This window comes from Malus domestica, chromosome 01 (assembly GCF_042453785.1).
Source record: "Malus domestica chromosome 01, GDT2T_hap1".
Classification (NCBI taxonomy): Eukaryota; Viridiplantae; Streptophyta; class Magnoliopsida; order Rosales; family Rosaceae; genus Malus; species Malus domestica.
This window is the reverse complement of record NC_091661.1, coordinates 14,613,772-14,685,860: the sequence shown is the minus strand read 5'-3', so window position 1 is coordinate 14,685,860 and position 72,089 is coordinate 14,613,772. Positions and strand designations below refer to the sequence as shown.

General features: G+C 38.3%; 2 protein-coding genes across 4 annotated transcripts; both read right to left on the bottom strand.

The window, feature by feature from the left end:
* Nucleotides 1-19,084: 19,084 nt before the first annotated feature.
* LOC103446974 (probable cytosolic oligopeptidase A) lies at nucleotides 19,085-26,756 on the bottom strand. Of its 2 annotated transcripts, none has more exons than XR_011577562.1 (17): nucleotides 26,253-26,735; nucleotides 25,901-26,068; nucleotides 25,554-25,677; nucleotides 25,067-25,143; nucleotides 24,530-24,673; nucleotides 24,202-24,432; nucleotides 24,038-24,128; nucleotides 23,586-23,707; nucleotides 23,242-23,349; nucleotides 22,868-23,113; nucleotides 22,078-22,223; nucleotides 21,495-21,612; nucleotides 20,563-20,722; nucleotides 20,428-20,459; nucleotides 20,209-20,274; nucleotides 19,528-20,090; nucleotides 19,085-19,385 (listed from the first exon to the last, which is right to left on the bottom strand). XR_011577562.1 is itself a non-coding variant. In XM_008386170.4 (17 exons), the coding sequence occupies exons 1-17, from the start codon at nucleotides 26,664-26,666 to the stop codon at nucleotides 19,302-19,304; spliced, it is 2,403 nt and encodes an 800-aa protein (XP_008384392.2). In that variant the 5' UTR covers nucleotides 26,667-26,756; the 3' UTR covers nucleotides 19,085-19,301. The 2 variants fall into 2 exon arrangements, 1 of the variants encoding a protein (XP_008384392.2); XM_008386170.4 differs by having other exon boundaries at nucleotides 19,528-19,599; nucleotides 26,253-26,756.
* Nucleotides 26,757-35,651: 8,895 nt separating this feature from the next.
* On the bottom strand, nucleotides 35,652-40,552 carry LOC103446887 (serine hydroxymethyltransferase, mitochondrial). Of its 2 annotated transcripts, XM_070815962.1 has the most exons (17): nucleotides 40,465-40,552; nucleotides 40,202-40,391; nucleotides 39,990-40,034; nucleotides 39,824-39,910; nucleotides 39,433-39,554; nucleotides 39,260-39,336; nucleotides 38,914-39,038; nucleotides 38,538-38,630; nucleotides 38,043-38,135; nucleotides 37,728-37,925; nucleotides 37,490-37,594; nucleotides 37,314-37,379; nucleotides 37,056-37,133; nucleotides 36,831-36,942; nucleotides 36,637-36,747; nucleotides 36,328-36,495; nucleotides 35,652-35,860 (listed from the first exon to the last, which is right to left on the bottom strand). In XM_070815962.1, exons 2-16 carry the CDS (start codon nucleotides 40,289-40,291, stop codon nucleotides 36,350-36,352), a joined length of 1,548 nt encoding a protein of 515 aa, XP_070672063.1. In that variant the 5' UTR covers nucleotides 40,292-40,391; nucleotides 40,465-40,552; the 3' UTR covers nucleotides 35,652-35,860; nucleotides 36,328-36,349. The 2 variants fall into 2 exon arrangements, with proteins under 2 accessions (XP_070672063.1, XP_028944859.1); XM_029089026.2 differs by lacking the exon at nucleotides 40,465-40,552 and having other exon boundaries at nucleotides 40,202-40,458.
* Nucleotides 40,553-72,089: the final 31,537 nt, after the last annotated feature.

Below are 72,089 nucleotides of genomic sequence, written 5' to 3'. Positions count from 1 at the left end.
CATAGGATGCCGAATGGCTGAAGCTTAACACTTGTACAATGTGAGTTTACTTGTAATAGTACTTCAAGTGATCAGCATTGCATTGATGGCCAAGGGTCTTACCATCGGAGCTTCTAAGCTTGTAGGAGCCAGGGCGACTGATGCCAACAACTTCAAACGGTCCATCCCAGTTTGGACTAAGTGTTCCTTCACTTGGGACTCTGTTGCAGAGTAATCTTTTCTTCAATACCCAGTCCCCCACTTTGAAAGAACGAGGTTTGACCCTTGAGTCATAGTAGTTAGAGATGCGCTGCTTGTAAGCAACATTCCTCAAGTGAGCCTGGTTTCTGTGTTCCTCGACTAGATCTAAGTTGAGGGTAAGTTGTTTGTCATTTTCGCTTTGCACGTAGTTCTAGACTCGGAACGTTGCTTGCTCAAGCTCAACTGGGATAACTGCCTATATACCAAAGGCAAGTGAGAATGGGGTTTCTCCTGTTGATGTCCGATACGAAGTGAGGTATAACCAAAGAACTTGGGGTACAAATTCTGGCCAACAACCTTTAACCTTGTCCAAGCTGGTTTTCAAAGTCTGCTTGATTGTTTTGTTGATGGCTTCAACTTGTCCATTAGACTAGGGATGAGCTGGGGAGGCAAAACATAAGTTGTTGTCGAACTGTTGCTCGTTGTCAGTGGCTATCGCATTGGGAATGCCGAATCTGCAAAAGGATGTTCTTCCACACGAAGTCTTCTATTTTTGCCTCAGTAATGGTTACCAAGGGTTCTACTTCGGCCCACTTTGTGAAGTAGTCAATTGCAACGATTGCATAGCGAACCTTGCCTTTCCCTGCAGGCATTGGGCCGATCAAATCAAGTCCCCATTGGGCCAAGGGCCAAGGGCTGATCATAGGAGTGAGCGGCTCAGGAGGGGAGTGAGGAATAGTTGCGTAATGTTGACACTTATCACATAAGCATGATATTCTGATAGCATCTTGGTGGAGTGTTGGCCAGTAATATCCTTGGCAAAAAGCCTTGTGTGCTAGGGATCGAGATCCAGCATGATCTCCGCAGACTCCTTCATGTATTTCTCGAATGACAGTTTCCGCCTTTGCGGGCATACGGCATCTTAGGTATGGTAGGTTAAAACCCCGCTTGTAGAGTTGGTCATTAATGATCAAGTAACGGGTAGCCTTGTATCGAATCTGCTTAGCTTGGACTTTGTCATTTGGAAGGGTGCCATGAGCAAGGAATCTATAAATCGGGGTAATCCAACAATCCCCTGTTGTAAGTTGCACACTTCCGCAGCCATGGTGTTTGGTGCTGCCAACAATTCGACCTGAATTTTTCTCTCAATCTTGTCTTCCATTGTTGAGGCGAAGCGAGCCAAAGCATTTGCATGACTGTTTGCCGCTCGAGGAATTTGGGTGATCTGGTAATGGAAGTGCTTGAGCAACAATTGTGTTTGTGCCAGATATGCTGCCATGAAGTTATCCTTAGCGTCAAAGTTGTTGGTGACCTGGTTAACCACCAATTGGGAGTCAATGAAGATATCAATTCGTTTAACCCCAAGGTGTTTGGCCAAATGTAAGCCTGCTAGGAGGGCTTCATATTCGGCCTCATTGTTCGACGCCTTGAATATGAAACAAAGAGCATACTCCATCACCATTTTGTCAAGAGTCGTAAGGATTAGTCCTGCTCCACAACCCTGTTGGTTGGACGAGCCATCAACATTTAGACTCCATGTTGAGGCTGTTGATTCTATTTTCTTAGCTTCCGAGGGTAATGAAACCACTTCTTTAGGCGTAGAAACAATGTCAACAGGATATGTGAAGTCAGCGATGAAGTATGCCACTGCTTGGCCCTTCTCAGCTGGCTTTGGTTGGTAGGAGATGTCAAACTCACCCAATGTTATCGCCCATTTGATCATTCGCCCGGAAGTGTCAGAACTTTGGAGTATCTATCGAAGAGGATGATTGGTAAGCACGATGATAGAGTGTGCTTGGAAGTAAGGGCGAAGTTTTCGAGCAAACATGACCAATGCTAGAGCCAATTTCTCAATGTTGGAGTATCGTGTCTCCGCATCTTGTAAGGCTTTGCTAGCGTAGTAGACAGGCCGTTCGACATTACCATCATTTCGAATGAGAACGGAACTTACTGCTGAAGCCAATACCGACAGATAGATAATGAGAGTGTCACCAACCTCAGGTTTGGAGAGCAGAAGGGCTTTACTCATGTAGTCTTTGAGGTTCTTGAATGCCTCAGCACATTCATCAGTCCATGTAATGTACTTCTTACTTCCCTTAATTGCTTTGAAGAAAAGAGCACATCTGTCTATGACCTTAGAGATGAACCTAGTTAAGGCTGCCACCTTACTAGTAAGACTTTGGATGTCTTTTGAAGTTACCGGTTCCTTCATGTCGAGGATTGCTTTGATCTTCTCGGGATTAGCCTTAATGCTGAAGGAATTTATTTTGAAAAACATGTTCATTTGAGCAACATCATATGACATGCAATTAACAATTAAAGGCGGAATCATGCTTGCATGTACTCAAAAACAAAACATTACCATGAAATTCAAAGCCTAGTAGATTGGTGAACCATTAATCAACTCAAAACAAAGTGAGTTGAAATTATTACCTTTGTAGATTCCTCTTTGCATAAGCAAAGGCTAATCACCCAAAGAGATAGGGCCTTCATTCCTTGCTTCTTAGATCCATGGTTTTGAATGGAAAAATAGGTTTCTCCAAGTTCCCAAAATAGGGAACCTCTAAGTCTCTTCACCAAGGTTTGATTGTAGAAGAAATGAGTGACCTTGGAGTAGTAGGATTGCTAGATGTACCCTCCAAGGTGTTGGCCTCTTTAGAGAGAAAATGGAGAGACAATTCTCACCCATTTTCACCCAAAATAAACCCTTAATCACATAATGAATATTTGGCTATAAAGTCCTTTATATAGTCCCTTCAAATAAGTGACCTAAAGAACAAAAACCCTAATTCATCTACATGGCCGGCCTACTTTGGGATTTTTGGGCTTTTGGGCCTTTGTGAATCTTTATTCATTAAGTTGTCATACATCTTAAGTCAATGGGCTTGACATTCGAAGCCCATTGGGCCTTAAGGTCCAAAACTATCCCGAGGTCTTTAACGAACTTATTCGTTTGATTAATTAACATATTAATTAATCCTTGCCATAAATAAATGATTAAACCATTTAATCATTCTTACTCATTTCCGTTTAATCTTCAATCTCCACCTTTTATGGTGTGCGATCCATTAGGTTCCTTTTAGCGAGGCAGTGGGCGATTAAAACCATTTTACATCGATTGTGAATTGAAACAATTTTCAATTCTCCTTTTAGTGGTTACACACGTTTAGGGCTTCCACAAACCATGAGTGATACCTAGCAGCATATCATGGTTACCCAAGCTAATCAGAAGAGGATAGAGAACCTATTCAGTTCGGGATTACAAATGCAATACGGTCTTTCTCTAATCTAATACTCTTGACCACATTGTTTGGTATGATAGTTTATTTACTCATGTCTACTATCCAATATGAATCGTTTGCTTATATGATTTCCTTGAATGTGATTTGGAACGCATTCCCTAATCTCATTCATACTCTGGCCAGAGATTCCAAATCATATCATAGAGTATTCTCCCTCAACTGTTTGAAGGTTAGAGATCCCTTGTTGCGCATTCACTTGTCTCCATAGCTAAGTGGCTTAACCCCAACGATGCCGTGGACACCCCGAGGGGGTGACTTTGACATAATCAAAGATCAAGGACTTAACCACAAGACAACTGTGATGCCTCAGGTCAAAGGACTACTTTGCATTATCCCAACCATGAGTTCTTATGTGACATGGAATATGAGAACTCTTCGTTGATCACGTTCAGTGTATTCATTCTCTATTGAGCACCTACGTACTTGTCTTGATGTCACACACACCAATGACTCGAGACTAATCACTCTCCTTGAGAGAAGACATAGTACGTACTGATCTTAACGGACTGTCAACGCCCAATTGGCAATCCTATGATCAGGAACGTTTAGGATGTGTCTACGAAAGAATGGTCTCATGAATCTAACTTCATTAGATTACATTCTCCCAATCACATATTCCTTGGACTTTATCGTTTAAGCATATAACATTTATATGAGACGGCTCAAACAATAATGTATGCCCTTTATATGTAAAACTAGATTAGTTTAACATGTGAAATGTCCGTAAAGTATCATCACATGATTGGCTTTAGGGCACATTTCCAACAATCTCCCACTTGCACTAGAGCCAATCAGCTTGGTCATCTTGATGATACCTCTTCTGTAGTCATTTCATAAATGGCTGAATAGTAGGCCTAGGCAGTGGATATCTATATGTGTTATCCACAGAAGCAACCTTGAGAATAACGACGTCACCATTATACATGATTCTCAATCATGTGGTCCAGTCTCTCATTTGTGTTCGGATCTTGATGAGACCTTGATTCCCAGGCTTGAGCTATCGCCCCATTAGTGTCATACACTTTCTGGTTGGAATCGAATAGAGAGTTCATAAATGAACTTTCCCATCCAAACAACATTGTTGTAAACTTCTATATGGCAATATATCTTGCATTCATAATGGAATACACTAAAGTCATTACTTTAATGTTTCCATCCAAATATCTCTTTAGTCATAATAAAGAGATATTTGTTTATCTCTTCATTCATAATGAAGAAACATCCAATGATGGATTAGATTCATAATCTAATACATTTACGCTTCCATTACGTTACTCTAATTCTTCCTCATTCTTTGAGGAATCTATCCTTTAGTATTTCTTAAATACTTAAGGACTCACTTGACAGTTGCCACGGTTCTGATCCTGGGCTTGCACTGATATCGTCTTGTACCGTTCTAGGTACAACTCATATCAATGTTTTTCATACAATATGAAATACATAAATCACCTTTCTGCTTATGCATAAAGGATTCAATTTACGCATTATTTCTATGGGAGTCAAAGGGTACGTTCCCTTTGAGAAGGGCAACTTACTAGTCTCACTAGAATCGTCATTCTTATTGAAGTTTATCATCATATGAGAAACTTCCTAGCATCCATTGTCTATTATTAGGGATTGATATAATCCAATTATATCATGAAATATATCATTATAGATTTCCATCCCATGTATATAGACTATATCTCCCATATACATTCTATCTTCATATAATGTATTAAAGTCATAACTTTAACGAAGAAGTATTCTTTTCATTTCCAAAATTAATATATCATATATACTTAAATTTTAGGAACATGATTAACTCCCACTAATCTTTTGTAAAACTCGTAAACAAATGATTCATTTACATCTTGATGAGAAATCAAACGATTTGATCCTTTTTCCTCATAAAATGCAAATAGCTCCCACTAACTTGCTAAGATCCATGATAGATGGATCTCTACAACTTACATGTCTTGTGATTTATAGTTTTGGACATATATTATCAAGACTATCTTAATAATGGTTTCGGAAACCCATATTATGTCAAAACATTGAATCACCATTTTAGTTGTAGCTAGCAATCTTCGAATTAATTGAAACCAAGCCTATCTCAAAGATGGTTTCTTTAAAGTCAACCATTCTCTTTGATTGTAGTTACCTTAAGCTACCAATTAGCTATGAAGGTTTCATTATTTCGAGTCAAATGGTACTTTACCATTTCCTTGAGTATATATCGTATATGCACTCAATGTAGTCATAAGGATTTTCATTCTTATCGACTACCTTGGAGCTTGTGGTATAGGAACTAGGTTGTTATATTTGTTGATTACTATCTTGTCTCTCAAAGAACCCATTCTTTGAGTTCTATCTCTCGTTCATTTGCTTTTAGGCAAATCACATTGTATGATTACAATGAACTACCCAACAAAACAACATTTGTTAGTTGGTTTATAGAAGCGATATCCAAAAGTTATTTTAAGGATATCCTACAAGATTGTTATCAAACAAATATTGCTTATTAGCACACAACCCCAAATCTTTAACATGCTTAAGATTTGTCTTTCTTTTCCAACTACATCTTATGGAGTCATGAAAATATTGGAAGATCTTCTCATTGACAATCATATTGTTTTAGAAGTATATATCCTATATATGGGTGATAGATAACATTTAACGAACTAAATCTTATTCAAGTTCGTTCTTCTCCTAATGGAGAAATACATTATCTTATGATGCTATTTTCCTTGATATCTTTCAAGGAAACTTATCTAAAGTGTTACCTTTCCTTGGATCAAATCTAAGGAGGTAAATACTTTATATGTCTTACTCATCAACTTACATTACTTGAATTCTTCGAAACATTTTACAAAGTATTCAGACTTGTGTTTATTCAAAATAAACTATAGTCCAACCGAGAGTGATCTTCGGTGAATGTTATTCAACATGAGTAATATTATGTTTGTGGACAAGTGCCACTAACATCTAAGTGAATTAACCTCAACAACTTTGTGATTCTTTCTTCTTTCCAAATGAATAAAGATTCGAACATTTCGCCTCTATACAATTTTAACAAGAAGGTATTGGATCCGGATCTAACGATCCAAAGCATCCTTGTTTCACCAACTCGTAACTTATGTTTTTAGAGGTATCACAATTTAGTTGGGATTAGTCACTACCTTGCAACCTTTTGGGTTTTAAGCATCATTATATTCTAAACAGTTAACACTACCATATCATCTCTACTATAGAGACAATCAATTAGATTACTATAATCCAATTTCTTTGGTAGTTCATATGAGGAAGTAAGTACTATCTGCTTTCGCAGAGATCTATATCTTATTCACGTTCCGTATGTGAAGCACCTTTTCTTCTCTCATATATCTTCTACTTCTTATTAGTCACACTTTTACAACGATTTGTAAAACGTAGTTACTAATACGGAATCATACATTCAAGTAGAAGAACCAACTGTTTTGAACTATTCAAGAACAATTTACAACACCTTCGAAAGGTGTGTCCTTGACACTTGCAAGACATTTCTTGCAAATACCCCTTCCAATGTCCATCCTTTCATAAAGAAAGTTTGTTCCCTTGGAGTTATTTATCTTCTTTATTTGACTTTCACCTTTGACTACATTAGTCATGGTCCCTAAACTCCCACTATCTCTCTTGAAACCTTTTCAATTGTGTTATACACATCAAACAATTTGGAGAGTATGTGGTTATTGTTCACTACATAGTTTACAATAAACTTAGTGAACGATTAGGATAGGGAAACAAAGGTGAAGTCCTTGCCTAGTTTCCGTCTCGTTAAGTGGTTTATCACTTCAACACTCAATGATTCAAAATCATCATAAGTCCATGTTGATGGACTATTTTTGTCAACCAACCATTATGTTCTAAACATAATTACAAACTTTAAAGAGTTGTACAAGGCAACTCTCAATTTCTTCATACAACAATTTGTAAGTGAAGAATCATGTCACATAAAGTGTCCATGCCTTTGTGCTTTCTTCTCAAGTTCTTTGTTCATTTAACAAAGAAACAAGCACTAAGTGTTTGCATTGACTAAGGGTTGTTCAAAGCAACTCCTATTTCTTCATACAACAATTTGTAATTGAAGAATTATGACATTAAAAGTGTTGTCCTCTTTATGATAGACCTTTTCTAACATATTCTTCTAATGATACATTATCAATAGGAAGATTGTGAGGATGAGACTACTTAGGTACATTTACAAGCCATTAAAGACAATCTATGGTTTTGTAGTACTAAGTCCGTAAACTAAACGTTCGGCTTTTATTTGTCAAGTGTTGGATAACGTTTGCAAATATATTGGTAATCAAATACATAACGAATATAAATTGATTGATTTTAAGCCATTTGATTCGGGTCTTTAAATCAAAATAGCACCACCCACTATTTTTGGCAAATTCCATATCCCTCATTGGAATTCGAGAGTTTTGGATGAAACTCTTAGTAGGTTATGGGAGGCTCACTATTACCAAGCCCACCTCAGAAGAACTCCATATTGGCTAGCAACAATAATAATGAGAGAGTACGCTTACTCATTTGCAACTAATGCAAGTACCCATCTTGTTTGGCCTCTAGAGAATGATGCCTCAGAAGAACTCCATATTGGCACCATTGCACTTAGTTAAGTCATTCCCACCATGCTAGTTCAAGTAGGGGTTCAAGAATGGCCTCAGAAGAACTCCATATTGGCCACACTCGTTGCCTACCTTTCACTTCATCATATGTTTATAGGCTTCTCCTGAATGTAAGCACATACTTTGCAACCCCAGAACTGGACGAATACATTGTACGAGTCACAAACGATTGAAGCCCACCACGGTGGAAGGCCACGAAAGAGTGTTCTAAGCACTCTCACGCTTATCAACTTAATAATGGTTTGGTTGAGGGTTTTAGGTCTCATCACATATAAACATACATTTTAATCTCTATTAAAACTATTTTGGTCCTATTACAACTATTGGTCCATATGATTGTTTTAGTTGTACATAATACTCCCACTATGCTTTTAAAACGGTTTTTAAAGCAAGAGTATATGTTACTACTAACATAAGGTTTGCATTCATTTTATGGACTATATAGTTGCCTTAGGGCCTTAGGATGACTATGAACCTTTGTTTAGATTCAACACGAGCCTTGTGTTGAATCTCGGTCTAGGGATGGAGATTGATTTTAGTTACGCGTTTAATCACATTAAGGCGTGTTGTCTTAGGGGCGTTGGACCCAATTACTTCATTTTCATGCATATCATATAAAGCAAGAAAGAAATACTTCAAAGTAAAGGATGAGCTTATGCTCATTACAACATTTGCATAAAACAAATTACCTTAAAGTAAAGAAGGACTTATGCCCTTTTACAACATTTGATCAAATCAAATTACAACCAAAATCTAATCTACACATTCCCATGGTTCAAACAAATTTGAAATGCCTTTCACATAGCTCAATTATATTAGGCTTAGGTTCATAATCATCCTTTAATTAATTAACGCTTTAACTAATTAATTGAATGCAACATTTTCATTTGGTTTTTGTATCCATAAAATTGATTTAAGTGGAGCTAAACAAAATGAAAATCCAATTCTCATTTAAAGAGACAAAACAATTTTGTTCTCATCCTATTTGGGCCATCATGCAATAACCACAACTTTTTGGGCCATATTGCGAAAACATAAACTTTTGGGGTCACTTTGTAAAAACACAAAAGTCACTACTTCATGTAAATACAACTAGAACCCAAAATTTAAATAAATTCAAAAAACTTCATTAAAGGAGCAAAACAATTTGTCCTTTAGCGTTTTTAGGCCTTAACGTCAAAACGTAAACTTTCGGGTCAAAGTACAAATACACAAAAGTATCAAAACTTTATGTAATTGCATAAAAGCCCCAAAAATACCCTATTTTATTAGGGTGGCCGGTTTTTAGGGATAAAAAGGAGTGGTGGGTGTTTTGATTTATTAGTTTTGTCAAAAAACAATCAAGTAGTGCTTTCACCTTTCATAAAAAAAAAAAATATATGTTTTGATGATTGATGTTTCCATCATCATTTATACAAATATTTAACACTTTAAATACTTTCATAAAATTAATATATGTTTTGATGATTGATGTTTCCATCATCATTTATACAAATATTTAACACTTTAAATACTTTCATAAATCATTTGACAAACATATATCATAAACTTTATGAAATAAATCAAAACTTTGAATCAAAACACAAACCTTTGTGTTCTTGGCAAGAACATCAAGAACATATGAAGAACATCCATGAAAACCCATAAGAGCTCCATGAATGTTTTCATGCAATAAAACTCAAATTTTTATCATTCAAAATGAGGCTAACATCCTAGGGTACTTAGGGGTTCCAAAAGTCACCTTAAAACCATTTTAACAAGACAAACATGAACCCAAAAAATCACCCTTTGGATTTGGCCGAAAATCCCTAAAATCATGGCACCAAATTTTAGCTCCAATATTCATCCTCATATGAACTACATCTACAACATTTGAGATGGCAAATTTTCAAACAAAATTTACATTCAAAGAAGCAAGAATAAAGCTTGTAACAATTACAACTTTTAAATCATAAACTTATGAACTACAAAACCCAAAAGGATTCACCAACTACTAGACCTAGGCTCTGATACCACTTGAAGGAATTTATTTTGAAAAACATGTTCATTTGAGCAACATCATATGACATGCAATTAACAATTAAAGGCGGAATCATGCTTGCATGTACTCAAAAACAAAACATTACCATGAAATTCAAAGCCTAGTAGATTGGTGAACCATTAATCAACTCAAAACAAAGTGAGTTGAAATTATTACCTTTGTAGATTCCTCTTTGCATAAGCAAAGGCTAATCACCCAAAGAGATAGGGCCTTCATTCCTTGCTTCTTAGATCCATGGTTTTGAATGGAAAAATAGGTTTCTCCAAGTTCCCAAAATAGGGAACCTCTAAGTCTCTTCACCAAGGTTTGATTGTAGAAGAAATGAGTGACCTTGGAGTAGTAGGATTGCTAGATGTACCCTCCAAGGTGTTGGCCTCTTTAGAGAGAAAATGGAGAGACAATTCTCACCCATTTTCACCCAAAATAAACCCTTAATCACATAATGAATATTTGGCTATAAAGTCCTTTATATAGTCCCTTCAAATAAGTGACCTAAAGAACAAAAACCCTAATTCATCTACATGGCCGGCCTACTTTGGGATTTTTGGGCTTTTGGGCCTTTGTGAATCTTTATTCATTAAGTTGTCATACATCTTAAGTCAATGGGCTTGACATTCGAAGCCCATTGGGCCTTAAGGTCCAAAACTATCCCGAGGTCTTTAACGAACTTATTCGTTTGATTAATTAACATATTAATTAATCCTTGCCATAAATAAATGATTAAACCATTTAATCATTCTTACTCATTTCCGTTTAATCTTCAATCTCCACCTTTTATGGTGTGCGATCCATTAGGTTCCTTTTAGCGAGGCAGTGGGCGATTAAAACCATTTTACATCGATTGTGAATTGAAACAATTTTCAATTCTCCCTTTAGTGGTTACACACGTTTAGGGCTTCCACAAACCATGAGTGATACCTAGCAGCATATCATGGTTACCCAAGCTAATCAGAAGAGGATAGAGAACCTATTCAGTTCGGGATTACAAATGCAATACGGTCTTTCTCTAATCTAATACTCTTGACCACATTGTTTGGTATGATAGTTTATTTACTCATGTCTACTATCCAATATGAATCGTTTGCTTATATGATTTCCTTGAATGTGATTTGGAACGCATTCCCTAATCTCATTCATACTCTGGCCAGAGATTCCAAATCATATCATAGAGTATTCTCCCTCAACTGTTTGAAGGTTAGAGATCCCTTGTTGCGCATTCACTTGTCTCCATAGCTAAGTGGCTTAACCCCAACGATGCCGTGGACACCCCGAGGGGGTGACTTTGACATAATCAAAGATCAAGGACTTAACCACAAGACAACTGTGATGCCTCAGGTCAAAGGACTACTTTGCATTATCCCAACCATGAGTTCTTATGTGACATGGAATATGAGAACTCTTCGTTGATCACGTTCAGTGTATTCATTCTCTATTGAGCACCTACGTACTTGTCTTGATGTCACACACACCAATGACTCGAGACTAATCACTCTCCTTGAGAGAAGACATAGTACGTACTGATCTTAACGGACTGTCAACGCCCAATTGGCAATCCTATGATCAGGAACGTTTAGGATGTGTCTACGAAAGAATGGTCTCATGAATCTAACTTCATTAGATTACATTCTCCCAATCACATATTCCTTGGACTTTATCGTTTAAGCATATAACATTTATATGAGACGGCTCAAACAATAATGTATGCCCTTTATATGTAAAACTAGATTAGTTTAACATGTGAAATGTCCGTAAAGTATCATCACATGATTGGCTTTAGGGCACATTTCCAACAAATGCCTCATTGGCTTATCATGAAGCCTAAGAATTTTCCAGAACCTACGCCGAAGGCACATTTGTTGGGGTTCAACCTTATTCGATACCTCTTCAGAATGGTGAAAGTTTCAGATAGGTTGGTGATGTGTTGGTCAGCATGTTTGCTCTTGACTAGCATATCATCAACTTAAACTTCCATGCTCTTCCCAATCTGTTCGGCAAACATTGAATTGACCAGTCTCTGATAAGTTGCTCCTGCATTCTTTAGGCCGAAAGACATGACTTTATAGCAATATAGTCCCCTGTCAGTAGTGAAGGTTGTGTGTTCTTGGTCCGGAGGGTTCATGAGGATTTGGTTGTATCCTGAGTAAGCATCCATGAAGCTCAAAAGTTCACACCTTGCCGTAGAGTCTATAAGTCTATCTATGAGAGGAAGAGGAAAGCTATCATTCGGGCATCCTTTGTTTAGGTCAGTGTAATCGACACACATTCTCCACAAGACCTTTTGGAGCAGGAGACTTTCCTTGGTCGGATTCTTCTTAACAAGGACAACATTTGCTACCCACGTTGGATAATTGACTTCACGGACAAAGCCTATGCCTTTGAGTTTTTCAACTTCTGCCTTCATTGCCTCGTACCATACAGCGCCATAAGATCTTTGCTTCTGTCTCACTAGCTTGGTCTTGGGGTCAATACTTAAGCGATGCAGATGATATCGGGAGAGATGCCTGGCATGTCCTCGTATGACCAAGCGAAGACCTCAATGTTCTTTTGCAAAAAAGAGATCAATGTCAACCGAATTGGTGGTGACAAAGTGGTGCCAATCTTCACCATGCGATCCAGATAATCTTTTGAGATAGAGACCTTCTCCAACTCTTTAGCGGGTTGTGCTTGCTGGGTGAAAGAGTCATCTCGAGGATCGTCGGGTTGACTGTTGCCATCGTGAATATCCAAGTTGGCTTCGTCTGGGCTGGTCTTTGTGACTTGGTCATGTATATAAAAAGTTTCCTTGGGCACAGACAGGTGCTATTGCTTGACCGAAGTGTTGTAACATGATCGTGCACTAAGTTGATCTCCTTTGATGTAACCATTGCCATAGGGGGTTGGAAATTTCATCAACAACATATGTGTGGATACATGGCCTTGAGATCATTGATGCTTGTGCGTCCAAAGATGACATTGTATGTCGTTGGGCAATCAACCACCAGGAAGTTAGTGGTAATGGTAGCTGTGTAAGGGTTTGTACCAATGGTGAAAGGTAAGTGTATGCTCTCCAAAGGTTGCACGATATCATCGGAGAAGCTTATCAAAGGGGAAATCGAGCTATCGAGCAAGTGTTCAGCTACATTAAGTGCCCTGAAAGCTTTAGCAAACATGATATTGACCGAAGCCCCCGTGTCTACCAGGATTCGTCGTACTTCAAAGTTGGCTATGTGAGCTTCCACAATCAGTGGGTCGTTGTGAAGGTAGATGATACCTCTTTCTTCCTCAGGGTAGAAACATATTGGATCCCAGTTAGGCTTTTGATACTTACCTCCCCTGATGTCTCCCATGTGAAACACTTGGTGGCCAGACCTTAAAGCTCGTTCACTATTTTTCATGGCCCTGTTGGAAGATTTAGATATGGGTATGCCACCACTTATGGAATATATCACACTCACCTGGCGTTGGTTACAGTTACCCCTTGGAGGGTGAAGGAGGAATTAATCAATTTTTCCTTCACGTGCCGAAGCTTTAATATGATCACCAATGATGATACACTTCTCGCCGTCATGGCCATTATGCTCATGGTAGTAGCAAAACGTGCCCGTGTTCTTCGTGGGCTTGTAATCCGGGCGCCTTGGCTTTGGCTTTGGTATCAGATGTGCTATGCTGGGGTAAATGGCCACGCATGTGGTGTTCAAAGGTATGTATGCCTCATATCTCGGGGTAGGGGCTGTCCTGACACGTGCTTGACCCACTGTGTTAATGCCTGGGGTCGGGGATTATCTTGGCAATACCCTTAGTTATCGTGGTAGTGTCCTTTACTCCTTTTACTAAAATGAGACTGGTGAGGATGGAAATCTTTCCTTTTGCACTGAGATTGATATGTCTGTTGACTTGGCAAAGTATTAAGTTAGGCAAAGGGAGGCACCACTGCCGTTTGGAATGTCGAGGTCTTCTCATTTGGTTGAATCTAGCTTCCACTCCCTACTTGCTGATAAGAGGTGGCTGTGGGGGGTTTCCCCTGATATGTCCTTGCCTCGGCGGAGGCATGGTTGTAAGCCTGTGCCATCACCTTAGAGTAAGTCTTCCAAGTGTTGGTATTGATCATGTACTTGAAGAAACAATCACGTAGTCCTGCCATGAAGGCCTTGAAGGCGGTCTTGTCATCTGTCTCAGCACATCGAGAATATTCATAGCTGAAACGACCGGAATACTCTCGTAGTGACTCTTCCGGCTTCTGGCGAATAGTGTACAAGTCATCTGCAGAATGCAAGTGATCGGTCTGGAAGATGTGTTGAGAGACAAACAGTTTCCTTAGTTCCTCAAATGAGTCTACCGTCTTAGGTGGAAGAAGGTAATACCAGTTTAGAGCTCTACCAGAAAGGGTGGAGGGGAAGAGAAGACATCGTTCTTCGTCAGTGTTCATTCGATATGTCATGGTGGACTCAAAGAGGTTAAGGTGTTCAATTGGGTCCTCCCTTCCAGTATAGAGTTGTAAACCAAGCTTTTGTTTTGTCTTCGCTTGAAGGGGGTGTCGAGGATCCTCCTTGTAAGAGGGTCAGGCCTAGGTTGGTTCCAATCAGGTATCTCAACTTGTCGTTCGGCCTTCAACTTATTTACTTCCTTAAGAAGCTGTAGGACAAGGGGGTCCTGAGTGGAATCATGTACCACTGGAGTTTTCTTTCGTAAATCTCCATATCCTCTTGGAAGTATGAAGGTTTGATCAAGAGCATGTGATTTTTCCCTGGACTCGCCGTACTGACTTCCAAGGTATGTCTGTCGGAACATCTCTAAGTCCCCTATACCTTCGTGTTTCTCTAGGACTTGTTGCCCCTTTCCCAAATTGGTAACCGGCCTAGGACATGGGAGGGGACCGAGTCTTTCAGAGACCTTTGGGTCATTGATCTTTGAGCATATGTGGAGGGGATTCTCTCGACGTTGCTTTAGGAAGTCTCAACAGTCACGATAAACGGCTTTCGATCCTTCCAACCCTTCTGCAAGGAGGTGTCTTCCTCCACTTCTTCTGCTTCGGGTCGAAACAGCTGGGTTAAGAGAAGTCTCATGTTGATCAATGTTTTGATGATTAGCTCGCTCCTCATCAGGGATACCCATGTCGAAGGAAGGTGACCCTCCGTGTTGGGGGGCACCCAGATGATGGTTGATGTCCACAGGGGCAACGAGCTCACGTGTTTGAGTACACCTAGTTTCGTGGAGCGTCTCAAAGAGCTTCTCATACTGCTCCTGGAGGACCTCATTCTTCATTGCTATCTTGTTGTTCTGAGCTTCTAGCTCATCGACTTTAGCTTGAAGAGCAACCCTCTTTCCTTCCTTCTTTCGTTGCTTCGCACTAGGTGCAAGAGGAGTGTCATTCTGTGTGCTGTGGCTTCCTTCGCTCCCCATGTTAGAAAGGGATGCCTGGTCAAAAGAGAGTGTACGAATAGTGGAAACCACCTTAACAAAGCTGAAGAGAGTGGGAATACGTGTCGTTCCCACAGACGTCGCCAAATGTTGATGCATAAAATCAGTGAGGACTTTGGTATAACATAAAGTGTTAAGTTTGTGACCTTCGCTAGATTGCTCCGGTCACTAGTGTGGATAAGTATGTAAATGATAGAGACAGGGAAGCAAACACAAGATGTACGTGGTTTACCCAGATTGGCCACGTCCATGGAGTAGATGAGTTCTCATTAATTGTGAAGGGTTTACACAAGTACATAGGTTCAAGCTCTCATTTAGTGAGTATTAGTGAATGATTTAGTACAAATGACATTATGAAATATTGTGAGAGAATGATCTCTATTTATAGAAGAGAGTTTCTAGCTTTGTTTTGACATTGACACGTGTCGTGTTGTGATTGGCTTCTGATGTTGACACGTGTCGCGCTATGATTGGCTTCTGATGTCGACACGTGTCGCGCTGTGATTGGCCTCCTGGTTGGAAGGAAACTCTTCTAGGTCCTTGACGGTATAACGTTGACCGGTGCTCAATAGTTTTGGGATTGGTCAAGTATGGTACAAACACATGGTATGCATTGTGATATATTGTTGAGACATAGCAATTTATGTGATAAATGTTCGAGTATAGTGAAATTGTGAACTACGAATGGCTTGATCCCTATTAAGGGTACGTAGGCAGTCTAACGAGGAGGTTAGATGCAGCCATAAAGTATACAAATAATCACTATGCAAATCGAGGCTCAAGAGTGCTTGGTACATATTCTGAAGAATGGGTATGTTAGATATACTTATGATTCTTTGCAAGTGCATAGTCTGAACAAAAGAAATCCACAGTAGACTTACCTTGTAAGGCAAGATTATGAGTTGATATTACCCTTCGAAAAATAGAGGATGAAGGATGACCCAAGCACTTGTGCCCAATTTTAACAGGAGCTTTAATACTGAGTAAAGTTGTATGTGAAGAATGATAAGAGTTGCTGGAACTTTGAACAGGATAGAAGCTATCTCTAACCGGTCCCCATAAAAGCATCTTCCCCGAAATACGATCCTTGACAATGGATCCATAAAGGTCAAGTGTCAATGAACAATTATTATCCTTAAGGAACTGATAAGAAGATAAGAGATTATGCTTCATGTGAGGAACATGTAAAACATTTCTCAATTGAAAAGACGTATAAGGAGTGTTCAGGGAAGATGAACCAACATGAAGAATGGACAAACCTTTACCATCTCCAATATACACTTTATCTTCACCAGTGTAAGGAGTAGGAGAGGTAATGTTGGCAACATCATTGGTGATGTGAGAGGTTGCACCTGAATCAATTAACCAAGGCTAAGATGATTTTGCATAATGTTATGCACACATGGCAGCGAGTTTAACTGGAGGAATACGACCACAGATGTTTGGATTCATACGATCAAAACAGTCAATTGCCTCATGACTGGTAGAACCACAGATTTGACAACGAACTTTGAAGTGAGAGGAGCCTTGATTGGTGCGAGAGCCTTGATAACCTCGATTGCCACAGTTGTTACTGAATGAACCACGATTGCCTCGATTACCTCGATTAGAAAAGAAATGTCCCCTAGTGTTTTTGCCACGATTGGAGTTGAACCGAGATGCAGAATGAGGAGGTTGATTCTAAGCAACAAATGCATATGGAGTAGGGAGTAAATGAGGCTGAGATTGCACCGAGAAGGCCTGGAAGGGTTCAGTGATAGGGGATGAACTAACAATTTTGCGTCTGGCCATAGACAATTCTTTTGTAAGTAGGAGACCATGAAGTTCATCAAGAGAGGTAGAGGACAATCGAAGCATGATAGAGTCTATGAAGGACTCAAATTCATCAGCCAAGCCATGTAGTGTGGCTGCGATAAGATCTCGATTGGACACATAAGCATCAGCAGCTTGCAAGGAATCTGCAATTTCCTTGATTTCTTGAAGATATTCAGAGATGGAATGAGAACATTTCTGAACCGATTGAAGGCACAATCGCAATTGATGAACATGAGCATCTGAAATTCCACCGAATCGCTATTCAAGTTTCACCCAAAGCTCTTGAGAGGATGAAACCCCAATCGTGAAATGGATGATCTTTTCAGAAAGTGTTGAATTTAACCAGATCAAAAGATTTTGATCTTTCTCATACCATTCCTCAAAAGCAGGATTGATGCTATGATCAGGCAAGAATGGCGATGGACAGACTTCAGTGCCATCAATTATGCCAAGAAACTTGTAGAGCCTGAAGATTGGGCCAAACAGTGCATGCCATGGCAGATAGTTAGATCTTTTCAGCTTAATCGGCACAATGCTACCGATGTTGTGAATCGTAAGAGATGTGTAAGAATTGAGAGGACTTGGATTGCAAGAAGAATTAGGTTTTGGATCAAAAGGGAGACGATCGGAGAAGACGATCCAGTCAGTGGCGAAGTAGATTGAGCAGCCATAACTTGCAGAAATCAAGATACAAGAGAGATCGGAGAAGAAAATCGAAGAATCAAAGGAGAAAAAGAACAAGAATCGATCGATCGGTGCGACGAGTGGAAGGAAGGATCGAAGCTATTAAGCAGAATGACGAGATGCCATAAAGAAACAGAAAACTTCCTCTGTAAGTTTTCTTATTGCATTGACTGAATAATGAATTACACAGTGTGTTGGTATATATAGCCTTTTGGCTATTTACATAGATACCCCTAACTACCCTAACTAATTACAACAGTAACCACAACTAATTACATTTAGTTTTAACAGTAACTGGAATGGATGACTTGTCATTCTCCCTAATACATGTGGCGTGCGCTTATTAGAATTTTAGTATGAACCGTTATCATGTCCATCAAGCCAATTAGTTCGATGATACTTTGACAAAAAAAATAAATTAGTTCGATCATACGTATCTTTTCTGTGTGGACTTGATGGGTAAATATATCAGAATTTGCTTCCACAATTGTAATATTGTTTGGGGGCTGATTTTCACACATTATATTTAGTCTCTCACACGTCCCTTATTATGTCTGGCTATCAGATTAAATAAATCAAACAAAAACAAAGAATTGAGGGATCAAAAGGTTTTGAGGCTTTGAGACTCGAATTGGTAGATTGCTACTTGATTGGTGGTGGATGACTAAGTTTCACTTGGTTTTGGCATAATGCCCTTTTGTCTTATAATTTATGACTCTTTATCGTTGAAGGCAAACCTTCGTTATTTTGTTTTTCCCTTTAGAAAAAGAAAAATATGTTTGATTTTTAATGCTTTTTATGGGACGTTAACCTAGAATTTTAAATTTATAGATCAAGGGGAAAGTAAGGTGGTTCAGGACGGGATCCCGAACCGAAAAGCATAAACTGAGTCCCGAACCGACCTCTTTCGGGACGAGATTCTAAAAATCGAAACCGAACCGAAACAAATAAGAGAGGAAAAAGCCTAATATCATTACTTTTTGTTTTTGTAATCACAAAACCGAAACTAGTGAGAGAGGAAATCCTACTGCATTCGTTTCTTTTGTTATTTTCAAGTTCTTGGAGAAGAAATACATGGTTCATACAAGCACCCTTGAAACAGGATGGAGGCAACTGATACATTTTAACTCCTTTTATTTCTTTCGGCCCACCCGATACATTTCATCTCTAAACAGCACCGAAAATGATTTGAAGAAGACCAAGTAAACGTTTTTAATTCCGTGTAACTCACACAGAAGCTGTGGCTAATAGGCCATTGTGCCTGAGCAGTGGTTCTGGTGAAGGTTCACGACCTCGGAACTCCACGAAAACCTGGACAACAAACAATCATAACATTAACAAAGGAACTTGGGGTGGGACTAGACCACATAACGCTTTTCCAGCAAACAAATTGCGGAATAAGAATAAAAGGCAACAACGAAAAGGTAATGCCATAATAAATAGATTGTCTAACCTCCAGTGGCGCTTTCCCGCCTCCAAGAGCAAGGATGGTTTCTCGGAACTTGTTCCCAGTCTCTTTAACAGCCTGTTGCAACATTAAAAATCACTACTGATATATGAATGTGGGGGTCAAGTATGCAGAGTTTAACATGCTTGATGAATTTGAATTAGTGACTAATGACAAGATAATCCAACAGTCACCGATATGCATTAAAATTGCTCCAATAACAAGCCTTCTGAAAACTCCTAGCCCTTATGGCAGTTTTGGTATGAAGCAGAAACATAATATCATATTCGATAAGATACAGCAAGCATCAGACAAGTGCATGGTTTTGTGCAACTTTCAATACTGTTGGGAGAACATGTGACCGTACAACATTTAAGGATGATGACTATTAACAAAAATCTCCGACCAAGTTATGTGTTACTTCCCTCTCAATCTAGTCCAAGCGTCCAACTCAAACTTGTTACCAGATGCCAATAAAAAAACTTCGTATCTCTTCATGTAACTTAGTTTTGTTTGGCAATGATCAAGTCCAGAATCACATTTGGGTGTTCAAGCATGCCTAGCATGACCTTGACAGGAGGCGGTAAATAGAAATCAACTGGGAGCTACATGGAGGTGATACATAAACAATTCAAGAATAATTACTCTCTATTGCTCCGATCTTATGCACAGGTATTTCAAACTTACCTTGCTGTTATCCAATCCCGCATCCTCAAATGCAGAGAAAGCATCGGCAGACAACACCTCAGCCCACTGACAAATAGTGTGAGTTTCATCAGCACACAAAAAAGATCCTTAGGGAAAGTAAAATCAGCATAAGGTGCAAAGCTGTTTTTTGTTTTTTTTTTTTTTTTTTCTTTCAGAAAGTTGAATGTAGGTTATCATAAAAGAAAGAATGAGAAATACCTTGTAACTGTAGTACCCAGCTGCATATCCACCTGACATTCATAGAACATAAATATATAGATAAATATATACCATCATATGAAGTTAAAAATGGAACACTTCTGAGAAGTTGAAAGTTAGATAGTAAAAGCAAACCTGCAAATATGTGGCTGAAACCACAAAGGAACCTGTCTTCTGGAAGTGGAGGGATCACTTGTGTTCGTTCACTAACCCTGCAATCAACATCACATATGGATTCTGCTCCACCAGGTACATAATCTGTGTGCAGCTTCAGATCTACACTTGCAAATCTTATCTGCAATTGGCAAAGACAAAATGTGTCATGTATATGAATACCGATGATATACAGGAAATTATTACAATAAAGAAAATGGTGAAAATCATGTACATATTAAAATAGAATAAAGAATACAGAAATTTAATGTGTTATAGTGTTTCTATTAGGCATTCTCTTATTTCACCAAGGGGTCTAAATTTTTATTCCGTTGGTTTTTCTTTGTATTTATCAGTTCAGATTTCTCTCCAAATTTTTTTCTTACTTTTGCACGTAAATTGTATGATTGTATCTCAATAAACGCTTCATCTCTTTGATTCTCTATTTGGTTTGGCCAAAGTCTACATATGCATTTCACGTTAAAACATTTTTTTACACCCTTGGAACATTCACCCCACTTAGTGGGAAAAGGCTTTCTTGTTGTTGTACCCTTGGAACATTCTATAGTCATAATAGATTGCACAAAAATGTCAGATTCAAAATTTGACAAGACGTTTCTAATAAATCCTTAAAGATGCCAGAATGGCTTACACCACCAGAGTTTAACACCATACTAAAAGACAAATCCTTCAGAGAGAGCACACGATAGTGTACTTCTGTAGCACAATGACAGATAATTTTGATAATATTTGAAAAGCAAGACAAAACCCAACAAAGAATCCAGTTTTGCATCCCCGAAGAAAGTAAATTAGTAAAATGAAGTAATATTCAAATCAATAGTACAAAAAGATATAAAGCAATATAAAATGAAGACAAAATGTCAAGAAAAAGTAACATCAGATATTGAACAGACCTGCCGAAGGCTCAGGGAGCCTGCACGGAAAGTCCTAGCTGCCAGAAGCTTCAAATATGTCTCTTCTGGAAGAGTCTCCCCAGTTTCATAATGTTTTGCAATGCTCATTAAAGTATCCCTACAGCCCCAAATACAAGAAATAAATCACTAATACAATGACAAATAAAATCATGGGAACTGCCACTTGATACTGCATGGAAGGAAATGAGCTCCAAGTTTTGGGGCATGTAAAATCTTAACAAGGTACTAGCAGCTGCATCCTGCAGGCCATTTACCCATAAAAGCTAGTATTGAGATACAAAGTATAAATAGAATCTTTGCAAAGTGGTTCAGAACTCCCCAGTATATAAAGTTTGCTAAATCATAGCTCGCATATTTGACACAATCAGTATATAGGTCAGTAATTTGAGAAATAAAGGTCAAGTTGAGTGATGATAAAGCAAATTACATATTTGAATACCTAATCCCTTTCCTCCTCCTCTCTCCCTTCTTTGACACAATCAGTATAAAGGTCTTTGATTTCAGAAATAAAATCTAAATTGAGATGCATAATCGTTCAAAGGAATTTAGCATACAAGATTACCTATGGTAGCACCAATTTTCCATGAACTGAGAGGGTAATTCCACAGCATCCCATTCTATTCCCCGAATACCAGCAACTAGACCCTCATCCTGCTTAGTCAGCATATGCTGAAGTGCATGACCAAATTCATGGAAGACAGTCTCTACCTGCAAATGGATCGGTAGTCCATAACTTTGAAATACAAAATTGCGGCATCCACTGCCCAATCCAAAATTTCCCAGAATTTCTTCCCAGAATGAAATTAAAGCCTTCTTACTAAGCTGTTGATATTATCGACATAAAAACACACACACTGATATACCACAAGAATAATTACTCACAATGTTTAATAAAGAGTTTAGTGATTTAAAAAAAAATTATCCCAGTAGAAGTTGTTCGCAATAGCACAAGCCTAGGCTGGGTAATACTCATTGGACCAAAGCCAGTCACAGCATCAATACTAAAAGTGTGAAAATATTATAAATAACCTGCTTGGCACTCATTCATACTGAATCAGAATTTCTAAAGTCCCTCCATCCACTAAATGGATGGATCCTAACGAATGCATTTCAGTCTGATGTGACATCCGGAATGTACTATTCAGATTTCTGACACACTTCCTCATACAAAATATGATGGGCCTTAAAAACAGGACCACTCCAATTCCATTCATGCTCGACCAAACACATTTTTTCTTCCATGTCCCCTGACCCGTTATTTTCGCTCCCCCTACTAATTAAACATAGTCTTTCTGTTACTCTAGCTTTTTGGTCATGACCAGTAAGCTGAAAATGAATGTAATTTAATTTACCTCACGGAAGGTCATAAGGCTGGGCTTGTTTCCCACTGGTGGTGATTGATTGCACACCATGTGTGCCACAGGTAACCTCGCAGAGGTACCATCACGTGACAAGACATGACTCCTAGCAAGAACTTCATCCATCCATGCACCTCCCCGTTTCTCAGATGGACGAGTGTATGGATCAAAATAGAAGTATGCAATGGGACTCCCAGAAGAATCTTTGATGCGATAGAATGTAACATCATTATTCCAAACCTGAAAAACATGTGTGTATCAGTATGTACATATATATATATATATGTATATATACGAGTAGGGGACACAAATTCATAGCTTCGTCAATGAACCAAAATAGAGCACAAATGAAGCAACTGAAATGTTACCGGCGCTAGACCATCAGCCGGCTCAATATCAATTCCAAAAAGCATGTTTGCTAGTCTAAATAGGCCATCCATGACCTTGGGCAAGGAGAAATATGGACGCAATTCTTCCTGTATACAGAAATTGAAAACAAGAAAGCAAGAGTTAGAAAATCCTTTGCAATTATGTTTCACTAGTATTCCATACCATAAGTTATCACACAAAAGTGATACAAGATTTAATGAAGTAAATGAGAGTAGCAGATCCTAATTACACCATTTCTTGTTACACATGCAATTCCAAACCAGTTAAGATTACAAGTTGAGTACAACAGACACACACACACAGAGAGAGAAAGAGAGAGAACCTCATTGATGTCAAATTTTGACTCACGAAGCCTCTCACTCCAAAAGCTGGTGTCCCAGTGATTCAAATCATCAGCTTCAGGAGCATCTTGACTCTTGGAAAAATTCTTAAGATCTTCCATATCTACAAGAATCAATAAATAAATAAAAAAACGTCAGTTAACATTCTAATGTGAACGACTTCTGTTAAACATAGTTTCATTAAATTATATCCATTTTCCTCCTTCTTTGCTATCAGAAATAGCTAAGACACCTTGAGAAACCAAGGAACATAGAAGAAAGAAACTTCTTTTCTAGAAATCAACATTGGAAACTTTAAGTCAAAAAGAAAAATTTTGAATACCAGAAAGGGTGAATAGTAAATCCATTTTAAGAATGACAAGCTCTTGTATGTATTGAGATCACTGTTAAAAATAATAGAAATAACCTCCCATGCAGTATGCCAATAATGTACCTTGAACTGCAGCATCCCATGAAGCACTTCGAAGCTTTTCTAGGAGCTCCTCTGCTTTTTCAACAGTAGCCATTTTGGTTGCCATGCTTACCTGATACACTATATCTCAGCAACCCTATCATAATAAAGTTTCAAACCAAATATAACAAAATGAATTGGCGTACCTCAGCATAGTTATTGTAATTCAGAAGTTTCGCTTTTTCCAACCTAAGTTTCAAAATCGAGTCAATGATAGCAGTATTATCCAAATCTCCACTGGATGCACGAGCTACATAAGCACGGTATATTTCCTCACGCAAAGCCCGGTTTCGAGCATGTTGCATGACAGAGAGGAAACTTGGGCCGTCCAATGTAATAATCCAAGGCCCATTCTCAGCATTTGCATTTTCATGCCCCTGATGAGATATACACAGATTAGAAATGTAACAGATGATAAAAAGACAGCTAAATAACAAATACTAAGATCCATCGTCCGGGTAAGAATTGGCTTACCTTTGACACCGCTGTTTGTGCAGCCATTCCCAGAGCAGTGGCTGGCAATCCTTCAATTTCATTCTTATCAGTAATTAACTTTTCAAACTTCTTTGTTGCATCCAAAACATTGTCTGAAAATTTTTGAGACAGTCTTTCTAGTTCCTGCACTTAGAGATGCCAAACTGAAGTAACAGTGAAACCCAACTATAAAGAGAATATCATCCCCAAAATCTATTTGTCAGAAGAAAACTTATCTAATACAGCAAGCCCAACTAATGTCTCCAACCCACTCATCCCCCGGTAAAAAAAATATAAGAAGAAAGAGAGAATTGTTAATATGCAGTGCTCATACAAGGCTACATGAGACTGTTACCGAGAAATAATGCAGCATAAATTAGCATGCCATTGTAGCTGAAGCAACTCATATGATGATGATAATACTGAGTTATCGTAAATGGTACCAGGCCTTCTTCGCAAAACAAAAATATCAGCAACTCAGGATGATGGTCAAAAAGACTTCTACAGTACTTGCTTAACAATTGTATTGAAAATTACCTGTTCAATTTTGTTGAATTCATCTCTTTTGTCATCCTCAAGAGAAACACCACTCAAAACTGCCTCCTTTATTTGGGCTGCACAGGCACAATTAAAAGGGAAAAGACAAATGTCAGACAAGATAAGCACAGAACAACAATTTCAAGGTAAAAGAAAAACTAAAATTTATGAGGATATTGGTTTAGCAGGATACTTAGAAGTTACTTTTGTTCCTTAATGATTTGACAATTATAAATCTTGGATATCCTATCAAGAATTTACAAACATGCATTAAGGTAATAACATGCTTTGCACACGGCTCCCAGTCCAGTTCCCAGTTGAAGCACAAAATGCAAGCCATATTTTTTTCAAGTGTAAAATAAAGCAAGGAACAGAGGTATATGTGTTGTTCATCAAATATGACAACTACTCCAGAATAACAAGGTTGCGAACAAAATGACTTGTGCAGATTCCACTATACATGGTACGATATTATTCGAATACTCACCTTCAACTATACGTTTGCGAGCATCACTCAATGTCTGCCAATCAGGAGATTCTCGAATAGCTTTAAATGCATTGTAAATTGGTTTACTCTGCCTCAACCTAAGCTCAAACTTAACTTTCTCCGGCTGCAAGACACCACAAAAACCAAAACCCGAAGAAATAATCAGAACACAAAAATTTCATTCATTAAGACCCTAAGTAATAGTAGAACTTTCACAGTCAAATCAATATCATCTAACATGGCCCCTTTGAAATAAACCCAGCAATTCGAGATTCGAAGGCGTAAAATGGAACTACAAGAAATAGACAACACACAGAAACAAAATCTAACAAACCAAAAATACAGACCTGGACTTCTTCAATAGCAGAACGTAGCTCGGAGGAGTCCTTAACAGCCTTGAGGTGGTTGACTAATCCCCAAACCACAGATAATCGGTCAAAGATCTTCTCTAGCGGCACGACCAGCTTCGTCCACGTGGGCTCCACCGTGCGCTCTAATTCCTCCAAATCACCCTCCTTTAAACCCCACCATGAAAGCCATCAAATCAAAACCCAGAAAACCCCATAACCCAAATCCTCAAAAATCACAAAAACAAACGAAAACACGATGAACCCAGAAATCAAAACACATCAAATAATCAAACGACATGAAATACGATGAAAAGATTGAAATTTTCCAATAACGGAAGAGAAATATTACGAGCTTCTTCAAGAGGGCGCGAATCCCAGGGCGGACGTGCTGGGCGTCGATGACGTCGAAGGGAGGGAAATCAAAGTCTTGGAGGAGGGGGTTGGCTGCGAGAGCTTCGTCTGCGGCGGCGGAGGCGGCCATGGCTGTGGCAGAGAGGGAGGAGCAAGAGCGAGTGGAGAGTGACGATGGAATGGTGGGAGTGGTGGGTTTGTGGGGAGTAGCGAGGCAGAAGGAGAATGAGGGAGACCAGAGGGGGCAAGGATGAGATTTGGGGAAACGTTTGGGGGCAAAGTGGGGAAAAGGAGGAGGGCGTTTAAGGATAGGGTGGACTGAGCGAGAGAGGATGACGCGAGTTGCCATGAGCACGTTGAGTACAAGAAGAGAAGCCAATAAGACTCTGTTGCGTAAGATAATATGCTTCATGCTGTTTTTCCTGTTACCTCTTTCTTTGTCATGACAAACAATCTCTTTGTTTCTCTCTCAGGTTCTATAATGAGTGGGTATTGAATATGGACTATGGTGTATGGATATGATTGTTTTTTATTATTGTGATAAAACGTCATCTGCATCATTATGCACTTTTCTCTATACAATTTTTTGTTTTGTGATAACTATTTGGAGTGTTAATAACAAATCATTTAAAAAAATTTACGCCTAGAAGTATCGGATTTAAAATTATGAAACTTATAAAGTCTCTTATGTGGGTCTTCCAGCTTAGTTTGAGTGAGTGATGTTTAAATATAAGAATCCAACATGGGGAATTTGATTCATATTACACTATCGGCACACTAGTGTGAGTTTAGTAGGGGTAAGCTTTATATATTAAATATATTACCCGTCTACTTTTTCTTTTGTGTATTTTGTGATGGGTAGTGCTATCACAACCATTTTTACTTTTCATACATCTTTCTTAATTTGTGGTCGTCGGATCAAATGAATTGAAGAATATCAATAACAAAAAGTTAACAAAAGTGAGTGAAAGATAAAAATGAGTGTGTGAATAACACTATCGTTTTGTAATTAGTTACCTTTCACTCTCGTCATTTATTGTATAGGAATCACACTCGTGAGTTCCAATACATTGAAAGAATCACTCTCGTATCACTTTCTAGTCCACTTGGATTTCTTTACTGGTATCACTCAACTTTCCAGCTATTGTGGAAGCCCTTAGGCTCTTAGCTAACCTCTTAAGAATGAATATACTTAAATGCCACTTCAGGACGATGCCAGAAATGTTTTTGGGGTGGGTTATAACTGTAAGCTACACAACCTATCAAAAAGCCTCCGAATATTGTTTTCCACATATGCAACTAGAATATATACAGACAAATATGTTTGGACATAAATAAAAAGATGTTATTGACACTCCAAAAACACATTGTGCACTTCAAACTTTCTCAATTTTATAAGAAAAATTCAATTGTGAGGAGTGCACAATAAGTTTTTTAGAGTGGCAATAACAACACCTATATAAAATTGTTTTGAATAAAACTTGACAATGCGAAAGATTTTTATCAATAACAAGAAATATACACTAATTCAAGGAGACGTTATAAGTCTTGTCCCTCAAAGTACATACAAAATACCGATATAATTACAAAATTACTACTATATCTTCAAGCATTAGTGTTCATAGCCACATTTCACATGGTCCATGTGTATTTTCAATAGTTTGTTGTAGGGGTGCAACTTGGGTTGGGCCAATCTCAACACGTCCATGTCCAACCCGACTTTAAGTGAATTTTTTTTAGTTGTAACCTACCCGAACCCAACCCAACCCGTTCATTGATTGGGTTGATCATTTGGCCGTCCATCTCCAACCCAACCCGGCTAACCAAACTTAGTCTAACCAGATTGTAACTCATATCAATTAATGTTCATAATACAGCCAAGTGAGCCAAGTCAAAAAACCAACGCCCTTTCTAATATTTTTTTAATAAATTACCCTTTATAATTACTTAAGCTTTTAGGGAATAAGAGGTTTTGGTTAGTCAACCCATATTCATAGTCTCTAAATCTCAAAGCTTTATAGTAGATTGGTTTATGAAATTAAAGTTAGCTAGTTTTGATGCTACTTGGCTTAATTTTTTTAGGAATTCTTGGAAACTAAATTGTTACAAGAGTAAACTTGAAAAAGTTGGGCGACCTGAGCCCAACCCAAGTAAACCCTAACACAATTAAACCCGAGCCTAAATGAACCCGAATGAAACCCAACCCGAACCTGAGCCCGAATTGTAAAAGTTAGGTTAGGATTGGTTAACCTTCCAATCCACCCAAGTTGCACCCCTAGTTTGTTGTATAAAATATGTCTTACTATCTATTTGTATTGTTATTTGTATCATATTTCTTATAGAGGTAGGGCCCACCTACACATGGGGTTTCATCTATATTAAAGATAGGCCTTTTAGCTAAAATGATCCTTGAAATTTGCATAACTCCTCACTTTGATCCCTAAGATTTGAAATTAATATAATTGGTCCCTAAATTTGTCCACCATCAATTATTTTGGCCATTTCGTGAAAAATCTCTATTAAATAAGAATAAAATGACCAAAATACTCTTAATTTTTGTCAAATCATTTTGGCCCATTGTTTATTAAATTGAGGGTATATTTGTGTCACATCCCGGCCTGGGGTGGATCACTTCCCGAACCATCTCTACCACCGTAGCACGATATTGTCCGCTTTGGGCCCCGACCACACCTTCACGATTTTGTTTCTGGGAACTCACGAGCAACTTCCCAGTGAATCACCCATCCTGGGAGTGCTCTGGCCTCCTTCTCGCTTAACTTTGGAGTTGTTACGGAACCCAAAGCCAGTGAGCTCCCCAAAGGCCTCGTGCTAGGTAGGGATGAGAATATACATTTAAGGATCACTCCCCTGAACGATGTGGGATGTTACAATCCACTCCCTTAGAGGTTTGACGTCCTCGTCGGCACACTTCCGCCTAGAGATTAGCTCTGATACAATTTGTCACATCTCGACCCGGGGCGGATCACTTCCCGGACCATCTCCACCACCATAGCACGATATTGTCCGCTTTGGGCCTCGACCACGCCCTCACGATTTTGTTTCTAGGAACTCACGAGCAACTTCCCAGTGGGTCACCCATCCTGGGAGTGCTCTGGCATCCTTCTCGCTTAACTTCGGAGTTCCTACGGAACCCAAAGCCAGTGAGCTCCCAAAAGGCCTCATGCTAGGTAGGGATGATAATATACATTTAAGGATCACTTCTCTGGACGATGTGGGATGTTACAATTTGTCATTTTGATCCTTATTTAACATAATTTTGCACGGAATGACCAAAATGATTGATGGTGGACAATCTCAGGGACGACTTCTATTGGTTTCAAATCTCAGGGACCAAAGTGATGTGTTATGTAAATCTCAGGGTCCATTTTGGCTAAAAAGCCATAGAAATATGATACAAGTAAAGGGTAAGATTAGCATTTTTGAAATATGCTAGAATACCAAGACAAGTAAACAATAAAGAAAGCACATTGTTCCATTAAATTTAGGAAAGCTAGTTGTTGGCTTCTTTTCTCCTTGGCAACGGTATCAGACAACATTAAATAAGTAAGAATAATGCAAGAGACCTAAATTTCAAACCCAATTTGCAAATCAAATGATATGTCACTAATACAAAATAAGCATGTTAATCAACACTTGAGTAATAATCCAATCATCAAAATCCACAACATTTGGTTTATAAAATTTGGTTTAGAAATTTGATTTCCCTATCATTATCCAATACGAAAACCAGAGAAAGTGATACAGGTGAAGGAGAAATTGTGTGAGATGGTGGTAGCAACGATAGTATAGCAATGATAATGGCGTTAGTGGTGGTAGTTTGGTGGGCGCAGTGCTAGCGGCGGCGGTGATGGTAGTGATGACCTAATGGGGTGTTTGAAGGTGGTAGTGGTGGTAGTACTGGAGATGGGTTTGGTTGTAGTGAGAGTAAGGGGGGTGGTGGTGGCAACGTTGCGCCAATGTAGTGACAGTTATGATGGCGGCAATGACAGTGAAATGGTGTTGGTGATGGTTGTGGCAGTGCAATACTTTTGACAATCCAAGAGTGGCTTTTGGTGATGACGAAATGCTGGTTTATAGTGATGGTTGTTGGAGCAATAATAGAAAATATGAGAAATAACAATATAATTTCAATGATAATAATCATAAAGAAATTCACAACATCAATTATATATGAGATTAATATAAACTACTAGAGTGAAAGTTAGAATAACTGACAAACTTGGAGATTGAGGCTTGCATAAATGCAATGTCCTAAAGATAGAATTTCGCCCCTACTCTTGTGCTTGTAGTTCAATAGGCGTCCATCTCCCAGGATTCAACAATCTATAATCCGAAGTCAAAGCACTTCAATCTTCGAACTCTGGCGAACTTTATATATTCCGTACTCTCAAGACACGACTCGGAATTTGACACACGAATCATTTGAGAAACAAAGTTGGGGAAACCCTATTTCTCAAGAGAGTAACAATTAACTCTATTTTTCTATATTTAATGATAATGGTTTCATGAGTTTATATAGAACCCAAGTACATTTTGTTAAGGAGATATAACTTTTCATCTATAAGTATACATCACTTATCAAGAGAATACACCTAAACAACATAACCTTTCTAAGAAATTGGTTAACACTATTTTTCATTCAATTATTAAAATTATATATTACAATATTTCATATTATAATATATAATTTCCAACAATCCCCCACATGAATGAAAAATCAGGAAGAATTTGAGAGTACAGGCGGACAAGAGATGCATCGGGAGAGGTGTCTTTTGGACTTGAACCTACCCTAGTGAATATTTATCGGGTTTACTTGGTGACGCAGTGGATGTAGAAGATCTTGAACTGTTCACCGTAGCAGTAAACCGAGACAATAAGCAACACACATCACTAATCCTAATATATTCTGGTTCATACGGTTGTGTTCATTTTGGTCCTGAACAAATCCCAGATTCATGAGAGCTTTAGAGAATTTAGCCATCTCATACTCATAGAAGCGACCCACTTCTACTCTAGTGAAACTGCCGTTTAAAACTTTGAAACGCATGCATATTGTTGTGAAAATATTGTTCTTGAATTTCATTAAGAACGAAATGGGCAGGTTGTTAAGCTATTGTTTATTTAATTCTTTTTGCCATTTAACGTTACTGTTGTTGGTTCAATACTCTTAAAATTAGACATGAGAATGGCGATAAGTTCTTGTGATATCTGATTGTAAGATGCATATATGCAGGGCGTGCGGATCATGCATTTCTTACATACTTTGGCATTATACAGTTAGTTTATGCATTAATCTAGATCACTGAAGTATAATTCTAGATACATGTTTCTGTGAAATACATGATCAATTATATATAAATGTGCAGTTAGTTTAAAAATAACTAATTGTGGTGTTTTCAATTTCTTCTGGAAAAAAGAAGAAAATTGAGATATTGAAGCATGAAGATATATTGCAAAACTGTCGCTAATCAGAAATTAGGAATGATGAAAATTACATGATATAATATTCTTTGTATGCTTTTATGCTTAAAGACCTTCATGTAATATCTGAGTTATTTTTGTGTCAATCGGTTATGTTTGCACATAGATGGATGAAACAATATGACTATTCGCTGACACCTCATAGGCACATGCATATCCCTATCAGTAAGATTTTACTTATGTTAGGCATATCATGGAGATCCATCTACAAACCATGTTTGACGTTGACTCTTTGTAGAAGAGAATTGTTGGTTACCAAGTGAAATTTTATAGTTTAAAATTTGTATCATCTACAATAAGTGCAGAACGGCCATTGTGGTGTACTGGGTTTAGCTTGGATGTTAGATGTGGTTCTGCCAAACTCGTAGCAGTTCTTGGAAAAGTTCCTTTTGCAGAAAGGAATTGCATCTGTATAATTGATGCAGTTAATCCCTATTAGGCAGATGTGCGAAGGCTTCAAGGCCATAGTGAATTATCTCAGAGTTTTAAGTGAGTTAATATGTCCTTGAGTTTTACAGGATAGTTCCGTATAAATGGAAACTATGTATAATGGAAACCACAAAACTGGGTTTGCCATAAATCGGGAATGGTCTAGACTAAAAGCCAAGTCCTTTGAGAACAATAAGACACCAAAAGTGTGGGGATCTTTTGTAACTTTGCAGAAAGACGTTATGTTGCTTATTTAGTAAGCAATGGCAACCAATGAGTGTGTTTTATCAATGGTTACTCATGGTAAGAAAGCTTTTGTGATAACAAAAGAAGATACTGTATTCAAATTAAATCTTTGAACTCATTTTAGATGAGTTATTATCATCTTGAAAAGACGATGACTGGATTAAAAGTGTGGAGGTCTTTTTTTGAAAGAAATGACAAGACACTAAAAATGTGGGAGCATTTTGCAAAATGCATTAGACCCAATATGGCTTTATAATAAGCAAGCGTGGGCTTGGATATTTTCATGTTAGTCATGTATGAAACCAAAGCCAATTCCCTTGAGAAGAATTAGACATTGGAAGTTTGGGAATACCTTGCAATGATAAGAGTTTTGCTTTCTCTTGTTACTAGTCATAGCGAGGAAGAGTCAAATGAAATTTAAGATCAACATTCTTTGGCGGGGATTCTAGTCCCATGATAATTTAAAAACTCAGATGATAAAGTGTGAAAGCCTTTAAAAGCTTTTCCTGTAACAGCTTAGTGAAGCGTGAATGCCTAAAAAGATAGATAAAGTCTATCTTAGTTGTTCATTACTTAAAGTGGAAAATGTGATCGATTTAATGATAGCATTAAAAGAAACTACAATTATGAAAGAATTGTGGGGGTTGGTTAAAAGTAATTTGCTAATTGAACGACATTTAAGATGTCATATCTTGTAATGAGTACTTGTTTAAGGTATGACAAGATTAGAGATCTTCTTACAAATACCTTAAATGTGGGGGAGTTTACCCAAGTGCTTAGTGTTAGCAAATTACTTAGTAATTAAGTCCTAATATAATTTTGAGGACTTGACATTTCAAATAATGTCAAACAACTACTCTCGTATGAAATATAATTTCATAAGATGGATTGTGCACACCATTAAAGATAGTCAACCTAAATGGTACCAAATATTAAAGGTTTGACTAGAGAGTAAGTTGATCATCGAGGGGAATGAGGCTAAAGCCAACATAACTAATGAATCAGTCGAGCGGAAACCTAACTTAGTTGATTGGAGATCCCATGGTCTAAGTTCAATAGGCAAACTGGTTGGGCATGATTCAAAGAAATTAACACACTATATACCTCATTCCTATGATAGAAGAAGTGTGTTGTCTGCTGAAGTTTTAGGTTGTATATTTATACTTAATGACAGTGATATCTTATAAATAAGAGGAATAGAGCAGACTATTCTTAATCAGTGGTCACCTATGTGAGAGTAGAAGTGGGTCGCTTCTATGAGTATAAGATGGCTAAATTCTCTAAAGCTCTCATGAATCCGGGATTTGTTCAGGACCAAAATGAACACAACCGTATGAACCAGAATATATTAGGATTAGTGATGTGTGTTGCTTATTGTCTCGGTTTACTGCTACGGTGAACAGTTCAAGATCTTCTGCATCCACTGCGTCACCAAGTAAACCCGATAAGTATTCACTAGGGTAGGTTCAAGTCCAAAAGACACCTCTCCCGATGCATCTCTTGTCCGCCTGTACTCTCAAATTCTTCCTGATTTTTCATTCATGTGGGGGATTGTTGGAAATTATATATTATAATATGAAATATTGTAATATATAATTTTAATAATTGAATGAAAAATAGTGTTAACCAATTTCTTAGAAAGGTTATGTTGTTTAGGTGTATTCTCTTGATAAGTGATGTATACTTATAGATGAAAAGTTATATCTCCTTAACAAAATGTACTTGGGTTCTATATAAACTCATGAAACCATTATCATTAAATATAGAAAAATAGAGTTAATTGTTATTCTCTTGAGAAATAGGGTTTCCCCAACTTTGTTTCTCAAATGATTCGTGTGTCAAATTCCGAGTCGTGTCTTGAGAGTACGGAATATATAAAGTTCGCCAGAGTTCGAAGATTGAAGTGCTTTGACTTCGGATTATAGATTGTTGAATCCTGGGAGATGGACGCCTATTGAACTACAAGCACAAGAGTAGGGGCGAAATTCTATCTTTAGGACATTGCATTTATGCAAGCCTCAATCTCCAAGTTTGTCAGTTATTCTAACTTTCACTCTAGTAGTTTATATTAATCTCATATATAATTGATGTTGTGAATTTCTTTATGATTATTATCATTGGAATTATATTGTTATTTCTCATAGGACATTGCATTTATGCAAGCCTCAATCTCCAAGTTTGTCAGTTATTCTAACTTTCACTCTAGTAGTTTATATTAATCTCATATATAATTAATGTTGTGAATTTCTTTATGATTATTATCATTGGAATTATATTGTTATTTCTCATATTTTCTATTATTGCTCCAACAATCTAAAGATAGAATTTCGCCCATACTCTTGTGCTTGTAGTTCAATAGGCGTCCATCTCCCAGGATTCAACAATCTATAATCCGAAGTCAAAGCACTTCAATCTTCGAACTCTGGCGAACTTTATATATTCCGTACTCTCAAAACACGACTTGGAATTTGACACACGAATCATTTGAGAAACAAAGTTGGGGAAACCCTATTTCTCAAGAGAGTAACAATTAACTCTATTTTTCTATATTTAATGATAATGGTTTCATGAGTTTATATAGAACCCAAGTACATTTTGTTAAGGAGATATAACTTTTCATCTATAAGTATACATCACTTATCAAGAGAATACACCTAAACAACATAACCTTTCTAAGAAATTGGTTAACACTATTTTTCATTCAATTATTAAAATTATATATTACAATATTTCATATTATAATATATAATTTCCAACAATGGTTGCGTTGGGACTTGGGTGACTTTTTTTTCTTTTGTAAGACATCAATGCTTAATTCCTTTTCAGACATATATGATATTCATCTATTAAGATCGAAATAGAATTCTCATTGCCTTTAACAAATAAAATTTGATATTCTGTTTGAAGTTATTATTAACACTAAAAAAATATCGTCATCATACTGTAAACATTAAAATTTCGGCAAATTTTCGTATTTACACATAGATTTCTCATTTAAGATATTTATTTAGGTGTAGTTTAAAGTCAAAATTTATGAATTGCATTATTTAGGTGAAACCTCAATGTTCCCTTTATCCCTTGCAACCAAAGAAAAAAGGGAAAGACAACGACTTTGGAGTGAAGGAATTCCATCCATACTTGTATAAACTATGTATTAAACTCATTTGTTCGTTGGATATAAGCGGCATATCATGTTGGCCATACTGATTAGTCATACTACTTTCTTTTCTATGTGCTTTTTTATTTTATTTTTTTAAATGAAGGCAGGTTTATTGCATAGCAAAGCTTCAACAGATTTACTAATATACATTCATCAGGATCCGAATCAAGGTTTTGCTGAATTTAGATACACCGTAGCTCTAAGTTCGATCTTGACATACGATCCTTCTTGTTTCTCAACCAAGAAAACTCCATTGATGATGACCGTGCCTGTTCCACAACGATAAGTTAAATCATAAAGTGAAGAACACCAAAACCAGAAAATTAGGATACCAGATCAACCACATACCACAAAGCAGCTAATCAGTCCATCAAAGACTACTAATTAACATGAGATTGCAGTGATGTTAAGATAGATTACGGCATTAAGATAGTAATGTAAGCATGCTTTAGCAGCAGGTGCAAAGCGATTGGTGGCATTTTTTTTGTACTTTGTATCGGTTTGAAAGATAACACAGTGCGCTGAAGTCCAAATGCATAAAAAATACATTGATTGTTAGTGATGCAGAGATGTCTTTCGGCTCCCTATTGTGTTTTTCACATAAACAAACTAAATCACAAGACGTGCCTGTAGAGTTGCTTTGATTGAAGTGCAAATTTGTGTCTCGTTGTTCATAAAACGCAAAAGCGTCATATGAACATACATGGCTTGAATTGTGATTGAGGTTATCTCATACCTAACACAGCATGATCTCTTCTTCAGTTCTTGTACTTCAAGGTTTCTTTCTCAAACCCAATTGTAGGAAATTGCTTAGCATACTCCTCAACATCATGGCGGAGCTTTGCAGTCTCAGATTGGAAGTGAGGGGCAGAAAGTGCGGCCACAAAGTCCTTCAACTTTGTACCTGGTGTACAGAAATGAACGAAATGCAATTCCATGTGAGTTGATGCAAGCACTACGATTACCCCACTTGTATATGAAAGGCAACTAGACAAACAAAAACTTGGTGAGCATGAAATTTATGATGTCAAATATTATTAGGAACCTTTGGCTTCCTCCTTGATCTTCAATGCCAAATTCACAGCAGCATCAAAAAAGTCTGCAACCTTAGCGAAATCCTCCTCAACAAATCCCCTAGAAGTAAGAGCCGGGGTTCCTGAATTTGCAAAAGAATTACCAAGTAAGGTTACTGAAAATCTAAGTAACAAAAGAGCAACTAAAACGATGAGAAGGCTTTACCCATCCTGATGCCACCAGGAACCATAGCAGACACATCTCCAGGAACAGTGTTTTTGTTGGCTGCAATGTGAACGGCCTCCAACACCTTTTCGACCCTGGAACCGTCAATTCCCTGAAAAATGAGATATCAAGTATATCAGTACATAATTCGTAACAGAGAAATCTATATGCTAACGCTATAAGCTTCTCGGTTAAGTATTACAGAAAAGAAAAAATGTCTATTACCTTGTTCTTCAAATTCACCAAAACTAAATGGTTCTCGGTTCCGCCAGAAACAAGTTCATATCCTTTCTGAGCCAAAGACTGCATATTTTGCCAATTTAGCTATTAGACAAATGTACTAGAAAGAGAAAATCATCAGCGAAATTCTAATATGTGAATAAAAGGATATGTCTAAAGTTATTCGTAATTAAGTATGAATGAATGTACAGGTGTAAGATCTTGTCTCAGTAACAAAGATTCATGCATCTGATAATCTGATACCTGGGCAAATCTTGAGCAATTGGTGAGAACTTGCTCCTGATAGGCTTTGTACTCTGGAGTAGTAGCCTACATTAAAAGAAGATTCGGACAACATGAACAATAAGATTTCAACATAATATGAACTGGAGGGAAGGAGAGTGATTGTGTAGAGCATTTAACTTAATCGGCACGTATACCTGTTTCAAGGCAACTGCCAAACCGGTAATTGTGTGGTTGTGTGGGCCACCTTGAAGTCCAGGAAAGACAGCTTGATTGATTTTGTCTTCGTAGTCGTACAACACCTTGAGGAAAGTATAGACATTTGGCCAGTTTGAAGAATGAATACATCAAATACATGAAAAATGATTACGAGTAAAATGCAGCTTACAAGGTAAATATACTCAAGTTTTTGAACCGTGATCTTTGGAAACTCACCTCTTGCCCTTGTTTGTTAGTCTCTTTTACCCCCTTTCTAAAAAAAATCATGGCTCCACGAGGGCCACGCAGTGACTTGTGCGTTGTGGTGGTCACTACATCTGCATAGTCGAAAGGTGATGGAATAACACCAGCTGCAACCAACCCACTGATGTGTGCCATGTCTGCCAACAATATTGCTTTCTGTTTGTTGCATACCTGTCAAGTACTTGAAATGTAAATCTTGGACTTCTCCACCATCACATTATAATTTTAGCACGAGGGCTTTTATTTTGAGATTTTCTACTATTATTATACAAATCCAAACAAGTTTACCTTACGAATGCGGTCATAATCATACAGACGTGCATAAGCACTAGCACCAGCAACTATTAATTTTGGCCGGTATAGCGTGGCACTTTTCTCCAACTGAAAATCATACTTATTCATGTCAATGAAGCTTAATACTTGCACAGGTAGAAAAAATTAAAAACACAGTTTATATAATATGACAAGCGAGACTAAATAGAATAAGATAGAATTCGTCTAGTGTAAACTTCATATAAAATGTTGCGGTTTAATTCATCCATCACAGCCCTGATTTAAAGGATGACTTTTCACTATTCCTACAGGTGAACTAGTAGGTTTGATTTGCGATGGTTATTTGGCCTCAAATGTTCTTCATGAATTCCTCAGTCATGTCAAGGCCTAAAGAGGGAACATCCGTAAATCATGGCATTTTGAACAAGTAATTTCCTGCACCTATGTTCTGCAACAACAAAAAAGAGTTGTAATGCAAGAATCACTAGAACAATAAAATTTCTAAGCTACCTGGTCGTAGTCAATATAGCCGGTGCTCTCATTCAGTCTGTATGGCATGGTTTCGAAAAATATTGACACAGCAGATATCTTTTTAGTGTCAGTCTGCACAGTACCAAAACAAGAAGTAATGTAATCGCTATCAAACATTAAAACAACACAAATTAAAATTTATAAACAGTGTGAGTTTCAAATTTCTTCAAAGTTAATAGATGTTATAAGTTTTGAGGCTGATGTTACAACAAGGTATGAAATTGTTCGTGCCCACACTTCAGAGGAAATATTGAGCACACCCTTAGGTTTAAAATCAAGACAGATGAACAATGATCATAAATTGATATTAGACATTTCATCACACCAGTCACCGCTTAATGGAAGTTGTAAGCACCTGATAACCGTGAGAAAGATGACCACCGTGAGGAAGATCAAGTGCCATGATTCTGTCATGAGGTTTTAACAATGCAGTGTAAACCTGGAAATTAGCTGGAGATCCTGATAAAGGCTGCACGTTCACTGCAATGTAAAGAAATGACATCATGTAAAAGAAAGCTTTGTTTAAAACACAACTATTCAAGGTTTTGATTGACTTAAATTCATATTGTAGCTGTTTGACAACTGAATACATGGTTCCAGTGAGTGTTGAGAACTTGAGATGCATAGTTCACATGTATGCTTGCTCTAGACTTTGTAACAAATAGCAGGAGGCTGCTCATGAGACATGCCATATGAATTACCTCCCCATTTTGCTGGATCCAACCGAAAAGCTTCCAAAGCACGCTTCTGACATAAGGATTCTGCCATGTCAATGAACCTGAGAATATGAACAGTTGACTATGTAAACACTCTGCTTTCAATCACATAGTTTTGTATCTTGACCAAAGGCAACAATCGGGAAGCTTTCACATACTCATTTCCTCCATAGTATCTAGCACCGGGATATCCTTCGCTGTATTTGTTGGTCATGACTGACCCAACTGCTTGCATGACGGAGACCGAAGTGAAGTTCTCCGAGGGTATCAGCTCTAAACCCTTCAGAAATACAACAAAGAATTCCAAAAAGAAATGAAGTTAAAGCACATGCCAATACTTGATATGTATACTAAAGAACCAGTTACCATCATTAAACTTCTCACCAAGAAATCACGGAAAATGAAAGAGAAAATGTTTTAGCTGGGTTTAGTTCTCGACATACTAATAAAAGAAAGCATTTTTCACAATAATACCCATTACTCAATGACAAATAAGCCTAAAAACTATTCATAATAAAGTCTTGAGTTGATTATAGAACAAGATTATACCTTCCATTGCCTGGTTTTCTCGTGCTCAATGATATCCGCAATTTCGGGATCCACAGCCTCCAGTGGAGCATTCAATTGCTTAGGCCACTGCAAGATTTTCACAGTTTCACTATTCAGAAGCAAAAGACAAGAACAAACAAAAACACAAGCCAATATAGGAGCTTACAGTGACACCAGGCTTCTCATAGACAGCTTCATTGGGCAAAGATGACTGTATAATGAAAACAGACAAATGGGTAAGTGGTGAAGTTATCAGACATTCAAAAAAAGTTCGAATCCTCATATCCTCATGCCCGTAGTTTAGATTAGATTTATTAGAATATTGCTGAATCAAAAAACAGAAAATAACCCAACAAAAGAAAGGGGTAGTAGAAAAACCATGTAATAGTGAGAGGTGGCATTGAAGAGGGGACGAATGGACTTATCCCCAGAAGCTGAAAGCCTGCGAAGCGCCAATGCCATCGCCATGGTTGGTTAGTTTTCCTCACCCTTTGGCTTCTGCGTTCAGTTGGGTGGTGAGGTTTTGTCTAAAAGCTTAAAAGTTGAGGTTTCATTGTCAAGTTGTCAACTGTAAAAAACAAAAACTGGATTTTTGTAAACTTGTAACACAATTATGTGGGGAAAATGAGTTAGGAGAAAACCATCCATGAGAGGCCTATCCGAACTTGTCATTTCTCAGCCACAAAGGGGCTCTCAGCAGGATATAGCCTGATCGGGTTTTTTGTGTGTTTTGTGAGATATATTTGGCCACCCAAGCTTTTTGAATGGATCTTGCAGGAGAGAGGACCTCACCAACTCAAGTGTCATTTTCCTAGAGCTGTTGGAGGTAAATCTACCAATATACCAAGTTTCATTTTATATTTTTTTATTGTAGAGCTACTTACAATGACCTATTACCAAAAAATTATAATGAACTATTTGTCGATTTGCCCCAAACTTGTATAAAATTGGTAATTTATTTGAACTTTAAATTTCGCCGATTACTCTCCTGAATTTTTGTAAATAGTCAATTTCTCGTGACGTTAGATTTTGAAAATTTTGAAATCTAACCTCAATTACAAAATACATCCCAATGTTTAGGTACTTTTTTTTTTTTGAAAACATGTTTAGGTACTTTTAGCAAAGGACTCACTTTTAGCAATGAAAAAATGCAAGGATTCAAAAACAGTGGTCTTTCAGGGCATTGGATCCTCTCCTGAGCTTGGGCTCAGGAGCCTTCTGACCAACACACAAGAACTGTTGGATTTTGATCCAACATCTACAATTATTATAATTTTTAGAGGACTCCCTGTTTGTAGCCGTTGGATCAAAATCCACCGGCCCTTGTGTATTGGTCAGGAGGCTCCTGAGCCCAAGCTCAGGAGATGATCCAATTTTGTCTTTCAGGTAACGCAGGTTGTGTTTTTGTCCCTCTATTTCGTCTTTTTTTTTTGGTTGTTGTTGTAATATTACATATTACAATGTGGAGTCTATTCTTATAAATAATTTGCCTAAGTTGGGATCAGAATTTCTTTATGGCTACATGGAGGTAGTGATAAATGAATAACCTCCATTAGTCATAAAAAATTCAGGCTCCAATTGTGCCAATTATATATAGAAATAAATTATACATAAAATATTATAATTTTTTCAGTAAGCCAAGAAGACCACACATTTATACCATATTAGTGTATCATCTTATGCGACAAGTGATGCATCCAATTAGATAAAATAATTAATTGACGTGATATGTATACATCACTTACCACATCAAATGATACTAATGTAGCCTCTTGAGCACTTTCCAATTTAATTAGTTCTCGTAAAAAAAACTTGTCTTCACATATTGGTAATTGTGAATAAGCCTAACAATAAAAATTTAAGATGCAATAAAATATGGCTTATTATCTTAACACCCCACAAATTGTTGAATAAACCTCACATACTTAATACACCTCATATTTGCTTTTTCACTTAAAAATTATCTTAATACACCCCACTTACTTTCCTGTAATACCCCCACACCCCACATTCTTAATATACACCTTATATTTTCTACATACACCCCACATTTTCTATACACTCCACATTTCTCAAATCTTATAACATTCATTTTTAATTTTCAGGGACTGAATCTAAACATTTGAATGTTTAGTTTGCTGAATGATTTCAAATCATCTGAACGTTTAGTTTGCCGAATGATTTGAAAAATGTTTAGATTCATTTGAACTTTTTCAATAATGGAGAGAAAAAAGGTAAGAGTTTTATGGGATTGGTGCAATGGTAATGTTCTGGATGGTTTGTCTAGAAAGAAATACCAGGATGTTTAAGCATAAATTTGGGGACTGAATTAAAAAAAATGAATGATAAGTATTGGGAATTGTTTTGGGTCTTGGTTTCTAATGACTTAAAGAATTCCCTTTCTTGTTGAATGTGAACATTTTCTTTGATTTCTCTTGACTAGAGGGTTATGTGTCTTTTACCTGTGTTGATGCACAAAATCGGAGGGGTCTTGGAACAACATAAATCCGACCGTGAATCTGCAAGAAAGTAAATAACACAAGATGTATCGTGGTTCACCCAAAGGTTTGGGCTACGTCCACACTGATATTGTATTTCTCTAAGAGGATTGAGGATGAGAGGGTGAGAGCTTCTGAGGGTGAGAGAGCTCTTCCCATGGCCTAAGAATTGGCCTCTCCCAATGAGGAGAGTGAGGAGTCCTTTTATAGAATGAGGGCTCCTCACTTATTACATATTTGCCCATTCCTTTATTACATAATTACATTTGAGTCCCCCGAGTATTTATACGAGATCTAAATACGGAGGCCCTAAGTATGGTACAAACAGTAGTCCCTCAAGTCTTTAGTCAAGAGAGTCTTTTGGCTGGAGACTTGAAATTCAGTCCATGTGTGGGTCGAAGTAATTAGATGTCGTCTTGAACTGATACTTGATATGAGGCGGTGCTCAAAGTGAAATGATGCTCAACTATAAGTAGCACATGTTGCGAGGGTGCTCGGCTTATGGCTTATGTTGCCTTGGTTGGCTCGGCTTGTTGCGTTGAAGGTGAGGGAGTCCCTTTTATAGAATAAGGGCTCACTCCTCAATACATAAATGGTGGGCTAGAGTTGATGCTAGTGACGAGGCGGTTGCTCAGCTGGCAGCGATGCTCTCTAATAAAGGTGAGAGAGTCATTTTTATAAAATAAGGGCTCGCTCCTCAGTACATGAATAATGGATTAGAAGTGATGCTCACGGCGAGATGGTTGCTCAGTTGGCGGCGATGCTCTCTAATGAAGGTAAGGGAGTCCCTTTTATAAAATAAGGGCTCGCTCCTCAGTACATGAATAATGGGTGATCTCTAATGAAAGTGAGGGAGTCCTTTTTATAGAATAAGGGCTCGCTCGTCAATACATAAATAATAGGCTAAGTCCCCCAAGTATTTTTCATGAGGCCCAGTTGAGGCCCAATATATGGTACATAGTGTAGTCCCCCAAGTCTTCGGTCAATAGAGTCTGTTGGCTGGAGACTTCAAATTGAATCCATGTATGGGCCGAAGTGGCGGTTGTTCAGAGGTGGTATTTGTATACCCTGCACTGAAGCTTTGTAGGTGAAGTTTTACAAGTGAAGCTTTGAAGCTGGAGCTTTTGTAAATGAAGCTTTTGAAGCTAGAGCTTTTGTAAATGAAGCTTTTGAAGCTAGAGCTCTGTAAATGAAGCTTTTGAAGCTAGAGGTTTTGTAAATGAAGCTTTCGAAGCTAGAGCTCTGTAAATGAAGCTTTTGAAGTTGATTGACATGAGTGGTGCTCATGAATGTTTATGTTGATTGACATGAGTGATGCTCATGGATGTTGCCATGAGTGATGCTCATGAATGTTGACATGAGTGATGCTCATGAATGTTTATGTATGATTGATATGAGTGATGCTCATGAATGTTTATGTATGATTGGCATGAGTAATGCTCATGTATAATTTGAAGTACTGGGCGTACTTTTGATCACCTGGTTGGTGATAATAGCGGCAGACTGCCGAATAATTTTGGAGTACTGGGCGTACTTTTGATCACCTAGTTCGTGATAATAGTGGCAGGTTGCCGAATAATTTGGAGTACTGGGCATACTTTTGATCACTTGGTTGGCGATAATAGCGACAGGGTGCCGAATAATTTTTTGTAGTACTGGGCATACTTTTGGTCACCTGGTTGGTGATAATAGAAGGCCTGGCTCTTTTGGGCATATGGGCCTTCGCCCTCCACATAACATTCCAGCCCATTATTTTAGGCTTGCCGTTTTTTTTTTACCCTCTGATGGGGTTTATACAGATATCTCCGAAAGATAAGAAAAATAAATCACACAATTCAAAAAACAAGAAAAGTAAATCACATCATTCTGGTGGGGTGTTTATTCCTTGCTTTTGCAGTGTGGGTGTTTTTTCTTTGCTTTTGTAGATTTACGTGCCTGCTATCCATAGCTTTTCTGTGGGTGGTCGACAAAATAAAGAAAGCACCAACCGCTATTATCAAATTGCTTCAGCTTTCAACTAAAGAAAGCATAATTCTTTCTTTTCTCTTTTCCTTTTTGCTTTCCACTGCGTCTCTCTCTGTCCACCTCCACCCTCTCTGGCAGACTTGCTTTTGCCTTTCCTCTGCACCTTTGTTGCTTTTGTTTTTGTTTCCCATGTGCTCTCCCCGCTCTTTCTTTGATTTTTTTTGTCGGCAAGACTTTCCCTCTTTTCAAGGCTCAATGCCAACCAAACTTCTAACTAAAGGCTTCAACTTTATGAATTTACAATCACCAAGTAAATAAAAGGAAAGTAATGGCTAACAGTGAAAAGCCAACACAGATTCATCACTCACAGCAATGTACACTTCACACCTAGATTTTGCCTCCACATGGTGGGTAAGAAAGTGCATGACCCAAATCCGACCCCCCATCTCCAACCGTGACTCAATCTGCATTGTGGAACCGACGGGTCCAGCGCCAGTGCCGCTCAACCTGCTTAACCCATCTCCAAAAGTGGGGCCCGGTGGGTTCTGGACCATCCTAGAAGCTCGATTAGGATCGAAGACTGGGAACGACTGGGCGGCGAAGGTGGTGGCCATGAATTAGGTCTGACCCGCTTCGATCTTGCGGGCGGGTATGAATATGAACCCGACTTGGCTACCGGAGTAGATAAGCTGGAGAGTGCTGTTGTAGTGGCTGAAGGCGGTGTGATCGGGGTTGTGGACGGAGACATATTGGGAGAAGGTGAAGTTAACGGTGGAAGAGACATGTTGGGTGTTTCGCATGCGGGGATGAGCTTGGGCCATGGAGTTCACCCACTGCTTTGCCGCGTTGGGATGAGAGACGGAGGTCTTGATGATGGGTCAGCATCATAGAAACGAACGAGTCTAATGAAGGTGGACCAGAGGAGCTTCACGGTGCAAGGAAGAAGGAAATGGAGAGAAAGTAGCGCTCATCGTTTTTTCAAAGCTTAAGAATGGAGATGGAGAAGTTGGGTTTGGGCAGAAACTTCGAGAGTTGGGCCTGGATTTGGGTTAGTGGATCCGGCTGCGTCAAGCGAGCTAGGATAACTATGGCACTGGGCCAGCCTGTGGTATATGATGAGCTTGGTGAGAGCTGAACCTGGGCTTGCTGTAGAATTTGACTAAGATTGCTTTGCTCCATCCAAGGAGACCACATACTTCAAACCGAACAAGAACTGTAATCTGTCAGTATGGATTTCTAGATGTGAGCCTGGGTGGGCTTGTGCTTCTGCTGAGCAAGTTGAATTGAAAAATCGAACGTATGTGCCTAGGCTCACTCTCTGGTACCTTATCATCATCCGATTGTGTCTGTTTTGTCGGTGCTCAGTTCCAGATTTTCTAGAGATGGAGAGTGGCTGATGAGAGAGAGATATGCGAAGGTTTTTTTTTTTAGAAAAGCCCCAGAGGGAAGGTTCTGGGTTTTTGCAGATTCACGGCGGAGGTGAAAAATTGAGAGAGAACCGACCTAGCTTTTCGTGTCGTTTCCCACAGACGGCGCCAAATGTTGATGCACAAAACCGAAAAGGTCTTGGAACAACGTAAATCCGACCGTGAATCTTCAAGAAAGTAAATAACACAAGATGTATCGTGGTTCATCCCAAGGTTTGGGTTATGTCCACACTGATATTGTATTTCTCTGAGAGGATTGAGGATGAGAGGGTGATAGAGCTCTTCCCATGGCCTAAGAATTGGCCTTTCCCAATGAGTAGAGTGATGAGTCATTTTATAGAATAAGAGCTCCTCACTTATTACATATTTGCCCCTTCCTTTATTACATAATTACATTTGAGTCCCCCGAGTATTTATACGAGATCTAAATACGGAGGCCCTAAGTATGGTACAAACAACTTGTATTTCGCTTTCTTTGACACATCTTTGAGGTGGAATACTGGTTCAATGTGTCTCTACTTATTCATACCATCTGTTTTAGCCAGCATCAGAAAAAGTGTAACCTTTTGGAAGCTTCAAATTTCTACCTCAAGTCAGCAATCTCAACCTCAGCAGCAACTAGCCTGTGTTGAGAAATGGCCCCAGCTTCATTTGACGTCTTAACTTGTAATTCCAAGTTTGCGTTCATCAAGAGAGGACTTCAAACTTTGAACACGAGCCCATGCCCTACATTCTGAATCTCTAGATTCCATGACATCCCTGTGAATAGAAAAGAACCACATGCTAAGAACATATTACATTTGCACAACGAAACCAACACATGACAAGAAAACCAGCTGTTTTTGTATAATCACATTAATTTACGGAACTCAATTAATGCAGTTGAGTTATAACACTATTGAATGCAAGTGAACTAGAACATGAGATCTAAAAAATTCAATTGTAAATAACTAAGTAAAACCCCTGCTGCACACTTTACAAAATTTGACACACCCCGACCGAGATCAAGGCATGTTGGCCGTCACGTGAGATTGACGTAGCCATGTGCACAATGCGGAAGCAATAATGATAGGTAATATACGAATAATTAAAAACCAAACTACTAGAGTGCACTACTAACAGGAAGTGACAGGAGTTAGTTACAAAAGTAAACACTCCTAATCAGAGCATAATAAGTCTAGGTGCAGTCCAGTAGGACAAGTACTAGTTATACAGTACCAGGAATGTCCTACTATTATTTAGATAGGTCAGAACTGCCGACATTCTCAAGCCACCAACAGCAAGCTTACTTAAAACCTAGAGGGGCGCAAAACAGAAAACGTGAGTGGGCAAAAACAAATGTTTTACAAAATCATTTCATTTATCAACATATCTAACCCCTCGCTGTAAAACATGTACAATTTTTCCCAGAATCAAGATATAAGCATATACATAATATATATATATATATATATATATGAAATCATATCAATTCAATTCATGCTTCACATAATCATATTCATATGTATGCCATGCCAAGATATACCAGAGTAAGTAATTCAGGTAAGAATAATTTCATAGAAATATAACATGTTAGCCGGAACCCCTGTGGTAGTTTGTACGGCTAAATTCATAGCTTATAGTCACTTTAGCTGGAGTCACTATAATGACCTATACGACAACATAGTGCACAAGAGTCAAAACCAAACAAACAGGTCTATTCGACAATAATGGGTGTAATACAATCATGCTCAATACTACTCTCACATAATAGCTGGGCGATAAATCCTTAGTCACCTACGAGTCGGAACCATAAATAAGGTCTGTACGACAAGACTGTGCACCTAAATTGGATCCAATATGAGAATATGGTGCGGGAGGTGACATAATAAACATGTATGTGCCATATCTATGGCTAAATCATAATCACCCTACGTGCAGTTTTATGAGCTCAACATTATTCAATCACATATCGCATCATCGATGATTCACATAACCAAACACAACTTACCTGAGCTTACCTGAGCGTCCATAGCACCACATTTATATATATAAAGCATCACATACCAATTCATGTATGAATTATAAACTTATATGCATGGCATTATGGCATACTATCATTTAAACACATATTTCTGGGAAAATATCAAGTATATAATATATACTGAAAACCAAAAGCCCACTCATTGGTATGTCGACGGGTCGTAACCCCCGAGTTGCCCGTGGATACGCTCGTCCTCGGGATAAGTCTCACCTATATGTGAATTAACTATAAAAGTGTTATTTTAAAGCACATAGGCAAAACTAGCTAATAACTTCTCATACAAAGCTCAATTTTGGTATTTGAATATACCAACGTGACCTACACAACCTCACGAACATCGTGTTATTTTTAAAATAATTTTTTTGTGGCTCACGCGCCCTCATGCGTTGGGGAGGGCACAGCCTCACGCGCATCATCTTCAACCTCGAGATGTCGGAACAGTGTCGCCGACGCCGGATTCTGGGCAGACCTGCAACTGCCTTTTTCTCGCTCGTTTTTGCACCATTTTCCATAAAATTTTCACCAAAATGCCATAAATTACGAGAGGAAAAAGGTTATACCTCTTTGGAGCTTCAAATCCCTTGAAAACTCATCGGGAAAATCCTACCAAATCCGTCCACCTTCGAACCTCATGATCCCGACGTCAAAACCGAGCCAATGAAACACTTTGAGCTTCGTGAGAACCTCCTAGAGCTCGCTGTGAGCTTGGATTGTCCTAAAACATAACCATTCCAAAAGTTCATGAATAGTGCTTAACTCGGAGCTTGAGTTTTCAACGTGATATCGGACGAGTTCGTACTTGAAATGGGTACCTTTGAACTCGCAATGGAATAAGGAACACAATGGTGTGCTTCACACCCTCGATCTGTGAAGATTTGGCTTGGTTCAAGGTTGTTCGTACGGAGGAGAGGGAAGAGAGTGAGTCCGAGAGAGAGAGAGAGTACGGGAGAAAAGAGAGAGAAAGGGTATGGATGTATGTGGCTCTAGTCACTTTCCTTTAAATCTTGGACCTACACCAAATAAATGAGGGAAATGAAAAATTGATCTAAACAAATCACATGAGAGCAAAAAAGTACAAAGCAAATTTATAATCTGAGACCCACAGATTTTTAATACTATATGAACAGATGCAACTCAATTTCACGCGTGTGGCTATCTAACATTCAATTGAAATAGATTCCTATAGTTTCTACCCTTTTTCTCAAGGGTGGCCACAAAAAATGTTGTCTTTCTTAATCGCTAAACTTTTCTCTTTGGGATGACAAGACGGGTTTTCCCAGACATATGCTTCCATTCATATATTGAAGAACCAGGTCTCCATCTTTCTAATGCAAATAACATAAAAGAACCAACAAATTTGATGGGGATTGGCACCAAATGATTCCATTAGACTTTCAAAATTACCTTCTCTCAATCCATGTGGAAGATACATCGATTTTGTGTTCCATTCGTCAAAAATAATTTTTCTCAATCAACATGTTTGTAGTTTCATGGGTTAGGATTTCATTCAACAATGGAGGGTGAGAAGGGTTTTGATAGTTGAAGAAGAGAAATAATACGCTAAAAGTGATTTGGGGTGTATTTAGATATTTTTTTATTTTTTTTAACCTAAGAAGGACAAAATTGTCATTGCATAGTGAGGTAAAATAAGTCATTTAATATAAATTTTTAATGTGGGGTGCATTCAACATTTTGTGAGGTGCTAATATAAAAAGCTTAAAATGTTCTCTCGAAAGCAAGCATTAGTCTTTAGAGATTTGACGTTTTTTTTTTTAAATTCACCTCTTAAAAATTGACATAACGTGTGCATGGGTTGTGCATGACCCATATTTATAACATACACACACCATATTGGCATGATAATGAGATTACAACATCCATATATAATCAACAGGATAGAGATACATTATTAATACACTATCAATACAGGTCATGCACAACCAACGTGTGCTGGGGCGGATCCTTATAAGGACCCAAGTGGTCCGGGAGCCTTTGGAAGCCCAGAGAAACACATGTGATCGACCTTCGAAGACCATCCAAAATTTTAGGCAGGTGAGGTGGAGAGGCTTGTTACTTCCATGGATGTGCAGACAACAATTGCTTATAATGAAGATGAAGAAGAGGTTTTTAATTGGGTGAAATACACAAAACTACGTCAACTATGGGTCGAACCACAATCTCATACCTCATTTTAAGAATTTGTTGTAATGTCAGACCTCCATCAGTTTTTCTGTCAATTTCTTTGTTAAATGCTAACATGGCTTAAGTTAGGGCCCACCCTTTAGCCGAATTGAATTAAAAAATTAATTAAATATTAAAAAATTAAAAATAAAATCATTTAAATATTTTTATAAAAAAAATATGGGATCCACCCCTTACAAATGCATCACCATCACCATTCTTCCCCAGTCCACCCGATAACATCAACCTCACCTATCTCTAGGCACCCTAACCTCACCACATGCTTGTACCATACCGACCTCACCCTCTTCTCCCTCACCTGGTCCCGATCCCTCCTCAGCCATTCCCTCCACCTCAACCTCCTCCACCACTCCGACTTCCCCTCCCTCCATTGCTCTCTTCCCCTTCCTTCCACCTCCACATCAAGCCATTTCTCTTCTGGAAGAAGCACGGGTCCAAGAAAATTTCCCCCAACATTCTCCTCTTCTGGGACATCTCCAAGATCCCGGCCCAAAAATCTAATACTCCCTAAATCCCAATCTTTAAAAAAAACACGTCGTCGAAAAGAAAATCTATACCACTAAGGCTTGGTTTGGCAAAAAATTGCAGAGGAGAGCAACAAAGGGGGGGAGTCTTGGTAGTGGACCTTGCAGACTTTCTCAAATTTTGACTCATTGGATCGGGAGAAGTGTCGAAGATGCTGTAGTAGCGTCTCGGGCTTCTCGGAAGTGAAAGCCGTCTTACAGACAAATGGGCCTATATCCTCACCATTGTAGATGGCGAAGGAGAGGAGCAGCTAGTCGAGTCGCCGTTTTCCACAACGAACGAAGCTACTTTCCGTCGAGACTTCGTGGGTTGCATCATAGCGATGTGAGAGAATAGAGTATGAAGAGATTTAGGAAAAATGGAAGAAAGACAAGGACATAGGGGGTTGTTACATGGACATTTGGGGGGTTTTTGTTGTTTGACAAAAATACCACCAGGAACGAGGAGATAATATATATGAAAGAGGTCAAGGTTGGTGTTGGTGCTTGATAGATTGGTGTGGGTAGTTTGGTAAGAAAGGGGATGAGAGCAACGGAGGGAGGGGGAGTCGAAGAAGTGGTGGATGAGGTTGAGGTGGAGGGAACGGCCAAGGAAGAAGTGAAGCCAGGTGAGGGGAATGAGGATGAGGTCGGTGTGGTAAAGGCAGGTGGTGAGGTTGGGGTGCCCAAAGATAGATGAAGTCAATGTAGTTGGGTGTACTGGGGGAAGAAGGGTGAGGGTGATGAGTTTGTAAGGGGTGGGCCCACATTTTTTTATAAAAATATTTAAATGATTTAATTTTTAATTTTTAATTCAGTTAGGCTAGGAAATGAGCCCCGCCTCAAGTCATGTTAGCATTGTACAAAGAAATTGATAGAAAAATTGACGAAGGTTTGACATTGCAACAAAATCGTAAGATGAGGTATGACATTGTAACTTTTAAAGCATGATGTATCAAATTGTAGTTCAACCTATAATTGAGGTAGTTTTGTGTAATTTATCATTTTTATTTTTTTTTAAAAGACCTGGCCAAAACGATGTTGTTTTATACTAAGTCATTATAAAAAATTTAAAAACAAAAATATCTTTATTTCCTTTATTGAGCCTGGAAACCTATCTTTTTCAGTATCCCCAAATTATATTTAAGTACCAGTCCCTCTAGTCCCAATTGATAATATATATATATATATATGTTACATCTAAGTTTATGTGTATGCTTGTGAACCAATTTTTTCTTTGTAAGAGCATCCCTAGTGAGGGGCTCTATATAGGGGTAGAAAAGTGGTGGATATAGCCCATTTTAGAGTTCCGAGGAATCTTTGGGGCTTTATAAAAGAATATCTTCCAATGAGGGGTTATATCTTTCGGCTCTATATGGGGCTATATATATTTATTTATATAGTAATTTGATTAAGAGATGATTTTTTTTGTGTTAGCTTTTATTAAGTTGATTTTTGTACGTGCTATCTTAAAAAAAAATTATGAACCCTTCAACCTAAAATATTCAAATTGTGATAACGTTATATTTCATCACTTATGAATCGTTCGTTGTATTATATTTCCTTATCTCAATCTCATCCATTGAAAGAGCCCACCAAAATAATTTGATTTTCACGTATAACACAACAATTTACCCAACACCAATTGGTAAATTAGTATCATATAATTTTGAATAAAATAATAATTTGTAAATTTCACCCATCAATACCCATGAACATTAAATCAATTTGAAACTTTAATTCTTATGAAATTTAAAACAATCATTAATTAGCCAAATTGCAAGAAAAATAAGTAAGAAAAAAGAATTAAAAAATAATAAAAGAAGAGTATAAGTGTACTCGCAAGTGGAGAGAGAGTGATAGAATTTTGCTCACATGGGTTGCTACATTTTTTTTAGGACCCACTGTTTTTTTGGGCTAGATGTAGCCCAATTTTATGCTACCTAAGAAATGAAGTTGCTAGTCCAAATGGTGGATCTAGCCTCATTTTCCGGTTCATTGGGGATGAAATATCTCGCTAAGGCTAGAAATATGGTAGCCTCATGAAGGATAAAGTCAGCAATTGCATTATGATGTTGAGGAGAACTTGTTGGTTTTGTTACAATTGAGATTAATACAATGGGACCCTCTTTTTGACAATTGTAGTATATATGTAAGTAGGGTATCGTTCTAAACCGGGGATTAGGAGGGATTGCTAAATCACTTGAAAACTAATTTAAAAACATAAAAACAAAGTTAAAAATGTAAACAAAAGATTTTAAAACAAGAAAGTAAAAGGGGGATTTGAGTTTGGTGAAGTTGAAAGTAAAAACGAATAAACTAAAAACTTAAATAGATTTTAAACAAATTTGGGTTGAATGGATAATGGAAGGCTAGCTAAGGGGTTCTTCTCCACACATGTCTTGCTTGCATACAAAATGATTTCCAATTGCATTTCAATAACTTATTAATTCTCAACGCCCCAAATTAACCGTGAATTGCACTAATTAACCCTCAGTTTTTCCACAAGTTATTGGGTTGGATGATTGCATACGACAACCCAAAACATTCCCTACAAGTTCCCTACATGAATTGCATAATAGAGATACAAGCAAGAATCATTAAGTTCTATGAAAAACATAAGCATTGACGAGGCACTCGTTACTATGATTTGCATGAAACTTATGCCAAGGATTTACTTAACACAATCTTGACTAGCGACTTTTACTACTCATGAATATAAGTTCATAACGATTAGGTGAAATTCCCTTATACTCTAGCATCATATTTATGCATGCAAACTAAGTATGCATCCCTAATCAACATACATAAACATGTTATCAATCAAATAGATAAGTAAATCGAATTCATAACTTATGAAACGTAATTAAAAGTAATCAAATCATATTGCAAGCATTAACATGGTTTCGAAACCCCCCCAAGCCAAGGGGGTTTAGTTCCTCATTATTACAAAACAAAGATAAACAAATTTAAACATTGAAAAACAAAGGAAAGAAAGCACCTAAACGTTCCAACGATCCATGTTGGATAGCAAGTGCGTCTAAGGACTTTTCTCCTTCTCTTTGCCGCAACAACAAGGTTGGAATGATGTTGAAGGGTTGGTTATTTGGAGGAATGGATGGGAAGGGGTTTAGATATGTAGGAGAGGCAAGGAAAGGCTTGGAGAATGGTTAATTTCTGGATGATTTGAATGAGGTTGCTGCCATGGTATTTATAGGAAGAGGATGGACATGTTTAATGCAAAAATCTGGTGGAATAAAGTAGGTAAGGCATGGCAAGGTGGAGAATTGTTGGTGAGGGTAGGTTTTGAGTCATCCACTCACATGTCATGGTGAGTTAAGCATTGCATCATCCACTCAAATGTCATGGTGAGTTAAGCATTACATCATCCACTCAAATGTCATAGTGAGATAGGCATTGCATCATCACTAAAAAAATCTGGTGGAAGTAAAACAAAGGGAAGGCCACGACATTGATGAATTTTATGGGGTATGCATGGTTTTGAGTGAAGTTTTGGCCAATCCTTTTAGAAATTTATCCCTTCTTGCAACTTGTATTTGTTTCACCAGATTTTTAGCATGTTCTTAGCCTCTTTTGTCTTCAAATTCGTCCATCCATCTTGCTCATATCATATGTAATCCATTACAAGCTCAAAACTCCTCCAAAATGCACCAAAATGCACTTTCTTGCTACCTTAGCCCTTTGGACCTACAAACACACGAAAATGGCTTAAAGTACTAAAATAACTAAGAACTAATAACGTAAATGCAAGAAAACTAGTTAACTAAGTCGCATAAATATGCGTCTATCAATAAGTGTATACAATTATTTTTTGTTTTTTTTATAGAAGTTTTAGTTCGAATTTCGATTAGGATTTTTCTGGACTCTCAACTCCAACGGTGAAACAGAGTTGCATGCTCAAGTTTTTTTTAGCGAAAATAGGTATATAATGGTAAAAGTAGAACCACAATTGGAAATAATATCGCTTAATAAATTTATAAGTTTAAGACTTGAAGACAAGAAATACATAGATGGTGAAGATGGGTTTACACTACTGCTCAAGGATAAATGAGGATATAAATTGGCAAGCAAACATACAAAACCAGATATGGCCCTGTCAAAAATTCAAATATTTCAACATTACCGAATCTAACTTTACCTGGACTTCAATTACAAGTAATCCCAAAAGAGTACTGGGTGGGTTCTCCAAATATTGTTGCTTACGAAATGAAACCTTTAGAGTTTCAAGCAAAGTTTCGATTAAAATGAGGACATTTGTCATGTCTTTTTACATAGCAAACTCATAATGCGTAAAAAATAAATGGTTCCACGAGTGATGAAACAAACTTATAAGGAAAATTGTAACTTCAATAATTTCAATATCTCTAATCTCTAATATTAGAAAGTCATCAATCAACTTTAGTGTCCAAGGCTTCACCACAAATATTTAGACAAAAAAACTCCTAAAACAAAAAAAAATTTACAAGTGACAAAAAATAATGCAACCAAAATACAGGGATACTCTTGTCATCTTGAGTTTATAATATTAGAAAACCAATTATCAACTTTAGTGTCCCAAGACTTCACCAATAAAATTTAGACAAAAAAAAAAAAAAACCCCTAAAACAAAAAAAATTACAACTCTAACTAAAAATAATGCAACCAAAATAGCAAGGACAGTTCTACAAAAAAAAAAAAAAAAATTAAAAAAAAAAGCAGGGATGTCATCCAAATTATTGAAAAAGCCAAAAAACACCACGCTTGTCACGTCCCGATCCCAACACACGCCCAGGATCAACACGTGCCGTCACCAAAACTCATATCTCAAACTTATTCCGCCTCCGGAATATGGCAAATTACAACTCCATAATCAAATTTCGTAGTGATTTTTCGTATATCTTATGGATGCATCTAACCTCCTCATTAGACTACCAACGTACCCTCAATAGGGATGAAGCCATTTGTAGTTCGTTATACATTACACTCGAACAATTATCACATCATTCACTTTATCTTCAGCGTGATACATCCATAGCATGTAACATATCAAATAACCAACGAAGGACAATATTAATCTCAAGCTACCTTGATCAACTAAATAATCATAATATTAACAATCATATTCAACGTCATTCCACAATCCCGTCAATTAAACAATTCATGAATTAAAGATGCATGATCTTAGCATTTAACTACGTTAATCAAACAATGCGATAACATATCATTTTATGAATCTAATTAAAGAACTCTATATAATTCCCTTATTGGATTATAAGTAATAAACATGGTAAATCTAATTTATATTCACAAGGTCTAGTGCGGGTAATTCCCGTTTGCTCGAATCTAGGGTTCTAGACTAACCTTATGCAAATGAGCAAGAGCAAGGATTCCGGACCACTCAACGGAATCCAAAATATCAAGCGGGTTCTTGTAATCTACCCAGATCTGTCACATGTAAAAATCAATATCTACATCATGGAAATGGTACATTGGGGCAATCAAACACTTAGATAAACTACGAGGCTCGGGTGAGTGACAGTAATACAAATATGTGATATTTAGTAAAAACAGACCATTGATCACAATCTATAAACATCGAGTATAGAATCATGCTTTATGAAATCATAATCAAGTCGCTGCTCCAAAGGAGTCACCCAGACATCCAACGACTTTCCTAATTCAAACCACAAGATTCTCAAAACCATCATTCATATGTACATAAAACAAAACTAGGGCTAGAGGGATGCAGTTCAGTCGAAGCCTACATAAGTAACCAAACAGGAAGTGGCCCCCCAAATTGTATTAACCAAGCAGAGCCACCCTTGAGAAAGTAACCAAGTAGGCAGTGACCCCCCCAACGCGAATTAACCAAGCAAAGTCACTCTTACAGCTGTTAGGAAGTGATCACCCAACGCGGATTAACCAAGCATGATCACTCCTAAGTATACATGGCCGTAAGGATCGCCCAACGTGGATTAACCAAGCGCGATCCATATATAGTATGGTCCCCCAACGCGGATTAACCAAGTAGGACCACTAGTGACCCCCCAAAGCGGATTAACCAAGCAGGGTCAAGATAACCAAGTAGGTAGTGACCCCCCAATGCGGATTAACCAAGCATGATCACCCTTAAATATAAATGGCCATAAGGATCGCCCAACGCAGATTAACCAAGCATGATCCAAAAATAGTATGGTCCTCCAACGCTAATTAACCAAGCAGGACCATCCATGTACCAGTGCTACATAGTGTAGTTAGATCAACACACAAACCACTTAGCCTTATATCATCCGCTATGATTTACATCGTAATCACTTGCACTATCAACTTCTCATGACCACTTACTATCTTATCATACAAGCATAAAAGTTCTACATAATACTTCTCATAAGATTCTAGGTTCACATCGTCATAAAAACAATCATACACATCATACTAATCATACATACCTAACCACATTTCATAAAAGTTTCCAAGCTACAGTCGAATCACAATTAATAAATATAGATCGGTGTTAAAAATAAAAATAACAATTCAATAGAAAGCACATTTAATAAACAAGTATAACTCAATATGGTGCCACTAATACATATATCGAGACACACGTCAACTAGGAAGACACGTCATCGTGATGAGCCAACTAAGCTCCATCAAGCCTCAACAACAAACTAGAGATAAACAACACTCTAGAGTAGAGCACGTTGACTAGGACGTCAACCGACAATAAGGTAGGTCCATTAAGGTCAACAATATAAGGTTATTCAATCTTGAAGATCCGCACATTGGATTTCTGATTCGTAAGTTCTCAAAGGTCCAACAACTGGTAACTAGAGTGCTCACCAAATTGTACGACGATCCAACGATCATATTGTCATCAATCACATAAACAAGTGGTGGTCCAATTTGATCACCACACCAAACAATTGAATTTTGGGAAACCAAGCTAGACATAGGTTCATAGGGTCACTAGAAGGTATTTGGTACTTAGACAACACTTGTGGATGGTCCCACGCACTGCCACATGTGGTGGTAGCCGGTGGAGGGTTTAGAAAACCTGAATTTTCAACATTAACTAAATGAGCTCAAATTTACATGGTAGCTAGAGCTCAACAAGAGAAACACTTTTCACAACTACACCGACGATAAATTCTAACCAGAAACCATCCAAATTCACCGAAGAAACCTGGATTTCTAGGGTTCTAAACACGCAACTCTAAAATGAATATGAAAGCATGAACCAGGCATACCAACTTGAAGATTATGAAGAGTAGATAAAGTTTCATACCTCACTTGAAGGAAATGGTTGCCGGAATCACCGAAAAAATGATAAAATCGTCGGAAAAGTCATGGCTTTTTGGCTGTGATATGCAAAGATGGAAAAGAAAATGGGAAATCTAACACTACAAAGATGTATGGCTCATCAAGAGCTTTCCATAGACACCAAGATCACCCAATACAGAGCTCGGACGGAGGAGATACAAGTGGGTCAAGTTGGTGGGTTAACGGGTCCAATCTGCCCTCAAAACGGGTTAGAATCAAACCCCTCCCCCTTTTTTTTATTTATTTATTTTTTTTGTTTTTGAAACCTTCCCCCCTTTAATTTGATTGTTCCTTCTCCTTCTAGTTGAATTGTCCCCTTATTTTTGCTTAAATCTGGTTAGGCTTCTTCCTTGTGGAAGTTTAATTGATTTAAAATCTATAGTTTAGTATAACAACTTCAAATGTTCGTAACTATACCCTTATAATCTGGACTCGCAAACAGCTTACATCTATATGTTCGTGGTTTCAAGATCTATTCAAAAATATAAATTGTGACATTGAAAGGTCTACGAATTTTAAATAATTAATTTCCAAACTTCAAACTTCGTAACTAGTTTAATTAAAATCTAAATTCAAACAATTTAAAATAAATTCTCGAGAAATAATATAAAAACTCAATAATACAAATACGCAGATTATAACAGTGAAATCCAGGAATGGGATTTCACAATGCTAACAGAAAAAATGAAAAAAAAATAATAACATGGGAGAAGAAAAAGTTACCACGGTCAACATGTTCAGTTTTCAAACTGCATATAAGTTCTTTCAATTTTCAGACTCCCACCTCGTTCAGCAGGCTTAGTTTTCAAACTGCATATTAGTTTCGAATGAGGATCCTCTCTGGATCCTCTTTGTGAGGATCCCAGGAATCCTCCAATCACATATGTTCATCATATATCGTGCGATTAGTTTTCGTCAGGCACTGTTTTATATTTAAAATTAAATAAAAAGATTTACATTGATTTTTGGCCATACAATATACGATGAACGGATGTGATTGGAGGATCCATGTGATATCCCATCCCCAAAATTAGTATTTTATTTTATTCTTGACGTATTTCGGAGATTTAATTGAAACTAGTTCGTTAATTCTCCAATTTTGAGAAAAACGAAGTGAGGGGTACTTTAGTCATTTCTAATTTTCTCGACCATTTCAGTCAAATCTTGAGTTGGTTAGGTAGAATTCGATTCCATGAGCATGTAGGCGTAAACGGATCTTAATTCCAAGTTAGAACGAAGAAGTTAGAGTCGTTTGAAGTTGGTGGCATTTTGGTAATTTTACCAAAATGCTATAATTGGAGAGAACTCCAAAAAATGGAGAAGGTTTCCGAAAAAATGGGGAGGGGCTGCTGCTAACCCATTTTAGGGGCGAATTGGACCCGTTAACCCACAAACTTGACTCGCTTGTATCTCCTTCATCCGAGCTCTGTTTTGGGTGATCTTGGTGTACATGGAAAGCTCTTGACAAACCCTACATCTTTGTAGTGTTAGACTTCCCATTTTCTTTTTCCATCTTTGCAGTTCGAAGCCACAAAGCCCATGACTTTTCTAGTGATTCCGACAACCATTTCCTTCGAGTGAGGTATGAAACTTCATTTACTCTTCATAATCTTCAAGTTGGTATGCTTAATTTGTGCTTTCGCATTCATTTTAGAGTTAAGTGTTTAGAACCCTAGAAATTCAGTTTTCTCCGATGAATTTGGATGGTTTACGATTAGAATTTATCGTCAGCCTAGTTGTGAAAGGTGTTTCCCTTGTTGAGCTCTAGCTACTACGTAAATTTGAGCTCATTTAGTTAATGTTGAAAATTCAGGGTTTCTAAACCCTCCACCGTGACTACCACCGCGTGTGGCGGTGCATGGGACCGTTCACAAGTGTTGTCTAAGTACCAAATACCTTCTAGTGACCCTGTGAACCTATGTCTAGCTCGGTTGTCTGAAATTCAATTGTTTGGTGTGCTGATCAAATTGGACCGCCACTTGTTTGTGTGATTGACGACAATCCGACTGTTGGATCGTCACCAAACCTCAATGCATTATAGAACACAATATTTAGTTAAAATTAGTATTAATTAAGGCTCAGTGAGGCTTTGCGGCTTACCTCGGTGAGTGACTTTAATATATGTGATATTGGTGATTTACCTGTTTTCATAATTGTTATCCTTTATGGATATGACTTGGTGTTTATAAATGTGTTTTCTGTTAAAATGTGACTTAGTTTATAAATGTGTTTTCTATTAGAATATGATTTTTTATAATTGGCCATCAATCTATTTTGATTAAATGTGAATTGATTCATGGATTAGTAATATTTGTGAAAAAGTGATTTGAATTGCATATTAAAATATTTGTTAAATTAAGGCTAGTAGGAGACCATGACCCTGCTTGGTTAATCCACGATAGGGGGTTACTAGTGGTCTCTCTTGGTTAATCCATGATAAGGGACCATGTTATTTATGGATCGTGCTTAGTTAATCCGCGATAGGCGATCTTTATGGCTATACATACTTAGGAGTGATCATGCTTGGTTAATCCGTGATAGGTGATCACTGCATAACAATTTTGTAGATGTGACTCTACTTAGTTAATTTGCGATAAGGGGTCATTACCTACTTAGTTATCTTGGTCCTGCTTGGTTAATCCGCGATAGGGGACCATAATTTTTATGGATCGTGCTTGGTTAATCCGCGATAGGCTATCCTTATATCTTTGCCATGGCCACACACACACACACACACACTTAGGAGTGATCATGCTTGGTTAATCTGCGATAGGTGATCATTGCCTAACAGATGTGTATGAGTGACTCTGTTTGGTAAATTCGCGATAGGGGGTCACTGCCTACTTGGTTACTTAAGGGGTGGTTTTGCTTGGTTAATCCGCGATAGGGAGCCACTTCCTATTTGGTTACATATGTAGGCTTTGACCGAACGGTATCCCTCTAGCCCTAGTTTTTAATACACATATGAACGATGGTTTTTGGGAATCTTGTGGTTTGAATTAGAAAAAGAGTTGGATGTCTGGGTGACTCATTCGGAGATTTTAGTGACTTGATTATGATTTCATAAAGCATGATTCTATATTTGATGTTTATAGATTGTGATCGATGGTCTGTTTTCATTGGATATCACATACTTTCATTATTGTCACTCACCCGAGCCTCACAGCTTATCTGAGTGTCTGATTTGCCTAGTGTACCATTCCAATAATATAGGCATTGATTTTACATGTGGCAGGTTTGGGTAGATCACGAGAAATCGCTTGATATTTTGGTTTCGTTGAGTAGTCCGGAACCCGATGTTGTTGGATTCCGTTGAGTGGTTCAAAATCCTTGCTCTTGCTCGTTTCCATAAGGTTATCTTAGAATCCTAGATTCGAGTGAATGGGAATTACCATAATAGATCTTGTGAATACAAATTAGAATTACCATGTTATTATTAATAATCCAAATAGGGAATTATATAGAGTTCCTTGGTTAAATTCATGAAATGATATGTTATCGCATTATTTGATTAACGTAATTAAATGCTAAGATTGTGCATCTTCGATTCATGAATTGATTAATTGACGGGATTGTGGAATGACGCTGGATATGAGTGTTGTTATTATGATTATTTTAGTTGATCAATGTTTCTAGAGAATAATATTGTGCATTGTTAATTCTTTAATATGTTATACGCTATGAATTGTGATTTTATGTTGGAAACATGATGATTTATGTGATGGATAAAGTGGAAATGTTAATCGTCATGTGAAATTGTTATGTTGGATATCATTGCTATTGTTATGATTAGACTTGTTGATAAATATTGCTAGAGAATATGATTGTGCTTAGTCGTTTGTTCTTTGAAATATTGCATGATATGAATTATGGTATATTGTTGGGACCTAATGATTTATGTGATGAATATTCCAATGTAGTGAAATAATGAACTACGAATGGCTTGATCCCTATTTAGGGTACGTAGGCAATTTAACAAGGATGGTAGATGCAGCCATAAAGTCTACGAAGAATTATTACGCAGTTGGATCTTAAGTTGTGTTTCGCCATTTCCCGGAGGTGGGATATGTTAGAGATTCGGGTATTTGGTGATGTCATGTATCGATCCTAGACGTACTTCGGGATCGGGGCATGACAATCCGGAGAGGATCCTCATTCATTAGTTCCTCTTTAGTTTTTAGACTCCCACAACCTTTAATCATATCTTCTCTCTGCATTTGTTTGGTTACTGAAAATGAACACTACTTCTCCTCTCTTGCTCTGAGTCAGCCATTGCTACTGGTTCCAAACCACCGCCGCCACGTACCGAAAGGAAGGAGGAGATACGTCTTCCAACAAAAAAAGAGTTACGTCGACGTCCATCAGCAATCTCACTTCGAACGTACCCAATCACCAACCTACATAATCAGTCTTAATTGAATGCAAACTTCTTGTATTTTTCATGGGTATTCAATGAAACATAATCTATTGTTTTCGTAACTTTTTTTGCTTTCGAAGTTTACTGCTTGATTAAATATTTTTACTAAATTCTTCATAATATTGTTGAGATTGGGTAAATTTAGGGTTCATGATTGGCTCCGTGGTTGAAGCTCTGAGAAATTAGCTTAATCATATATGCAAATGGTTGCACCTTTGATTGTTTGCTTTCTTTTGGGTGCATGTGATTCACATAGGGTAAGAAAGTAGGGTAATTTAGGCTATGACATTTTCTCTCCAAGAGGGAGAAATTTTCTCTCTGAGAGTGAGAGTCTTTTCTCTCCGTGTCTGAGAGTAGCAATAAAACTTAAGATTTCCTTCTAGCCATCAGCCCTAATTCCGTTTAGGGTTGGTGGCAACCAGTCATTTTTCTTCTTTGCTTCCTCTTTCTTCTATTTCTGGTGTTTTTCCCTACTCTCCTTCCTATTTTGCCTTGCCTTTCTACCCCAATTATCACAATCTTTCCTGCTGCCAAATCATCCATTCATCCATATAGATGTCTTTAATTTGGCTTCCGTTGATTCCATCTTAGTTCCGATCTGCAATCAATTACTGCGAACTGATACGGTTTTCAACTGAAAGTGCCTAGATTTTTTGTGTTCACACCGGCTCGGGTGGCAACACCACCTCATTCTCTCTATCTGCCTTTTCTGGCAGTGTTGCTTGTGGGAATCCCATGGGCTTCTTTGATTTCTCTTAATCAGTGGCTGCGATCGGTGAGATGTTATCTGTTGGAAAATGAAATTCATCTTCTTTCCATCTCTAAGATGTGAGTTCCTAGTGATAGTTGGTGGTAGAGGTTGAGATCGTCGTGGAGTGTTGTTCTGGTGCTTTTGGAGGTGTCGTTGGAAGGAAGCAGTTAGGGTTAGCTTATATGTTTTTTGTTTTGGGTTACTATTGAGGTCATTTCTTTTGCTTGTGTGGTTATTGTTTGTGGGCCTTTAATTGTGTATTTTGTTGTGTTCTGTAAAGTAACCTTAGGCCACTCAGTACTACGGTTTAGTGGTGTTGGTACCATTTATTGGGCCTCATCTTTGGGCCTCATCCCTAAGCCTATGACAAATGTAAAAGGGGAGGGAGCCCTTATTCTATAAAAAGGGACTCACCCTCACCCTCATGAAGAAAGGTCTCACCTTCACTAAGGATAAGAGAGCCTCGCACTCAATCCTCACAACAATAAAGGGTAGTACCCTCTCAGCCAAACAGAGAGCAAAATGGCAAGGGCTGCATCCATAAAGAGCTCCCTTGCCGATCTATTGTAATCCATACATACATACATAATCAACATCAGTGTGGATGTAGCCCAAACATTAGGGTGAACCACGATACATCTTTGTGTTCTTGAGCGTTTGTATGATTCACGACCAGATTTACGTTGGTCCAAGATCCTCCGGATTTTGTGCATCAACATTTGGCGCCGTCTATGGGAATGGACACAAAAAACTATGTCGGTTCTCTTTCATTTTTTCATCTCACCACCGTGAGACCTCACCACACACCACCGTGAATCTGCAGAAACCTAATAACCAAACACCTACGCAGTCACTGCAAAACCCATACACTTTTTCTCCCATTCCTTTCTGATTCAATTATTCATCCTCCATTTCAACTAAATAGCCTAAATGATTACTTGAAAATCCAAACATACCCATAGCCATCTCGCTGCTATATATATATAAACTCACACGTCTCATCTCTCTGGTCCTCTCTCTCTTTTTCTGAAATAAGGTAAACCCCATCGTACCGATGCCGTAGCCTTATGTTCGACCCGCGGAGCATCCCGGATAGGATCGCCTACTCTTCTAGCTCGTCCTACTCCGACACCTCAACCAAACTAAAACTAAGGATGTGAACGGTGGGCGGAAGAGACGATGAGGGAATACGGCGGAGAGGCTACACGTACCGAATGGACGATTTTCTCCTTGAGGAGTCGTTCCAGAGCTGGGGCAATTACGTCGATGCGCTGAAGCAGACACCGGGCCGGTTCGTGGATGGGATCTTGGCCCGGTCGACAGACAACGCGGAGCTGGTAGAGGTGAATACGCGAAGTCATCACGAGATGAAGAAGATGCTTAGCTAGTGAGACCTCATTTGGTTCGGACTCGGTGCTGTCATCGGCGCAGGAATATTTGTGCTCACTGGACTGAAGGAGAAAGAGCACGCAGGCTCCGCCGTCGTGCTGTCGTATGTCGTCTCCAGCATCTTTGCCCTGCTCTCTGTTTTCTGTTACACCGAGTTTGCCGTTGAGATTCCTGTTGCAGAGTGTTGGATTGCTTCAACAAGCGGCTCGAGCTTCAGACACCAGTGGAGATTTTGAAAGACGACCACTGAAAGCTTTGCATGAATCAGCTTGTGGGGTTGGTGAAAGAGGCTGGTAGAGAGGCAGAAGATCGATAACGGGGGAAAGTATCATGAGACTGTAGAACTCATTTTGTGAGGTACAGACAATATCAAGACTTTGCTATTTTGGAGACCGTTGGCAGCGTCGACATATTTCTGGCCATGTGCAATATCCAGAGAAGCCATGAGAAAGAAGGAGATAAGATCCTTTCCTTTTGTTATTTTATTACTTTATTATTATCTATTAACATGATTGCATATTAGTTAAAAAATATAATCGTTCCTTTACATGTGATATCACAGTGATCGTTATCATAAAACGTGGTAAAAGTCTGTACATCCATTACACCATTTACATTATGTAATGATTTTATCACATGCTCACTGTCAAAAACATTACAAAGCACATCACATAGAGTTATATATATATATATATATATATGGAGTGATGACTGACGAATGGAGCAACAACTCCTCATTGTTTTAGGCTCTCTGCATCTCTCTCTCTTCTCTGCCAAAAGAAATAAAACACTTGACTTTTCATTTTCAGCAGACATCATTATGTTTTCATCATTTATTTAATATGTTATTGATAAATGTTATGATGAAATTAACCTTTATTATTTAAACGTTATGATGAAACCTTCATCATGAAGGGACAAACAACCACTATCCCAGAACAGCCCCACGAAGGAAAATAATATATATATATATATATATATATATATATTCAACACCTAGTGACACATATTTAACCCAAGCACATGTGCAATATTTAACCCAAGTACATATTTATTCATGACCTAGAGTATTATGACTGCCATTAAACTATGTCACTTATACAACATGTGATTTACCACACGACTGAATAAATTATTTATTTATAGAAGGCACATAGTACAATATTTTGCTTTGACAAACTTTGTCAATTTGATTTATTCATTATACGGTCATACTTATACTGTCATTTATTGTCAGGAATTATTAAGCAACTAGATCCACTAATTGACATTATTGCTGATTAAAGAAGCCTATCGACACTATTGATCAGCCTATGGATCACTGAGCCACATACTTATGGTGACAAATATTTAATCCAAACGGTGATCTCTTGTCTAACCCGACAAGCGGACCCGAGTCATATCGAGAATCAACTCATACCGAGTGCATGTCGACATAAAGTAGATACTTGCAATAAGGAATACCACAAGCCGAGCCGCTTCACAGCGAGCATAGCTTCTAGCCGAGCAGCCTCGCAATGAGCATTGCCTCCAATCGAGCAACTGCCTCGCCGCGAGCAGCCTCGCAACGAGCATTGCCTTCAGCTGAGCAATCTCGTAACATGTGATACCTCTAGCCGAGTATTGCTTTATGTTGAGCATTGCCTTGTATTGAGTACCAGTTATGGACGACATCTAGTCATTTCGGCCCGTACATGGATTGGATTTGAAGTCTCCAGCCAAAAGACTCTCTTGACTGAAAACTTGAGGGACATCTATTGGTAACATATATTGGGCCTCATCTTTGGGCCTTATCTTTGGGCCTCATCCTTAAGCCCATGACAAATGTAAAAGGGGAGGGAGCCCTTATTCTATAAAAGGGACTCTCCCTCACCCTCATGAAGAGAGGTCTCACCTTCATTAAGGAAGAGAGAGCCTCACACTCAATCCTCACAACAATAGAGGGTAGTACCCTTTCAGCCAAATAGAGAGCAAAATGGCAAGGGCTGCATCCATAGAGAGCTTCCTTGCCGATCTATTGTAATCCATACATACATACATAATCAACATCAGTGTGGATGTAGCCCAAACATTGGGGTGAACCACGATACATCTTTGTGTTCTTGAGCGTTTGTATGATTCACGGCCGGATTTACGTTGGTCCAAGATCCTTCGGATTTTGTGCATCAATAGGTGGTATTCCTCTTCCCTTGGAAGTGAGAGGTCTTAGGTTTGAATCTCGTGGATGGCGAATTTGATACGAAATTAGGCTACCCATTGTGTGGCTTAGCCGATCCCCCCTCCCCTTAGTGTAAAAATATAGATGTACTAAAAAAATAAAATAATCTTTGACCAAAAAAAAAGTAGGGTAATTTAATATTTTAAACATTTTCCTTTTTTTGGGTAATCAATATTTTTTTTTGAATTTCAACTGTTTTGGTGTATACCGAGTTGATTTGCAGGCATTTGATTGCTTCAGAATGAAATAAAGTAAAGGTGTGGTTATTGTTTGTGGGCCTCTAATTGTGTATTTTGTTGTGTTGTGTAAAGTAACCTTAGGCCACTCGGTACTACGGTTTGGTGGTATTCCTCTTCCCTTGGAAGTGAGAGGTCTTAGGTTTGAATCTCGTGGATGGTGAATTTGATACGAAATTAGGCTGCCCATTGTGTGGCTTAGCCGATCTCCCCCTCCCCTTAGTGTAAAAATATAGATGTACTAAAAAAATAAAATAATCTTTGACCAAAAAAAAAAAGGGTAATTTAATATTTTAAACATTTTCCTTTTTTTGGGTAATCAATGTTTTTTTTTTAATTTCAGCTGTTTTGGTGTATACGTAGTCGATTTGCAGGTATTTGATTGCTTCGAAATGAAAGAAAGTAAAGGTGTGAGTAACCCTTTTCAGATCAAGTTCTAAATTTTACTTTAGAAATCCTAATTGTCTATAGAAATTTCACTTTGCTGAAATGAGTGTTTTGAGTAGATATTTCCTAATTTTAATAGGGGTGTTAATCCTATTCTTTAAGGGACTAAACTGCCTACACATTACTTCCCTCGATATAAACCCTAAACCCTTCAATCTTTTCCTACCTTTTCTCACCAAAAACTTTTTTTGAGAGCTATGGATTCAGGTATGTATGTTTCTCTTCTCTCTCTTCTTCAAACTAGTAAAAAATGTTAAAGTTAATCCTTTGCTTTTGTTTTTTGCTGTCTAATTTTGATGTCCTTTTATGTAATTTGAAATGCTTTGGATCTCTAATCTATTGTCACGTGTATGGCTTAGATCTTTTGTAAAGGGCTACCCAATTGCCTTAGCAGCTGTCCCATGTATTGGGACATTTAATCCAAATTAGAAAAATATCTTGTTAGTACCATATTATATTGGGCCTCGTTACTTGGGCTTCTAGACATTGAGCCCATGATTCATGTAAAAGGGGAGGAGCCCTTAGTCTATAAAAGGGCATCTTCACCCTCACAACCCTCAAGTTCTCATCCTCGTATACAGAGGCCACAAAGCTCCCAAATAGAGACATTTCTCAAAAACTCTCTTTCTCTGGGGGGACTCCCCCTCACCCTTGTAATTCATACATATAGTTAGAGAGAAATACAATCAAAATCAGTGTGGACGTAGCCCAAACATTGGGATGAACCATGATACATCTTGTGTTCTTTACTTTCTTGCAAATTCACGGCCGGATTCACATTGTTCCAAGACCCCTCCGATTTTGTGCATCAACATTTGGCGCCGTCTGTGGGAAACGACATGAAAAGCTATGTCGGTTCTTTTTCATTTTTTCACCTCCACCGTGAATCTGCAAGAACCCAGAACCTCACTCTTTGGGCTTTTCCAGAAAACCTTCGCATACTCCCTCTTTACTAATAATCTCTCTCTCTCACCTTTAATGAGTTGAACAAACAATTTCACCAAACAAAATAGCAAGAAATGAGCAAGTACATGAGGAAGTCCAAGCCCAATGGGTAAGTAGCAATCATGGAAGTCTCACACTCCCAACCCTCTCTTGGGGTTCGCACCCGAGCCAAAACCTTAGCTCTTTAGGGTTTCAGATTCAATCCCGATGCCAATATGAGTTCGTCGACTTCTTAGGGTGGCAGAGGCATGCCCAAGGCATCCAAATCAGAGAAGAAAGCAACCAAATCCTGGTCATCTGAAATCTTGGTCCTCCGAATTCGTGGTTTTATGATTCTTCCAGCACTCCTCACGCGTACGGCAGCCTAAAAGTGAGGCATTCTCAACTGATTCCATGGTCTAATCTTCCGTGCATCACAATCTGACGGTGGTGATGATGTCGACGTAAAACCAATCGGTGCATGTGGATCTTTTCGATGCGTATTTACGACGATCGATTTGGACCGTGATGGCGGGATCAGTGGCAACGAAGTCGTCGCTTTCTTCCAAGGCTCTCGTCTTCCCAAACAGCCTGGAGACCTGCTTCTGGCTTTCAATAACAACAACTGATGCCTGGTCATGGTGCTCAGCAAATGGCACCCCCAGCTGGAGGAAGGCCACCGAAGATAGTTGCTCATTCTCATACTGAGGAAAAGTAGCAAGCTAATTAGCGGAAACCCAGAGTACCAGAATTGGAGAAACATCTTGTAGATCAACTGAGTACAGAGGAGGGTAACTCACTGAACTCAAAGTTCAAAGAAGCAACTGAAGTTGATAAAAAGATGTACTACGGCTAGCTTGTTAATTTTTAGTTGAAGGCTGAGAAATTGAGGTATGAGCATATGAGTTTGCAAAGAACTTGGCCCGGGAGCATGCGTAGGTGATACCAGTCTCACTCTTTGTGGCGATTCTCTGCCTTTGCTTAGTCATCGGCCATTTGTTCGAAGAAAATCGATGGGTTAACAAACCTATCACCACCATCCCCATCCTCATCCTCCTCGCCGCCTTTCTCTGCCGTCATTAGAGGACCTAGTTCCCGCCCCATGGCCCCACCAATTCCACTCTATCCTGGTGATGAACTACACCGGAACCCTCCAGCTCATCGACCTCTGGTACGACTGGCCCAACGACCGGAACTCCAACATCATACGGTAAAAGTTTTCTTTGTTATGGAGGAAAATCGGTATCTTGAAATTCAACATTTTTGTCAGGGCAGAGAAGAAGTGGAGAGATCAAGAAAAGCAAGCGAGTGGTGTCGAAAAGGCTGTCCAAGCAGCTCACTTTAAAGAAATGAATATTGCCCTTAATCATGTTATTAAGCGACATATCCAAAGCAGTCACTCATGGACAAAAGCAAAGCAGAAAAACAAAAGAAATCAAGTGAGCTGAGGCACAAAAGAAAAAAGAGAGGCGCAGCGGAAAACCAGGTAGAAGACCAGCTGTCTTACAACAATTCCATTATTTTTCTGCTTTGGCGTTGTCTGCCATCTGCCAAAAGAGAAAAAAGAAAGAAATGGAGTGGGAAAAGCAAAAGCAAAAACCAAAAGAAGATAAAAAGAAGCAAACATAATTGCAGTGGTGATGGCATGCAGAAAAGGGAATTATGGGCGGGACCCATTGAGCTGAGGGTCGGATTTATTTTTGAATGATGTGATTTATCTTTCTTATCTTTCGGAGACATCTGTATAACCCCATCAAGGGTAATCATAAAATTAAAAAAAAAACGGCAAGCCCAAAATAATGGGCTGGAATGTTATGTGGAGGGCCAAGGCCCATATGCCCAAAAGAGCCAGGCCCTATGGCTCCAAAATTATTCGGCACCCTACCGCTATTATCACCAACCAGGTGATCAAAAGTACGTCCAATACTCCAAAATTATTCGGCAGCTTGCCGCTATTATCACCAACCAGGTGATCAAAAGTACATCCACTACTCCAAAATTATACCTGAGCATCACTCATGTCAATCATACATAAACATTCATTCATGAACATCACTCATGTCAATCATACATAAACATTCATGAACATCATTCATGAGCATCACTCATGTCAACATTCATGAGCATCACTCATATAAACATTCATGAGCATCACTCATATCAATCAACTTTGAAAGCTTCATTTACAAAGCTCGAGCTTCGAGAGCTCCAGCTTCGAAATCTTCATTTACGAAGCTCCGACTTCAAAGTTGCATTCACAAAAGCTCTAGCTTCAAAGCTTCACTTTCAAAAGCTACACCTACAAAGCTTCAGTGCATGGTATACAAATACCACCTCCGAACAACCGCAATTTTGGCCCATACATGGATTCAATTTGAAGTTTCCAGCCAACATACTCTATTGACTGAAGACTTGGGGGACTACACTACGTACCATATATTGGGCTTCCGCAACTGGGCCTCATAAAAAATACTTGGGGGACTTAGCCTATTATTTATGTACTGAAGAGCGAGCCCTTATTCTATAAAATGGACTCCCTCACCATCATTAGAGAGCATCGCCGCCAACTGAGCAACCGCCTTGCTGCAAGCATCGCTCTTAGCCCATCACTTATGTATTGAGGCCTCATGAAAAATACTTGGGAGACTTAGCCCATTATTTATGTACTGAGGAGCGAACCCTTATTTTATAAAAGGGACTCCCTCACCATCATTAGAGAGCATCGCTGCCTGCTGAGCAATCGCCTCGCCGTGAGCATCAACTCTAGCCCATCATTTATGTATTAAGGAGCGAGCCTTTATTCTATAAAATGGACTCCCTCACCATCATTAGAGAGCATCGCCGCCTGTTGAGCAACCGCCTCGCCGCGAGCATCAACTCTAGCCCATCATTTATGTATTGAGGAGCGAGTCCTTATTCTATAAAAGGGACTCCCTCACTTTCAACGCCACAAGCCGAGCTAACCAAGGCAACATAAGCCATAAGCCGAGCAGCCTCGCAACACGTGCTACTTCTAGTTGAGCATCATTTCACATTGAGCACCGTCCCATATCGAGTATCAGTTCTAGACGACATCTAGTTACTTCGGCCCACACATGGACTGAATTTCGAGTCTCTAGCCAAAAGGCTCTTTTAACTGAAGACTTGGGGGACTACTGTTAGTACCATATTATATTGGGCCTCGTTACTTGGGCTTCTAGACATTGAGCCCATGATTCATGTAAAAGGGGAGGAGCCCTTAGTCTATAATAGGGCCTCCTCACCCTCACAACCCTCAAGCTCTCATCCTCACATACAGAGGCCACAAAGCTCACAAACAGAGAGCTCTCTCAAACTCTTTCTTTCTTTGGGGGACTCCCCCTCACCCTTGTAATCCATACACACAGTTAGAGAGAAATACAATCAACATCAGTGTGGACGTAGCCCAAACATTGGGGTGAACCATGATACATCTTGTGTTCATTACTTTCTTACAGATTCACGGTCGGATTTATGTTGTTCCAAGACCTCCGGTTTTGTGTATCAACATATCTCTTTGTGAAAAAATAGCTCTCTGCTCTTTGTTTTCGTTTGCCATGATGTTGTCTCTTACTCAAATCTCCATCTTTCTCTCATTTTTATTCTAGTTTTATTAATGATGAAGATGGTATGAATACCAACATGGTATCAAAGCTAATTTGATCAAAAAGTAGGGAGTTATTTTATTCTCAAAATGGGGAAAATTCTAAGTGAAACCCTAGAATCAAAATTTTCAAATTCATGGCTGGTTCAAGTAGCAATGGAGAGATTCGAACTCCTATCTTCAGTGGAGTGAATTATAACTTTTGGAGGACAAAATTGAGAACAATTTTTGTATCTCATGATTTGTGGAGCTTGATTGAAGATGGTTATGTGGTACCCCTAAGTATTGTGGCTTTGACAGAGGCTCAAATATAGGAACTGAAGG

Bases quoted from the DNA above. Each gene is read 5' to 3' on its own strand.
- LOC103446974 (XM_008386170.4), bottom strand. From the start codon at position 26,666: ATGAAGCATATTATCTTACGCAACAGAGTCTTATTGGCTTCTCTTCTT. The intron at 24,674-25,066 runs GTAATTTTCAAT...CTCTAAGTGCAG, and splicing joins AATTCAACAAAATTGAACAG to GAACTAGAAAGACTGTCTCA. The intron at 23,350-23,585 runs GTTCTCTCTCTT...TTCTGTATACAG, and splicing joins CAAAATTTGACATCAATGAG to GAAGAATTGCGTCCATATTT.
- LOC103446887 (XM_070815962.1), bottom strand. From the start codon at position 40,291: ATGGCGATGGCATTGGCGCTTCGCAGGCTTTCAGCTTCTGGGGATAAG. The intron at 40,035-40,201 runs GTTTTTCTACTA...TTCATTATACAG, and splicing joins CCACCTCTCACTATTACATG to TCATCTTTGCCCAATGAAGC. The intron at 36,943-37,055 runs GTAATAGACATT...CTCATTTTTCAG, and splicing joins TGGTGAATTTGAAGAACAAG to GGAATTGACGGTTCCAGGGT.